Genomic DNA, 72,089 nt, shown 5'->3' with positions numbered 1-72,089 from the left:
CAAGCTCACCGATTCAGTGAGCGAATCACGAGGCATGACAGTCAATTCTATCAAGGATGATCTGGTTAAGTATGCCTTCATGGTGATAGGCTACCGGACATTCTCTACCAACAGAATTAACTCTGTATCTGCTGCAGCGATAAATGCTGCTTACCGGATGATAAAGGAGGATGCATCATTTGACCTATGCACCGGTATGTAGAGACAACTCCTGTTGAATCTGAAGTTGTTCAAATAGGATAATGCACTAAGGTTCAAGTTTGGACAACTACTGGTTGGGTTGTTCTTCTATTTCCAAGGCTACTTTCCAAGAGTAGGAGATGTCCAGTGGTCTGCTGACCAACTGGTGACCAAGCAAATCAAGGAAAGCATTGAAGAAATTGGAACCGGTTACCCTGATGTTCTAAACAAGTATTTTGATGAGTTTAGACAAAAAATGAGCCAAAGAATGAGGATATCAGGTGACATCATCAAGAAATATGAAGTTGATATCTATTTCACCATCCAAGTGGATAAATGCATAATGGAGGTTGTTGAGCCCAGATAGGAAGAAGTGGAGCCAATGGGCTATGAGGTGATGTACGATATGCTGGAAGAGTATGCCTCTACCCTTATTGCCTCACCTCTTGATCCTAAGGCAAAGAGGACCAGAACCTATCTGGAAAGGGTTACACTGGTCGAGGAACCCTCTGCAAAGAAAGGAAAAGAACCTGCAATGAAGAAGGCAAAGGTAGTGCCTGCAGCATCAGCACTAGTTACTACTGCAACTCCAAAAGTGACCAAGCAGTCACCAACCAAAAAGAAACCTAAAGCGGCACCGGCTAAAGTGTTTGAGAGAAAAAGGAAGACTAAAAGCAATACACGGGACTCAGAAGAAACTGTGTCTGAGGAGCAGCCCAAGAAGGTGAGACAGACAAGAAAGAAGACAAAGAATGAACCGGCATCATCTGCACCGGTAAATATAGCTATCTCTTCCTATAAACCTTTGACACATTGTCAAAGAATAATAAAGAATGCTAGGAGAAAAGTGCTACATGACTTAATTGAGTGTTTTGATGACTTTAATGATGACGAAAAGGAAGCAGTTGAAAAGGAAATAATTCAGTATTTATGTGTTAATGACCGGTCGCCCTTAGAGATTAAATCTCAAACACCGGATTCTTTATATAATTCATTAGATAATAGATGGCGCATTGCCATAGAGAAGGAACAGGAAATTAGGGGAAAAAAAATTGCACAGTACTTTCCTGACCTATCAAATTCTGAATAATTTGATGTTATTGACCAAAATAAAGGACTCTTCTTCACTAGAAGAAGAAGACTCTGGTTGTTAGGAGGTAGAGTTGATGATGTCAAAAAAGACACTCATCAGTATATGAGAATCATTTTCCAGTCTCACAAAGCGAGTCTAGCCAACCGGCAAGTTGAAAAAGAACTGGTTATATCCAAACCAGATGAAGTATTTGATGATGAAGGAAATCCAGTTGTTGAACCAATTGACACCATTGATGTCGATGCTCTAGATGTAGAGGATGCTACTCAGGAAACACCATTTGAGGCAACAGGACGGGAGCAACAGGCTAAACAGGTTGATAAGCAAGTCGAGGACAGACAAGAAGCGGCAAAGGAAGAGGTCGAGCAGAGGAAAAAGGATGAAGAAGAGAAGCGGAAAAAGGATGAAGAAGAGAAGAAGAAAAAGGATGAAAAAGAGAAGAAGAAAAAGGATGAAGACGAGAAGCACAAAAAGGATGAAGAGGAGAAGAAGAAAAAAGATGAAGAAGAGAAGAAGAAAAAGGATGAAGAAGAGAAGAAGAAGAAAGATGAAGAGGAGAAGAAGAAGAAGGTTGAAGAAGAGAAAAAGAAGCAAGAAGATGAAAAGAAAAAGAAAGAAGAGGAAGATAAGGAACATGAGAAGAAGAAGGAAGCAAAGAGGAAGAAGAAGGAAGAGGAAGATAAGGAACAGGAGAAGAAGAAGGAAGCAGAGAGGAAGAAGAAGGAAGTGGAAGATAAGGAACAGGAGAAGAAGAAGGAAGCAGAAAAGAAAAAGGTTGTGGAGGACAAAGAAGAGGAGAAGAGAAGAGACGCGGAGAAGAAGAAAGCAGAAGAGGATAAGGAAAGAGAAGCGGCAAAGAGAATCCAGATGGAGACTCCGAAGACAACCGGTAGTCAAGCCAAATCGGCTAACCTCACTAGTCCTATCGACCTCCATTCTACAAGTGAAATGGAGCTGATGCAGAGCATCAAAATTGCCCAAGAACGACTTGAAAACATACGGAGGAAGAAGGAGTAGGATGTAATTCAAGCGGCTGTGGACACTCTTACCAGTTTGATACCTGGTACTAACCTTCCCAACACTGAATCATCACTGGCCAAACTAAAGCTCCTATGCACAGTAGTCGATGATCAGGTGCAGAGCCTAGAAGAGGTAGCAGAGGCAAATGTCAAGAAGGAGCATCAAAAATCTCTTAATATAGCTTTGGTGAAGAAGTTGAATGAGCTCTGGTCTGAACTGAAGAAAGAACAAAAGGATATAAGGGATGCTCTGGATGAGGGGAATCTGCTACTCAGCAAGATCTACCAACCCCATCTGTTCTATGATGATGTGCTAGCTCAGAAGCAAAAGCTTCAAATGGACTTGCAGTCCTACATGAGCACATTCAAGCCATCTTATGATTCCTTTACAACTTATGGGCAAACCGTTCACTGATTTCACATCCAGTCAGCAAAAATGGAGCAAGAGATCAGCACCCGGTCTAGAGATTTGCAGGAGCTACAACTGGTTCTACTTCCACAATTGCAAATTCTTCAGAAGTGCTATCTAAACTTGGATGCCTTAATAGTGACACAGGAGATGAGCACAATCGATGCTATGGAGGAACGGGTCTCCCAGATGCAGACAGAGAAAGAAGTAGCCACCTCCCTACTTGAGTCCTGGTCTTTATCGATGAAACAATTCTTGCAGGACTTTAAATCTGTTTTTGACAAGTATTATTCCTTATTGTCATAAATTTTTATTATTTTAATATCAAATGAAAACAGGGTTGATCAGCTATACTTTGTCATTGTTGGCAAAGGGGGAGAAGAATTATATTTGAGAGAAGTATCTGGTAATCAAAATTTTGATATATGCTTTGAATATGTCAATGTTTATACTCTTTATGCAATATTGGTATACATTGTATTGCCAAAGGGATAGTGTATATGCTTAGGGGGAGCAATTTTTCTAATGGCATGATTTTGTTGTAAAACACTTAGATGTCAAAATTTTATTTTCCTAAGTGTTGTCATCAATGCCAAAGGGGGAGATTGTTGGCATTTTTTATGTTTATGTTGTGATTGTCATTGATGGACACACACTTGCATTGAGATCCCCTTTATATGCATGAGTTAGAGCACAACCGGTATTTGTTCCAACCGGTATGTTGTATTATAGTCTTTAGACTATTGGTGTTTTGCAGAATGTGTTTCCCAGTCTGAAGCAGCATGTTGACCCTAAGTGGTTTGTAGATCCCAAGCGGTACGAGGGATTAAAGTGGCATAACATGTTTCTACCAGTCTTCATTTTTGTCAAACCGGCAACCGGCATTTTGTATGAACCAGTAATACTTTGTGATGAGTTACCAACCGGCATTTTGTGATGAGTTACCATCCACAGATTGTTTGATGGTGCCGACACATTAATGGTGCTTTTTGTGTTGTGTTACCAAGTATGTCCAGGTTCATTGAACCTAGTAAATTGTAATGTAATCCTATTGGACCGACATGAAATCAGATTCCTTTATAAGGACATTATGTCTAGGGTTTTAGGTTGTTGATGTGGATATAGAAAAAGTTTATGTTGTTGCTAGGGTTTAAGGTGGTTGAGGAGTTAGAGAGAATATGAATGTGTAGAAGACTGAAGTAATGTTGGAATGCATTTGGAACTAGCTATCAAGGATCTAACCGAGCAGTCTGTGCTATTAGCTATATCAAACACTTGTTGATTACTCACATCTTTGACAAGTCTGTAGCCCTTAACCAGGTAGGCCCAAAAGCCTTTTGTAAATACTCTAACAAGGTGGTTCACATCTATGAATCTAAAATCCTCTAGCAAGGTAGTCTTTAATCAAACTTATCTCCTAACAGAGATTGAGATTCCTAACAGGATTTGTTCTGGTAAAGAACATTGTAAGACCTTAACCAATCTAGTTCCTATTCTGCAGATAGTTACTTGTGAGTTCCATCTCACCGTGGTTTTTCCCATTTGGGTTTCCATGTCAAAATCTCATGTGTTATGGTGTTTGTGCTTTTGTGGGTGAATACATTATTTGCTATTTGGTTTGCATGTGTGCTAACCGGTTTGTTTGCTAAACTGTTTTACCGGTTTACTGTCTGTCTTGTAAAGTGTTTAAGTGCAAAGATTTTTGGCATACTAATTCACCCCCCCCCCCTCTTAGTATTCATCACATGTGTTGGCCAACTTCAAAATACCAAGGAGTAGGGGTCACCGGTATAGCATGTTTGAGGAGTTGAATCCTTTTACTCATCTTAAGTAGGCCTAAGCTTAGTGAATGTGTGTGTAGTTTCATCCAAGGTGTAGAGTCCTTCCTTGCAGGACCCTTGTGAGTATTTAGGGGGTCACTAGCCTAACCTTCTTTAGGCTTGTCATAAAGGGAGTTTGGGTAGGCCTCTGCATCATTTACCTCAGAGTGCTATCTGGGAAGACTGTAAGAAGATACTGAAATTGCAATCTGAGAATCCTTGATCCAAACAGAGAGCCATTAATTTCCAAATCAAACCCTCCATAAATATTCCAAGAATTTATAGAAAGAAACCAAAAACTCAAGAATACCCTAACAAAATTCTCCCATTCAACATTTTCAAAACCCCCACCCATTTTTTTCACGGCAGAGCTCCCCCTCAGCATGTGAGTGCTTCATTATTAAATCGTTAATTATTCTAGTAACTCCCGACATGCAAAAGCAATTAATTGCCCATAAAGGAGTTAAATTAATATTATTTATTAAAATAATATTTTCATTAAAGAGTGGGGAGGAATTATTTATACAATATCTTTCTTTTTTTTAACACAAGGATTATTTTTTATGAAAGCCACATATAACAATTAAATATATAAATATTTTTTTAAAATGGTTTATTAATTATTTAAATAAATAAAAGGAATTTCCACTGTTTATATATATTTTAAATTATTAAATTAAATGTCCTCCTCGCAAAACTGGTTAATTAGATTTACTTGTACTATTTACATTACATTAACTTAAGTGAATAAACAAAAGTATTAAAATGCTATTTAATTGCAGGATTAACTTCTTTTCCAGCAAGAAAGATTAATTTACATTAACTGGCTCTAAAAAGATAACTACGGTCTTTAACACAACACAAGGGTAAAATAGACAACACAAAACTAGCCATAGCTCAAGATTACTTGACAAAAGGGTAATGTCTAGGGTCTGACTAATATCTTCAGTTACCACTTTACCTTTGGGTTGTAGAGCACACTCAGACCTGAAGATTCAGGTGGAGTCGATGCTCGGTACCTATAGTTACATAAGCAAACTATCGAACATGTGCATATAAAACATATAACATCACATCATGAAAAGGGAATGGAAGCAACGTACCTTTCCCATAAAGAGCAGTGCGACGCTTTTCCCCCTCACCCCAAACACATCAGAGATAATATATAGTGAAAGATTAGAACAAATAATCATCTAAGAGCATCAAAATAAAGTCATAACACTACATTACATAAATAATCCATCTATAAACATCTAACACTCAGAGCATAGACACATCAAATAACATCACATAATCAAAATTAAGTAAACATCATTATTCTAACCAACCATATAGCATAAGGTATCAATGTCACATATGAGTCCAGGGAAAAAAGACAATCACATCCAAACCCAAAATTGACCAACACCAAAGGGGTCGAAACCACACACAGAAACTCAAAAACATAAAGTCTGACAAGCCAAAAGAGAGGGGCACTACAAAACTATTTGCAGCTTGGCCCTTCATTCCATCACATTCCACATGCAAAATTATTGGGCAAATTGTGTAGATGATTATGAAGGAAAAGAAGTTGGATGAGGATGTCACTTTGACAAATTGTAACATTCAAATTAGGGTGGGATATTAATGGCGTAGAAGATGATGAATATTGTTAGATTGATCCTATTTATAGTTCCCACATTCAAAAGCAGACAATAGTCCCAATAAATTAGAGCCTCAAGGAGCATGAGGATATTCAGTCAAAATTTGTTATGATTCTTAGGACACAAATTTGATTGGCTAAGAAGAAAGCAGATGCTTCAAAGGTTTACACAAAGGGAGGACAAGCCAAACTAGGTTCAGTGAGAACTTCCTCCTCAATAGTGCCCATTCCTACTCAACAAACTATTGCTCTAGGGGGAAGTGGAGGTGGAGATGAGCCACATGAGAAGAGGAAAACTTATGAGAAGACTTGTGGGGATGACCTACCCAATGATACAGAAACATATGAGTAGGCTGAGAAAGAAAAAGAAAAGGAAACTAAGAAAGATAAGGGGAAAGAGAAGACAAATGAACAAGAACAAAAAATTGAGGAATGGACATAGATACCTCTATCCCCTAGGAAGATTCTGAGAAAACTTCTCTAAAAGATAACTTTTTTCATTCAACTTGTAAAATATAACAAAAACTCCCTGATTGAAGAGGGCTCTTCAATTTTCTCTTGATTCTTATACATTGATCAAGAAGAGAAAAACTACATCAATGAGCTTGCTAGAGGATAACATAGTTATACAATTCCTTCAAAGGTCCCCTAAACCCAAAAAGTTGGGAGAGCACCTCTAAGCTCATTGAGGATGAGAAGAATTTGTTTGTAGAAATTACACATCTATCAATGCAAAAAGAGCCCAGACAGGCTACTACAAGTTACTTTAATTTGACTAGGTGGATTTGGGACCTCCAAGCAAAGATGGAGATGTCCATAACTTTCAAGAGACTACCATCAGGTTGGTGAGAAGAATGGAAAGAGATAAGCAAGACAAAGATGAATTTAAGAAAGCAGTAAAATTGCTTACTAGTTGCTTGAAGTCACTGGTTGACCCAACAACATTGCCAGTTAGTTCATCAATGGCATCCTTTCACCCAAATACTGAGGCTAGGAAGGAAATGGTGGGAAAAGTACAAAGGGATGGCCACTTTAGTAGGACCACTCAAGAATGGATTAGGGATTTGAAGGCCAAAGGGCCTCCTTTCATTGAGAATTTGAGAAGTGTATAGGATAATTTCATCTTGGTAAGGAATGGTATAAACATGGAGATAGCTAATACTAACTAGGAAGAAACCACATAGCTGCAAATAGATGAACAGCTTAAGGAATTGTAGATATGAGCATAGACAAGGTTTTAGTTGAAGGTATAATTTGAGATACAAATGACACTAGATGTGTCATGTGGAGAGAAAGCATCAAAAAGAAGGATTCCTTAAACAAAACGTAAATTAATAGAGAAAGTTGTTGAGAGTACACAACCGGATGCAAGCAAATATCACCAAAGAATTTACAAATATTGGTTGTCAACTCAAAAAGGAGGATAACTCTGGGTATGCCACTGCTAAAGAATTGAAAGATGAATTCCAGAAGTTGATCAATGTATTTTCAAATGAGAAAGCTTTCAATAAGGTGCAGTGCCCCTCCCTGATTCATCTTGTCTTTCTATACAACAGAATATTATATTGATCTATCTTAGTCTACTTTATGATTATTTGTTGGTATCATGCTCTGTACTAAACCCATTTCATGATTGAATTGGATAGAAGATGGATTTATATTTGATGATTTATATATGTTCATTATTCATGATGGATCATATTGCCTACGGGATTTTGATGGCATTATGATTAGGCTAACCCTACTCTATGATTGTGATGTTTGAATTGATGCTACGATGTGTGTGATTTCCTTCTAGTGTCTTTGTGATTAGAGACGATGTCATACCACTCATTTTGAGCATGATATGATGCTATGATTTTCTATCACTTTCCTAATCATTTATGATGTATATGTGTTGTATATATGTTTCATTGTGTGTAGTGGTGGATGCAGGATTGCAGGTACTAGACATCAACTCCACCTGGTCTCACAGGTTTGAGTGTGTCTTACCCCAATGGTAAGTTGTTGGAGATGGCATGTGTTTCCCTCGCACACTCTAGGCTTAAGTTGTTCACCTTGTCAGTTGTGTCGTGGTGCAAGTTGGTGGTTAGAGTCCTGTGTCGATGTTCAACCCTATGTTGGGTTGCTTGAGGTGTTGTGTGTATGTGATTTATATGTAATTAATATTTGATTAGTATAGAATTAATACTACAATTGATTTATTTGATGATTTGATTACTTAATTATTATTTGGTTGGTTATTTAATATTTATTTCTATTGGTTTGATTAATGATTATTTGAGCTTTATTTAGTTAATTAATTGACTTATTGTTTATTGGCTATTTATTTGTTTGGTTTATTTAGTGTTTAATTGATTATTTGATATTTAATTTATTGTTGAGATTTTCTAATTATTTAATTGGGATCAATTTATTGGGTTATTTGATTTATTGCTTAATCGATTAACTTATTATTTATTTATTGTTTAATGGTTATTTATTTATTATTTAATTGATTTGATTTTATATTTAATTATGAGTTTCTATTTATTAAGATTTTTATTTTTTATTTTTTTTATTTATTTATTTATTTATTTATTCATTTATTTATTGGGATTTGATTTGTTATTATCCCATTTATGTTTATACTATTACATTATTATTTGCATAATTGGTTATATCATAAAGTTTACCCTCCCCTTATTTCTATTGGTTGATTTTGAGTGGGGTAAGTAAATAATATTGTTAAATAATACTTACCTCGTTTTCATGCATGGTAGGTATAATATATAGTTTAATGGAATTTTCTTATTGGTCAGAGAATTTCTATAGTTTGAATTTGTTTTTTATTTATTTGAGCCTTTTGGTTTGTTGTCGAGTTACCATCTGGGAGAATTTTGGGATTTCAATTTGGGATTTCGAATTGGAATGATGATTGATCCTGGAAGATTGGAGATTGGAATGAGGGTTCTTGATTTGGGATTTCTCTTCTCTGAATTCCATTTTGCTATTTACTTCAAATTTTTCAAAGTTGGAACTTTATTTCCTCTCTACAATTTATTTGAAAAGATTTTCTGCATCACGATTGTGGAAGGATGGTTTGGGGGAAAGATTTGATGTTTTAAGTTTTCAATTTTATTTTAGGGAGGAATTTAATGATGATTGAAAATGAATTTGAAGTATTGTAAAGTCTAGGAATGATGTGTGTTGCCAGGAATGCATATTTTGCATTTTCCCTTTTTGGATTATTGTTCCTCTCCCTTGTGATTGGGATTGAGTTTAATAAGCTTCTTTAATTTATTTTTTGTTTCTCCTTGATGAGTTTTATGTATCTCCTCAAGTGTTTGTATGTATTTGTAAGAATGTGGTATGTGGCTTGTCGGGAGTTGTTTTCATAAAATCTTGAGAGTTGAATTTTCTTCATTTGTTTATTTTATAGTTGGCTTGGGTGATCTTTGCATATTAGAATGCCTTTTCAATATTTCTTTGTACCTATCTTTGTCTTATTCCATCTCCCTGAGTCATTGTGCGAATTTGGTGAAGTTATATGCGCATCTGAGTGCGGTTGTGATTGGAAATTGATGCCAATTTATCCTTATGTGATCATAAAGTTTTATTTATGCGATTACCTAGTGATATTTCATCCTCCCACACCTCCTAGGAGTGTATATTGGCTAGTTGGAAATCCTTGTGCAAATTTGGACAAGTTTCATATCATATTTTGTCTGTTTTTGTTGATTCTACATTCTGGAATGAAAACGATAATGTTTGGTACCAGAACGCTATATAATGACCCCAAAATGATAGAGAATGCTATGGGAATGCCAAAATTTCTCCCATGAAAGATATTCTGGTTTTTTGTTGCTCTATTCTGCCTAGAGTTGCCCAATTTGGTCTCTTTTTCAAAATTTGTGTATTTACCAGAGACTTTTTATGATTAAATTGAGTTCCTTAGTGGTGTGTATGATTTCATCTTGTTCATTTCATGCTTTTTTTTGCTTCAGTAAGAGGATTTGTGCCTTACCGGTTAGGGGTTTGCATATATGTTGGTTTGCTCCAGTGAGAGGGAGAATGCCTGTAATGCCCCGCCAGAATACCCTAAAGGAAACAACTACAAACACTCGAAAAGAGTGCAAAATAATTTTATTTTTTTTATACAACATTAACGAACTTTAAGATACATTGAGTTAGACATTGCAATATCATTTGCACAAGCAGAAGAGTTAACACAACTCCTAAAGGGTTTCCAACGAAGATTACTCGATTAATCTTATCATGCCCAAAATTTGCTTAAAAGAATATGTTAGCATTACTAAATCGAGGTGACACTACTCGTCAATAAACCTTTTACTAAAATTGTTTAATTCATGGTCTTAATCATTACAAGTAAGAAACTCTAATCATTGAAGACAACTGCACGTACTAGTATTTATAATATTAACACAAATGTTACTTAGATACTCGACCTTTAACTAGGGGTAATAGTGCAATGCCAAAGGATGGTTAATTCATGTTATTTATAATGGTATTATTATTTTCCAGTAGCATTTTCTAATATCAGCAATAGAAATAACAATCATATATTTAATACAAAGTAAGTATTTCCTTAATATGATTATTATTTCACAATTTATTAATCCTAACTCAATCTATGACTAAAGTACCAAAATGATTTTTAATTGTCAACTTAATGATATTTACTACAAGCCAAATCTGCATTGCTTACACCAAATATCATTTATAGATCTGATGTTATCACCGTATGTAATGTAGCTATACATTAATCTCTTATATCCAATAATGTTATTTGTGGTAATTCTTATTATTGATATTATTTTATGATTGTTATTAATATCATCTCTAAATATTAATTTTGTGGTAAGAACCTCTAATATTAATCAGCATATAACTACTTCACCGAGAAACTTAATGTGTTAATAATACGATAACTCTGAATTCATTCATTTTCCTTTTCCCATGTTATTAAGTTTTTCCAGTAAAACTGTTATTGAAACCCATGATTGTATTTCATGACAATAACAGATTTTGATTTTGATTTTTATTTCAAAGAATGATTACTAATCACACATAAATAGCATTATTCCAAAAATATTAACTATGAAAGTTTGATAATACTTTGCCCTTATTATATCTTTCAATCAACATTTTTTTTTTTTTCAGCAACTTGATACCAAACAATTATATCTACAACAAATCAACATCCTCTACAATTCTGAAAATACATCTGCAGTTTTTTTAAGAGCAAAAGTTGAATAAAACGGTGATCATGTGAATAACATAATAAATAACTCTCAAGTATAAACGCTTTTAAAATAAAAAAACTATACTATTTATTCTAAATGCAGGCCAACTTGAAAATTAATTACAATTATATGTGACCAAACATAGAAGCATTAGTCTATAAAGTGCAGATAGATAACTACAGAGTTGATTTATCCAAATGCAAGATAGAATAATTTTATGCACAACACCAGATTTATGTGGTTCGCCAATTTGGCTACGTCCACGGAAAGGGCAAGGGAAGTCTTATATATAAAATATATCCTTTGGATTGAATCTACATCAACTTGTATACATCAATAATACAATGGATAATTACTTTATCCTTTCACTCCAATTTTAGAACTCCAAAGGAGTAAATAAAGGGGAATAATGTAAGGTAAAGAGCCTGAGCATCGGGCTTCAATGCCTAGCATAAGCAGTCATTCAAATGCCTTCAGAAGTTCTCTCTTCTCTATCTATAACTAATTAAACTGGCATGCCTCAGATTGACCTTGCAGATTGTTTACAATTCAAAAGTTAGAGACAACTTGCGAGCAAAAGGAAGCCTATCACATTGTGAAAAGTTCCATGTTTCAGTAAGATTGACTGTTGATTCCCCAAGTAAGCTTGTAAGGAAAAGAGAATCAGAGGTTAAGCGTAACAAACTGGCAACATAATCGATTTTTGACTTTCCAGACCATAAAAGTTGTTGAAGGCATTCAAGCTAATATCTAATTCTTTTGTGTACATACAATCTACATGAGACATATTGCCGAGTCTGAAAATATATAGCTTATGTTTACTTAAATGCATGAATTGACTGGCACAAGCGAATCGAAGGAGGCTGACTATTATATTGATTTGCAGTCATTGTAAGTAACACTGTATTGAAAGCGTGAGTTACTTCTGGATAGACTCCACCGTTTTACAATGGCGCAAATTCTATGGCAATTAAAATCTTAATTCAGATGATTCGAAAAGAAGGTTTAGCCATTATGCAATAGGAAATTATTATAAAATAATAATAAAAATGATAGCCAATACTTAAGCTGAAATTAACCTCAATTTCAGTCAACAAAATATGATCAATAAAATGAAGTTGTCAAATTGGAAACAATATGAAATGATATGACAACATAAATTAACAATAATATTCTATAGAATATACGCAAGACTGGCTAATATCTTTAGGATGAAAACGTAATTGAGCTACATAAAGAAAAGGTGTTGTTTCAACATAAATGCTAACCAGTATGTTAAAATATTAAATCAAAGTTTGTGCATTCAATACCAGAAAGAGGGACGCCATCAACAATAGTTAAAAACTGCTTTAGCCGGTGCATTCCATGTTCAATTCTTAACATAAATATGTATTTTCTTTTATTGATGTGAAATTCTAATTGGGCTCCATTTAAATTCCTACTGTGCAAATGTTGAAACTAAAAAGAAAATTCAATATTTGAAATCAATAATTATTCTCATCTTGTGTACTAATTCTGGAGATGTGATTTCCCCTCCCTTGTGCACAGATGGTACTCTTATCTTATTAGAAGAAAATCTTTCGATGAAATTTCTGGACCCTATTGATTAAATAAGGCTCTATACTAGTAATCTTTGTACTCAGCTGAGATTCTCTTAAAGTGAAGAAAACTTAGACAACAAGTGGTAGGAAAATATAATATAAGAGAATATCAGGTCAGACAATCATAGCAAACAAAACCCCTACAAAATAAATATCAATTTCACTAGCAAAGGAACTTTCCTAATAGCTCTATTTTTTTTTTGTACCCAAAAGACAAGAAAGAAGAACAAATTTCACAATTAAAGAATCACCTCCTTCCTTCACCAATACCACTTATGAACATGTGTAGTTACAATGTTTGCAGGGTAACAATGATTGCAGAAAACATAGTAGGATCAATCAATTATTTTAATTTATTTATTTTTCTAAAGGGATCCTGGACTTACATGGCAATTTATGTTTTCCTCCACTTTCCTAAACGCAGCAGTTTCATACCCAACACCTCCTCAAATCGATACGCACTCCCTCTCTCCTCAGAATGTGTTCTCCCCGAATGCAGTGAAGCATCCCTTTTTTTCCAAAAGGCTTTAGCCACCTCTCAACAAATTTCGTAGTCTCTCCCTTAAGTTACCCCTCTCCCCCCATATTTGTTGAAAATGGATTTATATCTCCATCGATTGGGGCTCCCCAAGCTATGCACCCCGTACATATTTGACCAACTCGCCTTCTAGTCCCCCGTGCCCATTCATGAGCCTTTGTTGCAGAAAATGTATGCCCATACTCGCCCACCTACAAACATTGACTGACATTAATGAAAAGATGGAGTATGATTTTCAATACGCAGCTTCACATTAATTTCAATGGCCTTAGTGCTCAACCAAGGGGTGTGGTAGCTGAGAATAATGGTGTTAATGCATTAAGTATTGCGTGAGACAGCCAGGATGAGAAAGGACCAAGTTTATTGATATGGTATGGCGTAGGAAGGTAGAATAGGTACTCGCAGTGGTTGCAGAATGTGACATTTGGACCAGGCAATGGCATTAGTTCCACCTTCTCATTTATTTCTCTCTTATCTTGAATTCACTCACTCCTTGCTTAACAAACCATGTCATATAAAGGCACTAATTTTCCTTACGGAATGTTTGGCAAAAAAATGTTACATATTTTATAATATTTTATTCATATGCATGATCCTCCTAGCATATGTATAATATATATGTTTATGAGCAATTATGTGACAACAAAAATTTTACATAATATTATATTGATTTATATATATAAATTAAGTGAATGGTGGTTTTAGATATCTAGAAGGGAGTGGTTACTTATTATTATAGGTATGTTAATTTCAGAAAATTACTTTAACAATGATGGTATAAGAAATATATGTTATTTCAATGTAATTGTCATATAACACAACAATCTCTATTCTCCTCTTTCAGCTTAGATAAATTACCATACACTATTAGTTTCAAAAACATTTTTTTTTTTTCAATCAAGATGATATTGCTTAGAAATTAAGCCACGTTGTATTTTCATTTTCACTTCAAGTATATAAGATAGACTAATCTACATGTCCACCATAATCTCAATAAAAAAAATTAATCGCAAACCAAATGCCTGTATTGTCCAAATCTAGTTGAGTGCCGCAAGTAGCATCTAGAATGAAAAAACCTATAACCATCTACAAGTGGGTCATCACAAGGGTAGGGGTACTACAATGCCTCACTGTCAATGAATGATTATTAGCGCTCTAGTGTGATGTTTATTACCTCACTGTTGAGGATTGAAATTTTTGTTGTATTAGCCTTTGAATCATGTTTATGCTTTGGTTCATTATCTACATTGCTTTGGTGAAGGCTCTTACCTTGTATATGGCCATATGTATCCTGTTATGCTTAGTATGTTCTCAATAATGTTATGATTGTGTTTATGTCAGTTTTGAGCCTTCATGATGTTGTTATAATGTTATTTTGATCTATGTTTCACCCAAGGCCTAGGAGCATGATTAGGGAGAGTGGGCTTTCATGATTCTGTCGACGTCACGAGGAATGGATTGTTAGGATTCCTTGTTCTTTGGAGTCGGGGTCTAGACCATTTGGATAGTTCATTGGAGGTGTTAGATAGTTCAAATAATCGGAAGACAACTGAAAGGGGGGGGTGAATCAGTTTTCACAGATTACCAGAACATTTAACAATTAAAACTTTAATACCGAAACCCAAAACATTAATACCGGAATGCTTAAACCAAATACCGAAATAGCAGTTAAACCAATTAAGCAGAAACAATAATCAGAGAATAAATACCATCCACATGACACCAAGATTTATATGTAGAAAACCCGATAAAGGGAAAAACCATGGTGGGAAGCCTACCCATAGTCCGATAATACTTCTGTAGTATGTATGTGAATAAAAATTGAGGGGCCTGCACTTGCAGGAAGGCCAATAGCCTAAAGCGCACTGCTCATCACAAAAGGAGTCTCGGTGACTACATAGAAATCCAAACTACAATCCGGAAGAAGGAATGAACTGCAAAGGCAGCATCTCCTATGCCTAAATGCAGTTCTGGTTAATCTCAATACCGAAGGACTAAATCCTCTTACATAAACCCAACTCAATCTCCAATGATCGACCAAATCCTTTGCCTGAATGATATTACATTATTCGCACATTAAATATCCATATCCCATACCTATATCCTTATGATCTACATTGAGATCTTACATCATATATATACAAACCCTCGACCATAAAAAATTAGGTCGGCCACTAGACAATAAACCAATTACATAATTACAAAACATGTCGGCCTTAGACCAAACAAATAATATCCAACTCATAAGACATCTCGGAAACACATCGAGAGGTCCAATCCACACGTTACATTAAGTCAATCCATAACCTAGATCAACCAGGACCCAATATAGGTCCATACACGCCAAAGCAATAATCCCAAACCACCAACTCTCGAACATGATCACCATCAGCATCATGAATCCATACCAAAAGTTGCACCAACACCACTTATGCATATCATCAAAGATCTTCATCAAAAGCTCTGTCGGTGAAACCCTCGTTGAAACTACAAACCAAGCTTCCAAGCAAACAGGATAACATCTGATCACCAAACAAAAACCAACTGACTAAATATGAATATGAGTAAGCCAATTCCATAACCAAATCATACTGGAGCATACCGGATCATGCCAGATCCAAACCAACCAGAAACCACTCAACCTACCAGGACCAAAAGAGTGTGGGTAAAGCATCCAAAACTAATAGTGTTGACATCAATGACAAAACATCAATGCAACACATAATCAATTCCTCCAAATGGCCAATAATCTCCCCCTTTGGCATTGATGGCAATACTAGATGTGAAAAACATCTAAGTACCAAGAAATGCCAAACAAGTCTCCCCCGACGGAAGACAGCAAACAATCTTCTACTCAAAGATATAGCAATGAAGTTCTGAAACAAAGACCAAACTCCCCCTGTGAATACTATCTTTGTAAAGTTCTGAATTACACATGTATCTCTTCCCCCAATGTATACAACTCCTTAAGTATTTCACATCAATATCTCTCCCCTTTTGACATCAATGCCAGAAATCTGACAAAAATATCAAAGCAAAAACATAAACCACAAAAACACAAAGCTAACTACTCCTTGAGAGCAATAGCATCCCCACATCAATGTCGAAATGAATAATATCTCTAATAATACATATTGGACTGATGCCAAAATGCATCAATCAGTTCTCTGTCGGAGGGGAAAAAACCCCTAACCTGTCTCTTAGGTACTCAAATGATTCTTTAGGTAAAGGTTTAGTGAAAATATATGCAATCTTCTCTTTAGTGTTCACATAAACCAGTCTAACTTCATTTTCTTCCACCTTCTCCTTCAAAAAGTTATACTTGACAGATATGTACTTTGTCTTAGAGTGAAATATCGGATTCTTTGATATGCCAATAGCAGCAGAGTTATCACAGTGAATAACTACATGTCTAGTGTAATGCACTTTGATATCCTTCAACATTTGCTTCATCCATAAAACCTGTGTATGGTTAGTAGCAGCAACAACATATTCAGCTTCAGCAGTAGATAAAGAAGTACATGATTGTTTCTTGTTGATCCATCAAACCAACTTCTTTCCAAGAAAGAAAGCTCCACCGGAATTACTTTTCTAGTCATCAACATCTCCAGCCCAATCAGCATTTGTATATGCACATAAAGTAAAGTCATCATCCTTAGGGTACCACAAACCATATTCAGATGTACCTTGCAAGTATCTAAAAATCCTTTTCACCGCACTCATGATTTTCTCTAGGATCACTCTGAAATCTAGATGTAATACAAACAGCATTCATTATGTCAGGCCTAGTCTAAGTCAAATAAAGTAGACCTCCAATTATAGATTTGTATCTTGTAGGATTTACCGGTGCAGAAACATCTTTCCTTGTCAATTTCTCACTTGTAACCATAGGAGTACTTACTGGTTTAGAATCTCCCATACCAAATTTCTTCAACAATTCCCTAGCATACTTAGTTTGACAGATGAAAATACCTTTATCAATTTGAGTAATCTACAAACATAAGAAAAACTGTATTTCCCCAATCATAGACATTTCAAATTCTTTCTCCATATTCTTAGAAAATTCCGTGCACAACTTATCTTCACCTCCAAAAATGATGTCATCAACAAATACTTCAATAATCAGTATATCATCATTAGTGACCTTATAATATAGATTACTATTAGCATTACCCTTAGTAAAACCAAGCTTCAAAAGATATTTATCCAACCTTGCATACCAAGCTCTAGGTGCCTATTCAAATCCATATAACGCTTTCCTTAACCTACAAACCATATTTGTATCATCTGAAAGTGAAAAACCATCAGGTTTCTCAATATAAACTTCCTCTTCAATATTCCCATTCAAAAATGCACACTTAACATCCATCTGATAAACCTTGTAGTTTTTTAGTAGCATAGGCGAGAAATAATCTTACAGCTTCAATCCTAGCTACAGGTGCAAAAGTCTCACCATAATCAATTCCTTCCTTCTGAGAATATCCTTTACAAACCAATCTAGCCTTATTTCTTACAACTTGACCATCCTCATTCAGTTTATTCCTAAAAACCCATTTAGTTCCAATAACAATCTTATTATTAGGCCAGGGAACTAAAGTCCATGTGTTATTCTTCTCAATCTGGTCTAATTCTTCTTCCATAGCTTTCAACCAACATTCATCTTTACATGCTTCAATTATTGATATTGGTTCAACTTGAGAAATTAAACATACCTCATTAGTTGTCAGTCTTCTTCTTGTCATCACTCCATTGTTCTTATGCCCAATGATCCGAACTTCTAAATGATTCAATCTCACATACCTAGGAGTCTTCTGACTCTCTGTTCCTCTTCCCGGTTCTTCAATTATTGTTGAATTTTTTGATACTGTCGGAGTAAATGGTTCAACACTTTGTTCCAGTAAAGATGCTACCAGTTCAGATATAATCATTTCCACCGCTGGTTCTTGCTCATAAACTCTCATTTGACTTCTATTCAGCTCATCCACCTTGACATTAGCACTCTCCATAATTCTCTGTAATCTCTTGTTATAACATCTATATGCCTTGCTTTCATTAGAATAACCAAGAAATATGCCTTCATCACATCTAGGATCAAATTTACCAATGATATCATCTCTCCTGATATAACATTTACTATCAAATATTCTAAAATACTTAACTGTAGGTGTATTGCCAAACCATAATTCATAAGGTGTCTTACCGGTTTGTCCTTTGATATGTACTCTGTTAAATGTATAAACCGTTGTGCTCACTTCTTCTCTCCAGTAGATATGAGGTAGACTAGCTTTCATCATCATTGTTCTAGCAGCATCCAAGATAGTTATGTTCTTCCTTTCCACAACTCCATTTTGCTGAGGTGTCCGGGGAACTGAAAATTGTCTCCTTATACCATGCTTCTCACAAAAGTTATTAAACTCACCGGATGTGAATTCCCCACCATGATCTGACCTCAAACATTTAATCTCCAATCATGTCTTTGTCTCAACTTTAGCTTTAAATATTTTAAACTTTTCAAAAGCCTCAAATTTCTCCCTTAGAAAAGTAACCCACATCATTCTAGAATAATCATCAATGATTAGCATGAAATATCTATCACCTTGAAAACTTTTAACTCTAGCAGGCCACACAAATCCGTATGAATAAGATCAAGAACATCATTAGATTTATCTTGTATACTCCTAAAAGAGGTTCTGACCTGTTTACCCATTTGACATTCTTTACATACTAGATTAGAGGGCTTCACAATATTAGGTATATCTCTAACTGCCTTAGTTGAATTGATCTTCACAATACAATCAAAATTCACATGACATAGCCTCTTATGCCATAGCCAACTCTCATCAATTTGTGCAATCAAACATGTCTTCTCACCAGAATTCAAATGAAATATATTACCTTTTGTCTGTGTACCGGTTGCAATCTCCATACCAGATCTGTTAATGATTTTGCATTTTTCATCCTTGAACTGTAATTGAAATCCCTTATCTACCAATTGTCCTACACTCAAAACATTATGCCTTAAACCTTCAACAAAATAAACATTATCAGTATTGTTCTTACCATCCAATGATATAGTTCCTTTTCCTTTGATCATACATGCTTTGTCATCTCCAAATCTAACCAGACCGCCATCAAATTCTTGCAAAGATATAAACTTCCCTTTATCTCCAGTCATATGATGTGAACAACCACTGTCAATTACCCATTCATCATTGTCTTCAATTTTGGCAGCAAGTGCCTTTTGTTCAGGTACATTCTCTTCCAGTGACGGAACATCTTCCTTGATAGCGAGGAACACCCATTCCTTCCCATTGTCAAAACCACTAGCAAAGTCTTTTGCCGGTTCATCATCAGAATCAATAACACCTTCCTCATCCGCTATGTAGCACGATTTGTCTTTGTTTTTCTTGTACTTATACTTGTCCTGATATCCAGGGTTAGGCTTAAATGATCTTCTAACTCTTTCTTCAAATCTTGAATTCCTTTCAGGACATCTAGATGCAAAATGACCAATCTTATTACATGTAAAACATTTAAAAGGTGTTTTTCCTTCATATTCACTTCCTACCGGTCCTTTAGGTACTCTTATAGAAAATAGTGCTTCAAGTTTCTTAAACTCATCATCTTCTCTCTTCATATCATCCAATTCCTTTGCATATAAATCTTTCCAATCTTGCTTACCGGTTGATGATGCAGATGCATGAAAAGCAGGTTCAAACTTCACAGCTCCAGAAGGTCCAAATTCTTCAAGTTGAAAAGAAGATAATTTCCAAACCAAAGTATCTATGTTGACAGAAGTATTAGCCATGGTTCTCAATTCATTAATTGCAGTAGCCTTCATCTTGTAAGTCGGTGGTAGGGCTCTCAGAACTTTAGAAATAATTTCATCTTCACTCAGAGTTCCACCACAACATTGAATTCCCATAACAATCTCATTTACCCTTTCCATGAATGCAGTAATCCTTTCATCTTCTTCCACCTTCAGATTTTCATAGCTCACCCAGTAACCATCAATTTTAGCAATCTTCATAGTAGGGTCACCTTCATTAAGAGTCTCCAAATTATCTCATATAGCCTTTCCAGGTGATTTGCCAGTTAATCCCATTGTTTGTTGATTAGAATGTGCACATAAGAGGGATTCTCTTGCTCTACAATCATTCTCAAGCTCCTTATCCAAGTTTGTCGGAGGAGGATTGCAAGATGTCATATTATGAGGTGTAACACCATTCTGTGTGATCTCCTAAATCTCCTTACCGAGACATCTCAGATAAGTCTCCATCTGAATCTTCCATACTGTGTAATTTGTTCCATCAAGCCTAGGAATATCTCTCTGAAAGATACCTCTAGATGAACTGGATGAACTTGAACTGTTAGTCGCCATAGGATCTTCCTCAATCGATTAAGCTTTATGCAGAGAGGACCAAGGATGTGATACCAATTGCTGGACAGTTCAAATAACCAGAAGACAACTGAGAGGGGGGTGAATCAGTTGTCACAGATTACCAAAACATTTAGCAATTAAAACTTTAATACTGGAACCCAAAACATTAATACCGGAATGCTTAAACCAAATATCGGAATAGCAGTTAAACCAATTAAGCATAAACAATAATCAGAGAATAAATACCATCCATGTGACACCAAGATTTATACATGGAAAAACCGGTAAAGGGAAAAACCACAGTGGGAAACCTACCCACAGTCAAATAATACTTCTGCAGTAAGTATGTGAATAACAATTGAGGGGCCTGCACTTGCAGAAAGGCCAACAGCCTAGAGCGCAGTGCTCATCACAAAAGGAGTCTCACTGACTACATAGAAATCCAGACTACAATTCGGAAGAAGGAATGAACTGCAAAGATAGCATCTCCTATGCCTGAGTACAGTTCCGCTTAAGCTCAATACGGGAGGACTAAATCCTCTAACATAAACCCAACTCAATCTCCAATGATCGACCAAATCCTCTTCCCAAATGATATTACATTATTCGCACATTACATATCCATATCCTATACCTATATCCTTATGATCTACAATGAGATCTTACATCGTATATATACAAACCCTCGACCATAAACAATCAGGATGGCCACCAGACAATAAACCAATTACATAATTACAAAATATGTCGGCCTTAGACGAAACAAATAATATCTAACTCATAAGACATCCCGGAAACACATAGAGAGATCCAATCCACATGTTACATTAAGCCGGTCCATAACCTAGATCAACTGGGACCCAATATAGGTCCATACACGCCAAAGCAATAATCCCAATCTGCCAAATCTCGAACATGATCGCCATCAGCATCCTGAATCCATACCAGAAGCTGCACTAGCACCACTTATGCATATCATCAAATATCTTCATCAAAAGCTTTGTCGGTGAAACCCTCACCGGAACTACAAACCAAGCTTCTAAGCAAACAGGATAACATCTGATCACCAGACCAAAACCAATTGATTGAATATGAACATGAGTAAGCCAATTCCATAACCAAATCATACCGGATCATACTGGATCCAAACCAACCAGAAACCACTCAACTTACCGGGACCAGAAGAGTGCCAATAAAGCATCCAAAATAGCTAGTGTTGACATCAATGCAACACATAATCAATTCCTCCAAATGGCCAATAGGAGGTTTATGGTAATAATCAAGTGATAACATAATTAATTAATCCTGGGTGGATTGGATAGTAGAACTCATCTTAATAAGCTAAGAAATATGTATATACGATGATACCCCATCTCATGGCCAGGAGTAAACCGGAGTGAGGTATGGGAAGATCTGGTAACTGGATAAACCGAACTCCCTTGATTTCCTCAAAGGTTGAGATGGTTCCGCATGTGTATCATGGATGTCGGGGTGAGTTCTGGGATATCCTTATCGGTGATAGCATGTGATGACACTCTTTCCTACATGTTGGTCCTAGTTTCCTCATGTCATCGTGATTGGTAAGCCTCTGGATGTTCCATGTTTGTGATTGGTAGTTTGAGAGTTTGTTTTATCTCTTGGTTGTTAGGTGTCAGCCTAGGTCTAGAGTGTGAGTTGGAACCTTGTGTCATCTCCTAGCACGGGGAGTGGTTCCTATTTGGTTCCACATGGTCGGGTGGTTTGATGCCTTCTTCCATTGGGATTATCTTCTTGGATGATAGTGTGTGTGGATTTGGATTTAATATATCTTCTTATGCGAATAGGTCTTGGAGCATATTCTTGTATCAATGTATCATGAAAAAGATGTAAATGTAATAGTTATTATGTACTTTTGTATCATGTATTCATATGTAATAGGACATGTTGTAGAAGTTGTGATTATGATCTTGTAATGGAATGAGACGTTGTATTCATTGTATGGTTTATGTTGCAAGGATGTTCTCTATGATGAGATTGAGATCTTATGTTGTTTAGGAAATTGAATGATTAGATTGTGTGCATTCTTGTTGTATCATATGGTTCTTGAATTTGTTTAGTAGCATGGAATCCTATTAGGAAGTAGAATAGTAGTTGTTGTTATAATCTAAGCATATGCATGTGGAGAGTAATTTTTTGAGATGAGCAATGGTTATCCTTAATGAAATAATCTAGTTCCATTTGTAGGAGAAGGATATATATAGTTCAGGATGTGATAGATATATGATGGAGTATTATGGGAATTAGGAACATTTGATTTGGTGCTTTAAAATGAACTTAGAAGGTTAATGGGGTTGTGTAGATATGCATTGGTATAGCTCATAATCTCTTGATAGGAAGAAGTATTGAGTTGAACTTAAATGAAAAGGGGGTTAATGATTTCATAATATGGATGCGTTATTGTGATGTCGTTAGTAAGTAGTGACGTTAAGATACCCTAGGGAAAGTCAGAATGGACAATTGTATGTTTTGAAATGATAATGGTTATGATGTTAATTATGCTTGCATTATATGATGTTATGGATATAGATATGTTCATGATGTTTTACGCATATATGTGAAGTTAATCTATGCTTGAAGTAATGGTAGTTACTATGTTGCATTAGTAGGTGTTTTTTTTAAAAAAATCTCTATATTTGATAATTAGTTATTTTCTCTAGAGTATTTTGACGGGCATTACATAAGGATAATCTAAAAAAAATGACAAGGCTAGACTCAACTCTATCTTGGTACAATGATTACCCAACTAGTCTTTCAACCAGGATGGACTTTGTTTGTGCAAACAAAGCTCTATGGAGGCTCAAGACTCAAAACGTTATCATTCCTCTACACACCAAAATCCTTGTCATGATACAAGCTTTGAAGGACTACAAAGCGTAGGTGACAGCATAGTAGCAAGTTCAAACAGATGGAACCAACGTAGACCCACAACAGCAGCCACCTCAGCCTTAGTCATCTTTTGTGTTTTAAAAGTTTTATATTTTAATAAAATTTTAAATGTATTAAAGTTGTTGAGAGTACACAACCGGATGCAGGCAAATATCACCAAAGAATTTACAAATATTGGTTGTCAACTCAAAAGGAGGATGACTTTGGGTATGCCACTGCTGAAGAATTGAAAGATGAATAACAGAAGTTTATCTCAGTATTTTCAAATGAGAAAGCTTTCAATAAGGATAATTTGAAGAAACTGGCAAGGATAGACTCAACTCTATCTTGGTACGATGATTACCCAGCTAGTCTCTCAACTAGTATGGACTTTGTTCGAGCAAACAAAACTCTATGGAGGCTCAAGACTCAAAACATTATCATTCCTCAACACATCAAAATCCTTGTCATGATACAGGCTTTGAAGGACTACAAAGCGTAGGTGACAGCGTAGTAGCAAGTTCAAACAGATGGAACCAACATGGACCCACAACAACAACCACCTGAACCTTAGTCATCTTCTGTCTTTTAAAAGTTTTAATATTTTTATAAAATTCCAAATGTATTAAAGCTTTATTTAAATGATTCTTTTAAAGAATCAATTTAAAGACAATTGGATAGTTACACTTTGAGAAACTATAAATATGTAATTAAAAGACTTTAAGGGTCCGAATTTTTTATTCCTGTCACATTGTAGTGCAAGAGACGGACAATCAGAAATGGATCGATAAATTTTGCTATTTCTCTGAACAAATTTTGTACGTGCATTGAAATTGGATGTTTGCTTTAATGTTTGTTTTAAGTATTTGAGCTTTAAAATATTTGATTCTCGCCTTCCTTTGTGAATGTCGGTGTTTATCTAAGTAACGTCCATCCTCTTTTGAGATTCAATAAATTTAAAATTTGAAATTGTCTTTTGTATTGAAATATTGTTGACTTTTTTTTTCAAAAATATTTAGACTCCTTAACCTCCACATTAAAATTGATTTTTTGTATTATGACTATGAACAAATGTTAGTTTTGCCTTTACTACTTTTTGGTTAAAAGTAAATCCCTTTTTCAAAAATTTAAAAATCATTTTTTTTCAAATTTACCTTTCTCCTTAATCATTTCATCACATTTGTATCATAACTATGAATAAATGTTAGTTTACCTTTACTACTTTCTGGTTAAAAGTATACCACATTTTTCAAATATTTAAAAAGCAAAATAGAATCTTACATGAGAGCTGTACCATAATCAATATTAAGAGGTAAGCCAGCTGTTTGTCACATGTTTTTCTTCAAATCTAGGCACTATATAGTCAAATAACAAAAACTTTATCGAGACAAATTTAGTAACCATCAGAAAGAAAAGTACTTCATAAAGCCGCTACAAAGTTCAATTCCAACCCAACTTAAAAACCCTCAAACACAATAACACACAAGTGACCACACTGCTGGAGACATACCAATCCTACATGATCATCTTGATGATGGATCACTGGGTGTGACTTGACATGTTGCATCACAGGGTGTGACATGTTGCTAGACAATTTTCTCTAAAACACATGAAAAGAACTGTACAAAACTAATACTCTAACAAACTTGACACTGACTGGTGACCCTGAAAGTTGCTGCTGTTAAACATTGAATATTACCAAATTAATTAACAGTAGTTCATGATTTTTGTGCACTAGTGATGCAGACTTTTCTCCTTTGTGGGAATATTTGAGCGTCATTGGCAGGTGCTATCTATTACTAGAATCATTTAGCTAATGTGGGAGATATCTTCAACGCAACAAGCAAAATATAATCACATCATGCTAATAGATCTATTTTTCTAGTTCAAAGAAATATGAGACATTGCAAAAGAACTCATCTCTCTAATGTGTTGAGCAGATATTCACGCAACCAATATAGAAGCATTTACACAATCTCAAAATCTAAGCTTCCATGTCCCTTAATTGGTAATACATATAATTATATTAACAATTGAAATTGCATGTATCCATACTCCAGTAATAATTGCAGTTACGAGAACTGATAACAAAGCAACAATTACCACTTCGTTCCCATCACTCCTAATCAAGCATAACAATTGGCTAAAATTTGTACCACAAATTTTGGCGTGTACAGATTTTATTAGTTGGAAATTTAAGCTTATATTATCAATTTTTCGCGAGAAGGTATTCTTATTGTCGACAATGTGAACATGTCCTTGAAACTACTACCATGTTTTGACATGCTAATCATAGCTGAGTCTTGTCTGAACCTTGTTTATGGTTATTCAATGCGCTAAGGGAATCCCTAGATACTGAGCTAAAAATGCATTTACGATTTTCTAAGAAATAGTCAATATAATACCATGTTAAAAGCTTAAAGAGAGATAAAATGCCACCACAGTCCATCATTGTGTAAAATTTTCTGGTTAGAAACTGATAAAGATTTTTCCACATCAACACTTGCGACCACTCAAGTGATCAATCATCAACATGTGCATGCTTTTTGAAGCAATTATGAAGCTTGTTTTTCCTATTAATAGTAAAATATTGTCAAATGTGCACTGCAACAAGTCAACAAGTCCAATGACAGCGAGTCACCTATGACCTGCAGTCCAGCCTCGTACGGAACAGTTTATTGTTCATTCTAATTCTGACGAGCCACAATTTGTTGGATACATGGATCCACCTAGATAGCAATCTTCCAATTTTCCCATGTTCTAAATGCATATTACACTTGGTGAACAGGTACGCTACAAGCCATCTATTTCAGAGACAAAGACAACCTGTGTTGATATCCATTTGAAAGTATTTAATACAAGGTATCTATTTCATTTTCCACTGTCACTGGCGACCACATCCAATTATTCTTTATCCTGTTACAATTTACAGGAATGCCTGGAAACCATCAATAATCATTGTATTGACCTCAGTAATTAAAATAGGATACCAGCGGGCATCCTGCTCCCACAGTGGAATTTAACAAAACTTACTTGAAAGGAACTGCACTCCACACCCACATTACAAAAGATAGCAGCCTGCCTTCTGTTTTGCATAGTAATTAAAACGGATAATTTGACTCCAGTGACCTCATAAGCTATTTGGATCTTAAAAAAAGATAAACATAAATTACCATTCCAGACATCAAAAGATCAAAATTGATACCCAGATTAAGAATTGATAATCATCTCTATGAATAAATCAATCAATGATCTGTACAATTTTAGCAAAAGGCTCAGCCATATTTATCGGCCTCTAGATGTTCCATATTTCTCAGAATGGAAGGATTTATCCAGCTCAAACAACTGCACAATTTGATGAGAAAAACAAACATCAGCTGGTGATTTGATTAACTTGACCATAAAGAACAGAGACAACAGGTTTTACAGTTATCTTACAAGCTGCAAACAGAGGCTTGAGTGCATCCTTGGGGAGATTGCTCCAAATTCCAGTAGAAGAAAGGATGTCTTCGTAATTGCAGACTAAATGAATGTGTTCAGAAACAGGTTCCATCACGAACATATAGAGTGACTTTTGCAAAAGCAAACTGCAATTATGGAGCACAGAAAAACCATACACCCCTAGAATCATCCCACTTACCACTGCAAGCTAACAAATTCCAAATAGAAAATCTAAAGTGTAATCTATGAAGAGCCAACCCAATCAAGACAATGAGATCAGCAAAACTCATATATTGGAAAGCCCAAATGCGAACTCCCAAATTTGGCTTTTGCTCATTGCATCTGATGTAAAGTACATTATAATGTAGTTTCTACAAGATTGTCCACCTAAAACTGCTTCCAGTCAAAGGTGCAGTCTAAGAATAAACATTCTCTGCAACCATGTGCTCAAGAATTAGAGCTTAGAGTGCAACTTCTTGAAGTTCATCTCCGAAATCATCAGCCTGAAAGCCAGTTTGTGGCCCATAACTCATTGGGTTATACATTCTGTCTGCACTTCCTCTATCAGTGACCAAGGCCTTTTTGACGGATGTGGAGGAATGTTGAGGCTCGATAGGTGGAGGTGAAGGCAGGGTTGAATAAGCATAACCACCCGATCCTGCCTTCTTTGCATCTAGTTTTGTAGGATAAGAAAAGTAACCTGACACATTCGTTACTCTTGAAAATTGGTTTCTGTCTGGAGTGCTTAAAGCTTCTCGTTCATTAGAATTATCAAAGGAATTCGGATAGTCACCACTCCATGAAGCAGCCCTTGAATGAGAAGAAAGTGCCACACTTCTATTTTCACTATCCAAAGATCCTTTGTTAGCAAAATGTGCAACATTATCAGCACTTGAAAACCGCTGTAGAGAACTAGCACCCTTAGATAATTTCTCCTCTGATCCAGAAGATTCCAAACACAAATCTGTTGGCCCATTAGGAACATTTTCCACAGATGTGTGAGCCGCCTCTGAGCTCTTTTCCTCGGAAATATCAGTTGTCTCTATAGAGTTCGAATCGATAGCTGCAGGTGTAGGGACAAAAAAGTTCGGTGTAGCAGGCAATCTTCCTGGTCTAGCTGCAGGAATGACGGATGAATTGAATGACTTTGATGGTGCGGTCCCTCCAGATTTATTGAAAGTATCAACATACCTGTAAGCAACAAGCATGGTCACATTGTTCTAATAAGAATGATGAAAGAAGATAATGTGTTCCTAAATATTATATGTGGTAAATGAAATGTCAGCAAAGATCAATATGTAAATGGAGTAAACCTAAAAGCCCATTGAAACTGCTTTCATTATTTGTGGACATTAATATAATTTCTTTCTTTTCATCCTTCTAGGCCTAACAGTAATAATCAAGAGTTCACAAACAATAATATATAGTCAAGACTGTAGGTGGACATTCATTCGCCTTTTTTCAAAGGCAAACATAATTTTTGTTTTTTAAGTTTCAACAAAAAACTGTAGCATATATCACACCTTGAACGAACCCCATGAAGACGATTACGTGCTGAAAACTGATTCATACTTGGAGGAACTGGAGGCATTCCTGAAACTTGCTCTGATGATGAGGTGATTCTGCTTTCAGATCCTCCATTAGAAAGAACATTTTGACCATTAAGGGCACTGCCTATGTTATAACCTGATTCAGAGGTCTGTGAATTTCTAATGAAAGCTGCAGTGGTAGGAGGAGCTGATAATGCTTTTTCTTCAGGTGGTGGTGGTGCTCCTTCTTCAACCCATCGTTTGAGCTTCTCATCATAATAGAACTTGTTTTTTTCTCCCAGTTTAGCCTGTATAAATAACAGACAAAAATATGTATTGCTTTCATTGGTTGCAGCCAAAAAAAATTCAGCAAATATCTCCCAACCATTAAAAAAGTTTTAGACTAACCTCATTGTGAGTAGCTTTGGAAATGAGGCCCACTGCTTTCTGAAAAATTTGAGAACCAAAGCGACCAAAACGACTTTGTCCACCAGAAGTTGCTGGAATGCTCTGAGTTTTAGATGGAGAGGATTCCACCTTTGAACTTGGAAAGCTTGACTGGTTCTGTACAGATTTTGCAATAAATTCTTATGGCTTCTTCAAATACCCCTCAGGTTTCCCATGATTGTATAGAAATAAAACATAAGCCCCAAATATTTCTAGAAGCCCAACTTTTTAATTTTTCCCATATAAATAAATTCCAATTATGAATCAATAATAAGATCCCAATAATGAATAAATAAACTTAATGTAAGGAGGAGTAAAAACTACCTCTTGTGGACTTCTAATGAAGTTAGGCTCTGAAACACTTCTAGTCTGCATTGTGGCTTTGCCATTATTACCTGTCCATTCACTTATTGGCTCCATGGATGCTGATGGCATCAATGGTGTTGCAATCAGATGAGGCATAGAATTTGCTGATTTTGGCACACTTGAAAATGAATCTAAATCACTGTTTTGGAGATTAGTTTGTGAGTCTGATGGCATTGGAGGAGGAGGGGCACCAATAATTTTGTGGATGCCCCGATCAATGCTGGTTAAGAACCGTCCAACTAACTTCGAAGCAGCAAGGTTTGAGCTATATCCTCCCTGAGTCAATATAGTAACAAACCAAGGTTAAAGCATATTCTGACTAACCCTCCTCATATGTACCTCAAAAAGCATTACTGATTTCAGCAGGGCAGACCTGTGTGTGAATGCGTAGGCGCTCCTCCATTGACGATGCCAGTTGTCTGCATGCCTCAACTTCAGGCGCACGTCCAGCATTCTTTAGGATTTTTGAAACAGCTTGACAGTATCTAATACCAACAAGTTAGTGATGAAAATTGAGAGGAGAATAAAAGCTTGCTAATATTTACAGAACAAACAATGGTTGAAAGCCAGAAATAACATGTAGTGTCCTTGAATTACCTCAATGAATCGGAAACTTTTCCAACTTCAGCCAACATTTGGGCATATATTAGCTTGTAGGGCTGAAAAGGTAACAGAATATATTGTGGATTACCAAGCAATTTTGCATATTCGTACAATTCTGTCCTCTGCACAAACAATATCAACAATAACACAAGGTAAGATATAATTCAAACAATTACAAGTAAAATATAGCAAAAAGTATGCATAAAAAAATAAAAAATCAATGCAGTAAATTTTAGGTAATATTTCTCTGAAGGTACCTATCATCCTTTGTTTCTATATCCTTAAATTTCAAAGTTTCAGAGGAACTCAAAGAGTAAAATGCTTTCCCATCAAAGAAAGTAAAAAATGGCATTCTGGAACCTTAATCCTGAGCAGACCATCAGCTTCTTGGGAGGACATTATATGATTCAAGATGCAAGCATCAATTAAAAAAATGTTCTAACATTAAAAGAAATTAGATGTGCTCATAAGAACAGATCACTGTTTGAACTCCCCTCGTAATAAACTAGCACATAATCCCCACAAACATGTAACAAGGTTGTGGTGTGAATAACATGGGGTACATTCAAGTGTAAACCATGTTTCAAACCTTAAGAACATGGTTCAAGCTTACTACAATCCATAGTAAAGGCAACCCATACCTCATCCCAAATTTGTAAAGCGAATAAGATATAAACATGAAGTCAATTTTCGTGAAAGTGAATATTACACCATTAATATCATAGAAATTTGCTATCATCTGATGTTTAAAATGTTTATTTTCTACTCAAAGCCTTTGTATATAGGACATGTTCCAAATTTATGAAGATCAATCTCAACTTTAAAAGTTCAAAAAGGCACTTACAAGATGAAAGATAAGCCTGTAAAGTGGTTTCAAAGCTGAAGAAACAATATAGTCAAATAATCACCTGGATGGCCTCTGGACTAGCGTAAGTCCGTGGAAACTTCCAATGATCTGCACCAACTAGACAAAGTCTTGCACTGTCTGAAAAGTACTCAAAATTTGCTTCTGCAACAAGGTAACAGGTGTGTGCAGCAGCAACCTGTTTTAAAGATTGCAACCAGGTATTTAACTTTTCTGTTAATAATGATATACAAATACTACTGAGATAACAAGAACTTCATATAGATCACAAACCTCGCCTCTTTCCTTCCACAGACAATCCCCAAGATGGACAATAACACGCTCATCACCTTGTGTTCTGTTTGCAACAATTATAGCCAGATTCTCTTGCCAATCATTTAGCATTCCACTCATACAGTCCTGAAATTAAAAAGTGATTACAAGTTATTTCTGCAAAAATGGAATTAAGATGCCTGTAAAATTTACAAGTTCTGGACAGCAGCAGAAAGAAATAGATAAAGGATATAAATAAAGGATATTGTGAATAATCTAAAATACATCAAAATCAAAAGTTATAACATGCCAACTTAAGGTGACATAAAACCAATGTTCCATCTTGGAAGCTAATGAATGAGCTCTGCTGGGGTTTGGTGATTTTTGTTTGCGTTTAGCTTCCCTTGCATGTCTTCCACATTTTTCTGGGATTTTGATGTCTAGTTTCACCGCCAATTGCTTCTGTCTTATTCATTTAGGGACACAGTAGCTGGATCTGGGTCTTTGATCCTGGAGAAGAAGATCAACGTTGTATTTGCAAGAGTGCTTCTGGTATAGACTATCTCTTTTTGTATCAGTGTTTCAGATTGCACTCAGCAATCCATAATCAGGAAGAGGAAGAGTAAACAGAAGGATTGCAAACAAAGTCGTAAAAAGGGGCAAGTGGGGGACTGAACCCAAAAACAAGGAGCATGTGAGAGGGATGGATGAAGAGAGAAGGAAAGAAATTAGAGGAAGAAAACAAAAAAAGAACAACTTAATAACTAGTGAGTATGGGGTTTAAATAAGATTCAAAGGTTCAAGTTAAAACTAGAATGAACAAAAAGTATGCAATAGAAAATTCTAAGTTGCAATCAATTAATATAGGATTTAAAGGATAATAGAAAATTCTGTGTGGAAATACTATAATATATATGGGAGTAGATGTATATTAAAATGTAAATGTGTAGCAGCAGCAGGCATAAAGAAGATGGCTCTACCAGGTAATAAATCCAATTTTTGCATGCCAGCCTTTGAGGATTCTCCACTTAGTAAACTGAATGTGGAGGAATTCAGGAAAAATGTCTCCACCTTCTAAGGTACAAGTTTGATTTGACATTTCTTGGTCTCCCAGCTTTCTTTAGAAAAGCTGTCTTTAGACCAGGAAAACTTGGAAGACTAATGGAGAATTCCAGCTTTGGTCTTGTCTGAAGGGCCATTGGGATTTTGAGGGTAGACCTTAATTCTTCAGAAATGCAGGTCGATTTATAAAGCATTGGCAGATAAAATTCAATTCTTCTGAGGAAATCCCTGCTACAGCCCCTGTTTGGATAAGTACGTATGATGTATGTCCTCCCCCAAGAATTCTGGTCTCCTTATGTTTTTGAGATGATTGCAAAGTATTTGAGGGTGGCTATTGATATCTCTCGACCTTATCATGGAGAAGGCTTCTCAGTTTATGCTCAGATCTGCATGGAACTTCATCTAACCTCCCCACTGCCAAAGACTATAACCCTGAAAGGTGGAGATTAAAAATGGTCTCAAGCACTCCATTATGAAAGTATTCCATTTTGATGCAGGGGATGAAAGTATGCCATGAATGCCCCATTTTTTAAAAGAAGACCCTTAGATAAAACAATGATACTAATTGTAGGGAATCCTGGGGATACATCCCCATTATTTTTGGGAGCATCCACATTTCCATAACATTCCAGAGATGGGATGAGGCCTAGGAGATGTCTCCAAGCCAGCCCCAATTTTTGAAAAAACATAGGGGACATCCCAAAAAACTCATAATCAACTATTTAATCAATGCTCGATAAAAAAAACTTACGGCACATGCCAACAACCCCCACACTCCAACTCGTTCTAATGAGGAAATAAAAATGAAACTTTCTTTGTTTTTTTTGTTTTTTGTAATATTATATTGTACTTGAAACTTGAAAGTGAAACCTGCAGCCTTTGAGCATTCTGATGTAACTTGTATATTATTTTTTAAATATCACATGCATATTGAAAATAAATTATGAGAGAAATTAGATTTGACATTTGCTAGTTTGTTCAACTCTCATGTGAATTCTCAATTCAACACAAATGTATTAAGGATCTATAATATATATGATGAATGCTTACCAATGATATCATATGAACATCTGAAATTTCCCTATATATTTTAAATTTTCATTTTTTTATATAGCCATCCCCTGTCTCGTCCCCTGTCATCCCCCAAAAAAGGCCTGAAAAAAGGTCATCCCCGAAACTCATCCCCCTGTCCCCCACTGTCCCCATCCTGGAAACTTGGTATAACATAGACTAATTGTTGATATTACTTATTAGTTTCCAACATATCAATTAGCTTTCATTGTTGCAGAAAACTTAAATCATTAAAAAGCAATTCCTATATAAGGACTCAATTTTTTGTTGTATTCATAAGAATACAAAAAGAGGAGTCCAAAGAAATTGTCATTGAGCATTGATGTCACATCACTCTGCAGGAAAACATCAAATAAACAAGCAACAGAAGTCATTATTGAATTGCTGATGAAGAAACTACAAAATTGATCAAACTGTCTCAATTCAACATTATTTATTATTCAGTGTTGAGGATGAAATATATGACAAAATAAAGGTACAGCTATGGTTTCTCCCTTATCTAAGTGTGGCCAACCTTTTCATGGATAACTTTGAAAAGGCAGCACTTAAAACATATCTCTTAAAATCATATTGCTAGTAGAGAAGATTTATGGTGGGACAGTTTTTTATTGGCATCATGTCCTTTCACCACAGATGCAGTTCACAACGGAATCAGAAGAAACTGGTTGTATCCCATTTTTCAATGTGACTTTCAGAAGAAAAGAAGGATCCCTTTCACACCATGTTTATAGGAAAAAGACAATGGATTATACCTACAAGCAGATTCAAATCATCACCCTACGCAAAAAGCTGGAATGTTGAAAACATTGGCTACAAGAGTAGGAAGGATTTGACATGAACAGCACTTAAATTTGGAGAAGTGTATGTAAGTCATTTGTGGTGTCAAATCCCATCACCTAGAGGAATGCAAACATAAACCGGTCTCCATGCTAAGGGTGATGTCATAATGGTAGTAAGGGAAGGCTTCCATGATCATGATAATGACCCAGCTCATGTAATTGGAAAAAGGGGAGTCACTCAATCAGAGGACCCAGCTGCTTTCCTTCCATGCTTGTGGGTTTTTAATCTTTTAATGTGCTCATTCTCGGTTTTTGTTCAGAGCTCCTTGCTCCTCATTTTCTAATTGTGACCTGTCAGAATTTGTTAGTATCTGGTTGGCTGGGTCATTTTTGTTTGTATTATTGTACATTGTAGCTTTTTGGTATTTTCAAGGGTGAGGATTCCTATAGATCCCCCATTAATTTATCAAAAATATATCGTAGTAATAACATAGCTTAAAATTAGCATAACAATATTAACAAGTATATTAATCACCCTTCAATGAACTAAATGAGAAACATCTTGCTAGAATATCAACTGTGTAGATAATATCCCTGGAATGCTTTGTGAAACTCAACTTTAATGGAGCCTCTAGGGGCAACACAAGGCTTGATGTCGCTCATGTGGTTATTTAAGATGATCATGGATTTTTCATGCATGAGAGATCCATTCACTTGAGCAACTACACAAACTATATGGCTGAACGTGAAGCAGTTGTTCATGGTTTAGTTCTTGCTGAATCTTTGGGGATGAAAAAGTTAGTGATTGAAAGAGATTCTTTACTGGTTATAAACAGGCTTCGCAAAGGAACAAAGCCCAAGCTGGTTACTAAAAACTCTATTGGAGGAAGCAATGAAAATCAGTAAATCCTTTGAATAGATCTTGTTTTCAAATTATTATAGAAAGGTCAACATGGAAGCAGATCTATAGGCTAATTGTGGTACTTACCAAATCCCACTTACAATAACTTATAGTTCTTTTCCAAATTCATGGTTAGATTTGTCCGAATCGGTTTATTGGGATCCCCCTAAAACTATCAAATTCTAAAAAAAACCCAGCTATCCATTCATTACACCATCTTGATAATTTAATCACACCATATTCATTAGCTCATGATGATCAATTCACTGCCTATATCTAAAAAATTTTAACCTCAAGCGTTCATTAATATGATTTGATAAAGGTTTCATTCCAACATTATAACATAATATCCAATGCATGGGAATGGAGTTAGATGTGAGCTTGCCAGGTGGATTGTTGTGTGGTTTCTTTTCTATTTGGAAGATCTTTGGTGGGATGGAGAGCTACAGTCTATGGGTGATCAATCTCTCAGCATGTGAAATGGCTCGCCGGCACCCAAAATTGTCACCAAGAGATCCTTTCTAGTGAGGTAGGGTTTCAGAGGAGATTTTCTGCAACATTCAATTGTGATGAAATAGTTGATGTGGGTTTTGTTAAGGAGATGTTATGTGAAACAAGTTTAAGCGAAGCAGGACCACCAAGGTCAAAGGTGTACGTTCTTGAGGACTTCATGGCCAAAATCTCAAAGTTGTACCAGATGACAAGTTGTGTTTCTAGTTGATCCACCTCTTCCTATCATCTGTATATAAAAGCCATTCTTTTATATAATAGGTCAAATGAAGTGTGGAGAAAACAGTGATCTCAGAAGGAGCATCACTGGTGAATGTTTGTCCGCCAATAAAAAAGAACGCCATGGTGTACAGAGAACCGCAATAGTGGTGGAGAACCTCAAGATTACACAAAACCATGAAATTCTTGAGATCTCAAATGCCATGACAATGTCGATGTTGACTCAAGGAAAAATGATTCTAGCCAAGTCAGCTAGTGGATCTTCCATAGTGTTGAATTTCTAGCTCTAAGGTATTTGCGCTCTAACATGTAAGTAGGTTGGGTGCAGCAAGAAGTAATGGATACACTCTACATGAAATGAATGGATAGGGTGAAGCAGCTAGTGACAGTGGCTCAGTAGGGAATTTTAAAAGGAATGTAGGTGAGAATGAAAACATTTTTTCTGTTTTGGTCATGTATAGGGCCATTAAATGTTTTCACAGATTTAGGAGTTAATGTTTGTATTTTGAATAAAAATTAATATGGAAAAGCATTTTTTCTCTTTATCATTATTAATGTGCTTTCAAAATGTTGTGACAATTATTCAAGGGTGAGAGCCCCAATAAAACCCTCACTAATAAAACAGCAATAAAATAGTGAAAAGCAAAAAAAAAATAGGAACACCAATAAAAAGAATACTAACTTTCATATGTTTATTTTAATTCTTAACTTGATCTTTATTCTTAATAAGAATAACAACCTTAAAAATAAAATAAAAAAATTAACATTGTTAATAATTAGAATACTAACAACTTTCCGATTTGGTTAAAGCTTCAGAACCTGCCCCTTCAAGTTTGGTCTGAGGGTTATCTTTCATCTAATGGAAATACTCTAGGGAAGCTTATTTCTATCCCAGATCTTGAGAAAATGTTGACAAGTTTACACAATTTACCTTCACAGACTTCTAGTGGGGATTGATTTCACAAGAGAGCTACTACAAGAAATAACTGTAGAAGTGGGAAATAGGATATGGAAACAATGAATAGATTATGAGGGTATTGCCTTCAAATGTAGATCATGCTTTAATACAAATCATGTAGCTGCAAATTGCCCCATTTTTTCTCATATGGCTGCTAGACCACAGTAAGCCACTTAGTGAATGGGAGCTGAACATTGGCATCAGGCGACTGTCAGCCAGGGGGGTGCATGTTGTGAGGCCACAAAAGATTGTGTCTGCTCTGATTCTTCTGGGGATAGTTACTATTGCTAGTGCTTTTGATCCTCCCAAGACTTCACTTTCTCAGGTCAATAACTCGCCTCTCACTACCAGAAGGCATCTTCAGCTGGTAATCTTGATTTGTCTTCTCCTGCAAACAAGGTGTTGTGTTTTCCTCCTGCGAGCTTAAGGCATCATTTGTCTAATGACTCTTCTAGTCACCCTCCAACAGAAAAACCTTCTACCCCCTCTCATGTATTGGAAAAATCTGAGTGGATTACAGTGGAAAGATGAAAGAGGAAGGCTACTCTGGCAAATAAGGGAAGAGGGAATGTAGGATGGCCCTACACTGTCATGGTAAATAAAGTTTGCATGTTTCAGGTGTGAAATTTAGGATGTCGTAGAGCATCAGCTTGATGAATTGTTCTGGTCAGTTGGTTTGGAGTATATGATGTTCATACTTCATAGCCCTTATTCTGGTTATGAATCAGGTGTGTTTTCTCTAAGAATATATTGAAATATTGTTGAGCTTTGATGAATCTGGTGAACCCCGCAGTTAACAATAAACAGAGCTCTTTAATGTTCCTTTTTGCAAGCTCCTAGGTCCCTAACCTAGGTATAGTGGCAAAAATATTAAAAAACTAACATTAGTTTTTTACTTTTAGTTATAATAAAACCATTTTAAAATTAATAAATAAATGAAAATTAATTTGAAATTAATATATAGATAAATAAATAAGCATACATATAGCTCAGGGCTAACTTTCCTAAAATTGTAATTATTATCCTATCTTCTTGTAGTTAAGGATCACTGACAGCTATCCAAAAAACCTCATTATTGATCTTGTAATTTCCCTGAAAGGGGTCTCAAAAAGAGACTTGGTATGTCTGATTTGAAAACACTAATATGATATTCAAATTTCAGACACGTGTTATTACATCTAACCATGAAAATCTAAAATCTGATTGTAAAAGGCTACCAAACAATATTAAAAAACTCAGATCCATCCAAAATTGTCACTGTGTAGACCAGTAATTTGATTTCCTTTCTGGGTGGTTTGTTGTGACAGAAAAATTCACAAAGGAAGTTATGCCAAATATCAGATTTTAAAAATTTAAAACCACATGAAGGTGAAACTAATACTTTTAAATAATCTCTAACAACAACATTTTCCCTAAAGAGAGCACAAACCTGATCTGACTGTTGCAGCCCAATAGCATTGCTAGAATGTGAATTGGAAAATGATGCTGAACTGCTTGTGGAAAATACTTCAGCTGGCTGCCCAGCTAAAATTAGGCATAATGTTCGAAGAGGTGTTCCAGGCACAAACTGTTGCTGTGCCATCAGTTTCACGGTGTCAACATAAAACTGCCAAATGAACAGACGTGTATTAAAAGGCTGTGAAATTGCATAAATGTTACCAGAAGGTCATTTATTCCAAAGAAGAAAAATATTTAATCATAAGACGATATCATGGGATGGTGTGGCTGTACAAGCTACTTGAATTCTCCTGTAAGTTTTACCATAATAATGCAGAAACAATGTTTAAAAAACAAAGCGAAAGAACCAATAAGCATGCTCTTAAACTATATATTCAAATGCTTACTGGCAACACAGTATATCATTTCTCCTGTTTATTGCACAATATTTCAAGTCCAACAGTTCTCAGTAACCCATTCAAAAGAGTTCCTACCATAACTAACTCACAAGCTTCAGAACAAATCGATAATTTAAGGGCACACTGTAATTATATTTTCTGCAAGATCTGTTGCTCGTCACAAATTGTCTGTTCATTTTGTCAAGAGATGACATGTTGTAGTCCATGTTTTGTTCCATCTCACAAGCCTGCCAACTATACCCCAAATCTAAGTCACAAGGTTCAGATTCGAATTCAACAATGTCGAAATTCGGATGAAGTTCGACAAGGTAAAAAAATCGAAAAAAAATTGGACATTAAATTCGCCTTATATTTAATTTAATTTTCAAAAATATAAATAATATATCTATAAAATAACTAAATAAAATATAATGTCATTTGTAAACCATAATTCTATAAAAATGTTATTAAAAATTAAAAAATGCATCATATAACTTTATATACAAATATTTTATTAAATGTTATATATATATATATAGGGTGTTTATATTTACATTATTAAACATATAAGTTCGTAACAATTTAATTAAATAATTATATACAACATTTTTTTAATATAATAATAGTACTAAATATATAATTAATTAAAAACAACATTTTAAAATTTATTTATTAAAAATTTAAACATATATTAATAAATACAACAATCTTTAATATATTAATCTTTAATATAATTTAATATATAGTTTATAACTTTATGTTATTATAACATATATTAATAAATATAGTATTGTAAACTATATCAAAACTGTATAGAATAAAAAACCCCAGAAACAAACACAAGTAACGAACGCGGCAGAAACCACTGAAAGTTTGCCCACTCAACTCTCCAGCTTCCCACAGATTGAAGCACAACGATGTTGGAAAGGATGGCATGCGGGGAAGTGAAAGATGTGTTGAGATCTTGACTTCCAAATGCAGAAGAATTTTTAAGAGTCAACGGGACTTCCAAACGCAGAAGATTCAGATGTGCATTTCGAGTAACCTGTGAGCAGTATTTTATAAAAGATAGGTCAAAAACCCTAGAAAATGTTTTGAAAACCTTAAAAAACGGCTGCCGCATTTTTCCATACGAATATGAGGCCGAACTTTAACGAATTTTATAGAAATTTTTGAAATTCGAAAATACTAGAATTCCATGGTTTAAGTTCGGCGAATTCTGTGACACAGCCCCAAATTATAACCGTTGATCTATCTTAAGCATTTTACATCTTTTTGAAAACATAAATTTTCATTTGAAATTAAAACAACGTAATTATGTTTTCGAGATCCTTTTCACGGGTTCATAATTTTAATAAATAATCTATATGGAAACAATGTAGGAAATATCTCTTTCTTGCACCAACATTTGGTGTCTAACTACTAGACCCTGCTTCAGGGAATAGAATAAGATTGTATCTACACAGTTGTTTCTAAATACATCAGCATTGCTATCACGTAAATCATTATATCAAATAACATTTAACCATCTTTTTACTCTTGCACTAATTGCTATGGGGGTATTAATTTTTACATCAAAAATTCAAAATAATTTGAGAAGCTCCAGCACAAAATGGACTAATATTTAACCAAAAGTTCTCAATTCAATAGTTTTACACACACAAAAATGTCCAAACATGTGATGGTTAAAAATGACAAATCGCAACATCGATATAGATTAAAGGAACAGCAATGCGCATAAGAATTTATATGATTTCAAGAGCATTACATGATGGATAAAAATGCAATCATAAAAGCTCATAGACCCCAATCTACAAGTTCCAAACCAAAATTTATATAGCATTATTTACCTGCCACATTATCTTGAGAAAAACATTGAGAAACAGTACAATTTACAACATGTTTGTTGATCCTTTCTAATTTAGCCATTCAATTTGTGGGACTAACCTTCCAATTAGACAAAATCAGGTTTCCAATTTAGGGGCTAATATGGACAGCCTGATATTTTGGTGCTTATCAATAGTGCTGTCCCTAGAATTCTAATTCTATTTTACACCTACCCATCAAAATATTTTCATAAGTTTAAAATTCCTTTATTAGAACATCAAAGATATCTTAAGTTTTACCTGAAGGATTTTAAACTGGGGTTTATGTTTTAAAGAAAGGGAACCCCCAAACCTTATTAAATCCAATAAATTCAGCAATGGAATTTCCAAGCCATTCATGCAGGATTTACAAGTATACACAGAACTCTATAGATGACATCAACAAACTGTAACCATTTATGGCTGCATTTTGAATACTTATGGCTCAAACTTCAGCCTTCTAATAGCTCTAAAAGCTAATATGATCTTGGTAGATTTGCCTGGACTAATTCTCTATTTTGGTATTTTCCTAGTTTTTATAATTATTTGTTGTCTGAGATAACTTGCATAATGTGTATTGTGGAATTTACACCAAGACCTATTTATTTTCTTAGATGTGCATCCTACATCAGAGATAAAATCTCAAACTTCCACATAACCTGCATTATTAATATTAATTTAAAAACCAATCCATGTCCATTAAAAACAATGAGATATTTAAGGTGAAATAGAAACAAGTTAATGATCAAAAAACAAAAGTGTTTAAGTAGATTTTACCACAGAAACTCTTTGCATTGCATCTTAATTAACAGTTTTCAACAATTCAGGGTGTAAACAAATGGATTTTCAACATGTGTGTCTTCTTGCAAGGTTTAATTACATTTGAGATTTTTACTTTCATTGTTTTGTCCACTGGTATAGTGCCATGAGAGTAACAAATTTCAAAAGAGTTTTTCAACATCAAACACAATCATTAAAACTTACAGATTAATATTACAGTTAAACAAACAATCTATCCTAGCTTTATAGCATACTTCATTGACACTCAAGACATGTTTGATACTTAACTAGTAAAAACACTAAAAACATAATTAAGAAATAAAAACCACACGTTATCAGATACTAGTTGTCAGTTGGAAGTAGAAGCAGAACATATAGTACACAGTACACCCTACTCAAACTTGATTTTTGTTTAGAGGTTGATAACATGAAAATAGTAGAAGCAAAACATATAGTACACAGTACACCCTACTCAAACTTGATTTTTGTTTAGAGGTTGATAACATGAAAATTTCAAAGTTGAACTTAATCATGAAAATTTTAGAGGCACCTACAAAGAGTCACGAACCTGCTGACCAAGCTGCCAAGCAAGAACAAGAGCCGGACCCCATAAGTGACCTTGCTGTGCAAGCAGAAGTGCCTCCTTTCTTTTTCCAGCAACCAGGAGGTTCTTCATCTCAAGTGCAGTTAACTGGATAAAATTTATATGAAAATAAATGATCCAACCCTTTTATTAGCATATACAACAGATTAGAGAATATGTCAAATGTTTTAAATTTGTAATTAGCTAACTACCTGTAATTGGCTTTCAGATGGCACAGTGTGTAGACACTTTGTATCAACACCAAACGTATTCAATCCATACCCAGTTGATTTTGCAGATGCAAAGAGCTTGGTAAGAGCTGCCTCAGGCCCATCAATTTCCTGTATCATGTACATGTCAGAATGATAAATTGCCACTAGACAAACATTAAAAACTAAAATATTGAATACAGAAAACAAAGTTATAATATGATAATGCTCATGATCAAGTAGTCAAACTGGAAAAATTTAGCACTAAGTTACTGAAAATGATCAGCCAGAAACAGAAAAATAACAAGAAATAAAGATTAGACATTTTCAAGCATAGTCACCCTCCCCCAATTCCAAACCCAAGGAATGTGCATAATGCAAATCAAAGATTAATAACACAGATTGTTCAATGTGAATAGGAAACCACACAGAATTACAACTATCTATTAGCCATTATCTACTTGTTATTATGACAAAACCACAAGCACTGTAACTGGATTTGTGTAACCAGTTCTGTAGGCATGCATAGTGCATACACATATCCTTCGCCTGCACTCAGTCCACAAATATAGGTGTGAGGACACCTCAAGTTTGGAAAAATGCACCCACCACCACTGGGTGCACCTGAGCGTACACCTTTGTTAGCCCTCAAGCAGATACTCTCATTGATACAGAAATTAAACTATATATAAATAAAAACTCCAATCAAATTTCTGCCCTATGCACTACGCACACTAAGACTTGGATTTTCAAATTACACTATGCACACAAAAAACAAAGTCTACAAAAAGAAAAAAGTCAAGCACAGAATAAGTACCTCCAAACAAGTCACTGGCTTTATTGGACAAATCCATAACATCTGTACAAGGAACAAGCAGCATTTTTTCACATGTTACCACTTTCAAAAAAAAATTACGCATAAGTAACTGGCAAATGCTTGGATGAAGCAATTTAAGGGCATTGTGGAAGAGAAAAAAATAAGTTGCCTTTGATGGGAACTTGATTTTTTCATTTCTTTGATATTTATGTTTGGAAGGTGTTATATACTTCCTTCAGTTGAAGACGGAAGATTCAAGTTATCCAGAAAATTAGCTTAGATTGGTATTGCAAATTGATTGAAGGGTGGTACAAGAATTGATTCAAGGGTGGTACAAGAATTGATTGAAGGGTGTTAGGATTGGTCACCTCCCCTTGTCCTTTATTTGAAGTGAACTCATAATTGGTGAATGTCAAAGAAAGATGAGATGATTTTTTGAAGTAACAGTCTGTATGCTTATGCTCAGAAACCATTAGTGTTTGTCTTCAAACTTTCAACAGAATTCGTGGAGATCGGTTGGTGAATCACTTGGTCTTTATCTCCTGCCCTTGAACCAACTATTGGCAAAATCATTCAGCTGTCCCCAATTTTGCCTTCCATTTAGTGAGTGAAAATGATTCTGGAATCAACTGGAACATCAAAAAAATATTACTTTTATGAAGACTGGCTTGGATACGTAGTTCTAGGAATTGTACTTGTAGAAAGCCACCTCTGATTTTTGTTAGCATGCAGGTATGAAGATGTTCACAACAGTTTTGGTGTACTCTGCTATGCCTTTTCAGCCACCAAGCAGCTTTTTATGCAGATGGAGTTGCTTACATTGCGTGCTAGTTGTGATGGACCAATGATTTGGGCACCCAATCTGAATTTTCTACCACACAATTGGCACCTGCTTTTCCACTGATTTTTGCAGGCCTAGAGTCCTCACCCTAGTGATCTTTGGCAAAACCAAAAATTATTTACATTATTTATTCATTTAAACTTTGGTTCTGCATTAAAAGTTGAAAACTGTGTTTATGTTTAAAATTTGATTTCTTTGAAGTTAACAATAGTTTGTTTGAATTTCGTTGTTTCACATGTTTGTAGTTTATTAATTTATAAGTTTGACCTTTGAAGATATTTTTCAATAAATGTCATTCCAGAAATAGAAATCCGTGTTTATAAGTGTAATAATATTATTAGATAATGAAGTATCCACAAAAGGAACAGTTAACATAAATTATGCCTTACATTTTATTATTGCCAATAGATTATATATCAAATTTATTTTCCTTGTGTTCTCCCATTAATTTTTTGTTTTTATATTTCCTTTCTCAAAATACATTGTACTTTGTTGCTCCCCTATGCCCAGACATCCAACTTTCAGAAGCACAATGCAACACTCATACCCCCACACACAAGAGTCCTGGTAACCTTGCTCATTTGTAATAGTAGAATGATTGGTATGTGCCTTACAAAATCAAGAAATATTTCATGAAGTCGCATACACTGGAATCTAGATAAATTACAGAGTCCATCCGGTAAACCTAATAAGTCAAAGTAAAGACCTCATTAAATCTATCTTCCCTCTATTCGGTTAATCTTGAACTATGAAAATCCTAGTCAACACAGCAAGGTTCTCTGGATGTGTACAATGTATGTCTCCGCTGTCTTTCTTGTGAAGAAATAATGCTCCAACTCCTAGAGTATCAAACTAGTACTTTGCCTGCTATAAAAAGTAAAGGAAACTGTTCAAGTGAAGATACATCAAATTTTAAATGTTTTGGACAGACTGGAAATGGGAGCAATTTTTTTATATATTAAAGAGGGGTGAGAAGGTTGTTTCGAAGGCGACGGGCAGAAATGAACCTTAACTAAATATACAGGAACAAGAAGAAATTCATTTCTGAAAAGATTTTTGTGTAGCACTAAATTAGCCTGTTCCTTCTGTATTACTAGGCAAAACGTTATACCACAAAATTTTGGAACTACGCTTAACCTAGGCTGCCATCTGCACCTCTTTGCTGGTTAGAAAGTCTGTTCCTTCAAATAATTGTCTCCTACCATGTCATGAGGCAAAAAAATATTGCCTTAAAAATGGATAAATTCAAATTTACTTCATCCTGATTAAATAAACTTCATGATTTAAAATTTTTAAGCAGGTGCCTGAAATTTAATTATTTAAAGAGAAATAGAAACTGTAGAAGTCAATAGCAGGCTTTGGAGTTTCCTGAACAAAGCATATAATTTTGTTGACCATGTTGCTCCCAAGATTCTATGAACAGAGATTGAGTATACACACATGTACGATTCCCATTTGTGAATCACTGTCTAATTTCAAACTTCTACAGCACAATCCATAAAGTAGTGCAGTCAAAAAAATCACTAATACCTCCAAAAAAGAATTGTTCTACATTTGCATGAACCGTGCATCTTCTATTAGTTTCTTATGAAAAAAAGTCAAGAGAGAGTAGAAATGCTTCTAATTGCATAGGGGGATGAAGCATCTCCTATCTCTACAGGCTACAATCTACACATGGTTGCTAAGTCAATCCTAGAAAGCTCACTAAACAAGATCACTAAAGTTTCTCCCTTACTTTACCATATCCTCACGTCCAATCACTGTGCATGCTTCATAACAGTAGAATTACTTATGGTCAATATATTCTTGAGACATCTAAAAACCCCATTGGAAGAAAGATCAATGATAAGACACCATCACCAGAATAAGGTCACTACTACCTATGGCATTCAATTGAAACCCCCATACCCCTCAGTGATTGATGTACTCCAAGAAATGCACCACAATAAATCTACTAACCAAGGATCTATGAGGCACATTTTGTTTTGTCTGTTAAGTTCAAACAGATGCATTACCAAAAATGCTTTCTTTCTAATTTTATCACATATTTTGATTTGCTCTTCACTTCAAACTTCAAACCCACAAAAGTATCGCCTACTCTCTCATTCTACTACCCCAAAATTTTAATGCTACATTAAAGCAAACCCAAAAGCATGTTCCTGTATGCCACCCCACTCCCTTGCAATATAAAAGAGCACATTTTAAGCTGCCCACAAGCTAGCTTCAAATGCTCATTTGGCTTCCATATATATTTTTCATTGGGTATGCTTGGGATGGTAGGGAATTTATTGGAAAATGCAGAAGGAATGCTTGATCTATAGCATTATAATGCAAATGAAAAGAGAATTACATTTTTAGAAATTAACACAAGAAAGAACATACTTGAAGTTATGAAAGCCTCAAATTTGGAAGTTAAACACCTTAGTAATTAAGTAACTACAAGGCATATACTTAGCATGGCTTTCACTCTACGTTACCCCAAGTTTCCGGGACGGCGGGACGGGGGGACGGCAAAGGGGATGGCTATATAAAATATAGGGAAAATTTAAAATATATAGGAAAATTCTAAATGTTCATATGAAAACATGGATAAAGCATGCATCTATACATTATATTCATATGAAAACATGGATATAGCATGTGTATGATACTATGAAAACATTTTAGAATGCAAATATCGAACATACAACATTATCAATAGACTCAATACTCAATATGCACTCATAATTCAGAATTTCAATTCATTCACATTGTCAATATGCATATCATAATATATATTAAAGAAATAACATACAAAATGCCCAAAGGCCACACTGCTGCCATATTGTTTCATTGTCAATTGCGATATGGAAATCAAAATAGTACTAAGTAAATACTAAAAAGCAAAGTATAATATTTATTATTTAATATTTTATTATTTAGTTTATTTTCTATTTATAAATTTTAAAATTTATAATATAAATTTAATTTAAATTAATAAATATTTGATATGAATTAATAAATTTAATGTTGCCTTTTAATTTTTGATAGAGGGCACATGTTAGAAAAATAATAAAATATAGATAGTCGTATTTTGATTTCATAACTATTCAAATTCAATAATAAAAAAATTGATAGTCGTTTTTAAATTTTTTCAATATAGAGGGCCCATGTTAGAAAAATTTTAAAAAAATTGACAATACGACTTTTTTTTTTAATATTTTTCCCAAGCTCTAGATGTGGGGGACGTCTAGCCGTCCCCAATCCGTCCCCAGCCGTCCCCAATCCGTCCCCAGCCGTCCCTAGCCGTCCCCCCGTCCCGGGGACGTCCCCTCAAAATTCTGACAATTTGGGGACGGGGGGGGGGGACGTCCCCTAGCCGTCCCCAAGTCCCCGAAACGTCCCCGGGACTGGGACGGGGGTTTTCAGGTAGGGGACGCGTCCCCAGGTTTCGTAGTAATAACTCTTAAAATGCAGGTGATCAATCAAAGAATTGTCTCCAAAGCCCACCAAACATTCAAAAAACTCCAAGTTCTCTAACAAAACCATCATTTTATTTTACAACTGAAAATTGCAAATTCAATTTCTGTTTTTCCATAAATTAAGTAATATTTTTAAAAACAAATTGGAGTTTTTCTTTTTTCTATTTCTGAATTTTATGGGAACCATCATTATATAGCCGACAAAATGACTAAACAAAAGACATAAGTAACAGTGGCAACTTGTTTTCAACCATTTCTACTGCTCAGAAATCTTACTCCAAAGAATGAGACATATCAATGAAACAACACCAAAAATGGAGAATTACTTCTGCCATGCAAATATGGGATGTCACAAGGAATTGCATTATAGTCTCCATTCATGTCAATGTACCCAACCCATAAATGTACACCCTTGCAGATGGATCCTATTTCTATTGAAAACAAAGATCCAACAATTCACATACATCCCACCATTCAGCAATATCCAGAAGAAAAATTCCAAATGGAGTATAATTTGGTTTTGGGAGATAGACTCGATTAAAAATGAGTGTTTGAGAGTGTTTCCTAAAATCAGAAGTTCACGATGTAATGACAGAAATTGCATATCCTGCACCTTCTTTTCTTATGCTTTTGCACTCATTTTAGTGTCCATCTACTCTGTATGTTAAGGTCCTTGTTTATCCCTGTTTAGCATGTAACTCACTCCCCAATGATCACAACGACATGAAATCACCTCTACATCTTAGCTTGACCCCCTTAGTCTCCCTAGAAAATTGACCCCTCTAGCATTAAATGGCCACACATGCCATCGACCACTCCCATTACCTTGCCGGGCTGGTTTTAGTGAGTTTTACTACCAAAATTAATGCATAGCATTTTAATGACCCATCTTCCTCCACTTCTAAAGAACATGAGTCCACGTTATGCAAAGCTCCCTTGTGCAATTGCTCTCTTTCCATCCATTCTTTTTTGCAAGTGCATTATCAAGGAGCATGGCAGAAGTCACACCATGGAAGATCTTCAGCTAGAAAACCTTCTTTGCCTCTTCAATTGATACCTTCTTGTTGCTTGCTCTCTCCCCTTGCAACTATTTTATTTGCCATCCATTTCCTCTCCATTCCAAGTGATAACCCTCATTCCCACTTTCCCAATCTGCACACACCCAACAATTAGAACCTTTTGCCATACATCTTTCTGCTCACTTTTGTGTTAATCTCTTTGTACATTACCATTGTTGCACACACCACTTGATTGATGCCTTCTTGTTGCTTGCTCTCTCCCCTTGTACACTATTTCAATTGCCATCCATTTCCACTCCATTCCATGTGATAACCGGTAACCCTCATTCCCACTTTCCCAATCTTCAAACACCCAACAATTAGAACCTTTTGCCATATTTTCTATCAAAACCTTGTCCTTGACTTTGTGATCATTTTAATTAATCTCTTTGTACATCACTATTGTTGCAGACACCATTTGATTGACGCCTTCTTGTTGCTTGATCTCTCCCCTTGCAACTATTTCATTTGCCATTCATTTCCTCTCCATTCCAAGTGATAGCCCTCATTCCCACTTTCCAAATCTGCACACAACCAACGATTGGAACCTTTTGCCATACATTTGCTATCAAACTCTTGTCCTTGTCTTTGTGGCCACTCTTATTCATCTCTTTGTACATCACCATTGTTGCACACAACACCTAAACCTAATTTTGGCCCCCTAGGATTTTAGTTTGTTTGATCACAATTGTTGCACTTTGTCACCATCACCTATGTCTGCATCATAGTTTGAAAACTCAGCCCTGAGCAATTACTCAGCTGACCCAAAGAAAAAAAAAAAAACCAAGGCAATAACTTTGCAAATTATCAAACATTAAAAAGTAGATTAATTGTAAAAATATGTTTTAAGAACATGCATATTATTGAATTTATGAACTATATTACTGATTTTCTTCATATACAGAAATCAAGCCTAACAAAAGGAAAATAATAGATAACAAGAATCAATACAGCAGGCATAGCTCAAAACAAAATCATCATTAACAAGTTATCCTTGTTTAGTTTTAAATTTTAAAATGGATCACAGATAGCCCATGACGGCGATTTTTAAAATTTTAATGTCACCAGCCCAAAGTCATTTTTAAAAGTTTAAATAATGCTAATTACAAAACAAATCTTTTATTCCACCCCTACTTATCCGTTTTGATTAAACTTTTAATTTAAATTTAGTTTCTATTGTCTTGGAATCCATTTTTATATTGTATCACATTTATTTGTGACTATGTTCTTTTTTCCTGTGAACAAAGATGTTAAGTATTGGTCAAGTAATGTTGGTTGGGTGCCAGATAACTCTAGATATAATCGAGAAAACAATTGAAAAATAAATAAATTGTGAACAACAAATAAGGACTGTATCATGCAAACAGCTAAACAAACTCTCGATACAATCAAGAAAAGAGTTGAAAAATAAATAAATTGTGAACAACACTTAAGGACTGTATCATGAAAACAGAAAAACAATAAGGTACAGATGTCTAAAAAGGATATATAAAACCTAATCAAAACTCAACATGCAGCCATACAATTATCCGTACCTGAATTTGCAGACACACAAGTGAAAATCTGAGCTCAATATTGTGACTTATTTTGCCCTAGCTGTCGCAACCAATGAAGAAAGGTTTGCTTCAATCCAAAGTCAGAAAAATGAGTTAAAAACATAAAATCACAACCCTTGTTTTTAATTACAAAATATTCAACAAGTCTTTTTCTGATTAACAGTGAATTTTTAGCAATTTCCAGTGATTTTAGCAGGATAAACTGCCACAATTTTATGAAAACCCGGTGACAAGTTATTCACATGAGTACTCATAGGCAGAAATTTCCGGCAAGCACTCACTGGGTTTTCCAACTATGGTCTGCATACACATTTTCTTACTGTCCTATGTGGAAACTTGTTGGAATTACCTGCAAGGGAGCTGACTGAGACAATCTACCCTTCAAAATTCAAACCTTTCATTATTCAAGGTTTCCTAATCACAGGTGTTTATGTGGAGTTTCAAAGTAGGTGTCAAAACACAAAAATGCAGTAGAAGACGTAACAAAGCTTCCCAAAATGTTGCAAATTGTTCTGCAAAGGTGCTAGCTAGGCCCCTGTGTGACATCTATGTCCTCTAGTGCACCCCTTTGCTAGGTGGCCCAAGAGTCTTCAACCCATTCCCAGAACTGCCCACACCATTCATAGTTTCAAGCTTCAGATCTAGTTTCTAACACGTTTCATTTTCAGTGTTGGTATTTATTTTAGTTTTGCATTTAGTAAATTATTTTATTCCATATTATGCACCAGGGAGAGGATGTGCTTGCTTGGGTAGGTTGTGTTTGCATCATGTGACTTGCACTTTTCAAGTCTGGTCGAGATGTTGCACACATGACTACATCTCCTATCATCCCACGTTGGTTGTACATTCACATCTCTTTGTGGTTTATTCTATGTATACCCACATGTAACTCATTGTTGAGCAATCTCTCCTGTATCTCTTTTGTATATTATATCCTTGAATAAAATCTTCTAATCTCTTTGCACTGGATTTTAGCCTTCTTAATCTTGGGTGGTTATCTCCATAGCTAAATCTTACATTCAAGGCTTCTGTCTATTTCTATAAGCTTATTTTTGTGCTTTGACCCACTTCTGTCTATTGTTCTCTCGATATATGGTAAACAGGGTCATGTGGTAGGCTGAAACAGACTCCAGAATACCTCACAAAGCTCCAATTCAAGCTTCAAGTCACTCTATCAAGGTGCCAGACTTACCCCTAAGGACATCTGTACACCCCCGTGCAGATGGTAGGTACATTCACACCAACTGCCCAGCGCCCCCCCTCCCCTGCATAGGTGATAGAACATCTACATCACCCCTAAGCAGTCAGCCTCACCCCTTTTCTAGTAGACACCTCCAACAGCCTCCAGATTTTTGTGAAACCTTGTGTAGCCATTAAAGCCTTCTGAAATCGTCATGTTCAGTTTTCAGGTGCACAAAGTTTGTTTTTCTTGTTTTGACTTCTCATTTCCTAGTTTGCTTTCTTGTTTGCATGTTCAAGTCTCAGTTCTTGTGTTTTTCAGATTATATCATATTAAGAATTGTGTATTAATAATCTAAAAGTTGCATTTGATTTAATACTTGATAAACACACTAAAGAAAGAAGAAACCATATTCAATCTTCATCATTGACGCACTTACGGTTTAATCTTTGGTGAATCCATTACCTTACATGCTTAACTTCTGAAACCCTCATGTGTACACACTGTAGACTAGCAATCTTATCACTTTCTTTTCATTTACCTCTTCTTGTCATTGTTTATTCTCATCCCCTATTTTTTCATTGTCTTCTGTTTTTCCGAGACCCTAAATCACTCTTCTTATCACTTGTTTTCTCACCCTAGTATTCCTCTTTCCCTAACCCCACTTCACCATTCACAAGACCTCTTTTTTGTTCCAACGCTTCATTAAACCTACCCAGCACCTATTTCACATCTTTGTTGCCTTCCACCCTATCATTGGCTTTCCTTTATTATAGTCTATCCGTACCAATTTCCTTGATCCTTACTTTAGTCATAACCTCTTCACTACCCAACCTAATATGCTTATTCATATCCTTACCTTCTTAAAACCAAGAGTCATCTCCTTCCTATGGTCATATGTTGTCTTCTCTTAACAAGCACCCTTACTTCTCTCATTTACCTAAAAAATATCCATGTGCCATTCCTCCCTCCTCTATCGCTCCTCCTTCATTAACACCTAATTTATCAAGTTTGTCGTTAATGATGATACCTGCTCTATTTTCCCAACTTTACAAACCACTACTCCTATGCACACTTCTTCACCCGTAGACCATAACATTGATTCTCCTAAAATCCTTGATGCTCCTTCACCTGATAATTTGTGTACCTCTCTTTATAATCTATCTTTTGATATCTTGAGCACATCCTCCCCTAATGATGATATAGTTTATGCACCTTATGATGACTATTCCACCACTAAACATCCTATTGCTCCTACCCCCTACCAATATTGTGCCTCTGAAACTTCTCTTCCACCTCCTCACTCCTCGCCAGACCATAAATGATGCTAACCTTGAGGACTCAACAACATATGCTCACTCTATTACGCATATTTCCAACATTATATGGTATGAGCTATATAATGCTCTCATTATTCCCCTTTACCCAAGTCTTCCCCTATTGACATGCATACACTTCATCCTACCTACACATGATCTCCTTTCCAATCCACCTTCTCCTTCCACCCCTCATGATGCCCTACATTTGACTCCTTGTCACCTTATACAACCTACACCGACTGTGTTGTTCTTACCTCCTTCCTGCAACTCATCACCTGCCCATTATCCATCTCCTCACCACCCCACCAACACCTCTTGACCTGACACTTGTACTACTTTGCCAAACTTACCACCTCCTCTTATGATGATCATTCCTTTGCCTATAGACCATCGAAGTGATCCACGTTGCTCTATTTCTCTGTCCACTATTCCATACATTTGCCTAATGGTAAGCATAATTCCTCCCCCCCGTTATTGTTGTTGCTCCTACTATCATTCTAAATAATTCCTCACCCAAAGGTTCCAAAACCATTCCATATTCACCATGTATTTCAATCTCACAGGTTCAAAGTTTATGGAACCAAAACATTTAATCATGACATCATATCAATGATTAATCAAAGAAATTCTAGTCAAACTCTGCAGTTTATAGAAATATAACTTAAGAGCTGATATGCATGTAAAGTTATCAAACCTTTTGAAAGAATGCAGCGAATGGAAAAAATGAATTTTTCCGAGAAGTTAACAAAATGTTGTTGAGGTTCACGATTGTCCCAATTTTCTTCCATCTATGAGAGGAAAATAAATTCCATGTGATCACATCCAGCCCAAAAGAATATTTTCAGAATTTCATGCATAGCTTTGCTGTATCAGCTGAGACTAGAACTTAGATAAACAAATTGGAGGTCTGAGTTATAAAATATTGCAAGTAAAAAACCAGTGTAAGTCTACAAATGAACACTGCCAGCATCCATTAAATTCCATAATTTCTTTTTAATGTTTTGCAGGACCCCTAGGACCCCTAGGGAGGACTATTTTTCATAGGAAACAGGTGGACGGGTGCAGTGCGGACAACCCCTCTCATCAGCTTCAAAAAGGACATCTTGATGACATCCCCACTGCCTCCGCCTCTCCATGAGAAGCTTCACCTAGGGAGCCATGTGGTGGAGACATATTTCCCATGGAACATAGGCTTGCAATCACATAGTTTTCATTTTCCTGATCAGACACACACATGGCACAAACTTATTTGAAAATGTGGAAATTGCCAAATCCTAACATATGGGCACCTTTTTACACACAACCACAGTACTTGTAATTTTGACAATTAGTGCTGTGTATATTTTCATCTGAATAACATGACATCCATAATTCAATACTAGAAATACATTTTGTAAAAACAAAAGAAAGTTAAAATCACCTGTGAGGCCCCACCACTACCAAAAGCAGAACGCAGTTTCCCATAGTGCTGACAGAAAATCTTTAATGAACAAAGAAGCATGCGCATAATCTCTGGATTTCCAAAGTCCAATGATTCACAATTTGCAATCCTCTCATCAATCCATTTAAATATCTCTTTGCTTGCCACACTTCCACCAACAAGAGGGCTTGAAAAAGCTTGTCGGCAGAGAGTGTCAAAGTAGTTGTTTTCAATGTCTCCACTTCCATTGCCACTGTTTTCCTTGATCAGTTGTGCCATGCTATGTACTGTCATAACACCACCACTGTTATCCTGCTTACCAAAGCTCAGGAATGAGTTCATTGAAGCATTCATACATACAAATCATAGATTAGATTAAAAATTCTAAGCAAAGTTATCCTGCTGACCAAAATCTCAAGAATGAATTCATTGAATTACTCATAAATACAAATCATAAGACTAGATTTAGAATTCTAGGCAAAGTTCAAACCTCACCTGAGAACCATAGTTTGATGCCAAGCTGAAGTTATTTTTTGGATTGAAAACCACAATTTTTCCACCAAAGCCAAATGTCACCAGTGCATGGAGAGGACGACCTTCAGATGACCTTGCTTCCATAGAAGAGTTGATCAGAGGTGTATGATGTGAATGTTGACTGAGCTGATACATATTATGAGAATAATCTGCTGTCTGTATATTCCCAAAATGATCATGGCTGGCTTGAGAACCCTTATTCTGATCCACCTGCTGATTACTATATAAAGTTGGATTTTGAAAACTGTCACTATGATGGCTAGTGTATCCTAGATTAGATTGATTATATGCAAAAGAATTTGGAACATCAAAATTGGATGCCTGATCAAACTGGCTCTGGGTGCTTGCATCCAGATTGTACAGATTAGAATTTGAGACATGAAAATGGGTTGTCTGATCCACTTGGCTGTGTATTCTTGGTGCAGGTTTTAACAGAGCAGAAGTTGAAGCATTGATATGGGTTGCCTGATCAAATTGTCCCTGTACATCTGCAGCTGGATTGTAAACGGTAGAATTTGGAACATAAAAACTTGCCGTCTGATCTGAGTCACCCTGTTTGCTTGGACCCATAGTGTACACAGTACCCCTATTTCCAATGAGTGGATCATTTGACTTTTCTCCAGTCACATTATTCATCGAAACATGACCAACCTGGTTGCCATCATACACATTCTCTCGAGGAATAGAATTTATCCATTGCCCATTACTAATAGAATAATCATTTGAAGATGTTGACAACGGTGTTGGAGTGGGTTGCATTTGGAACCCTTTAAATTGATTGTCGTGTCCATTTAAACTGGGATTATTATAAGCATAACTACTACTATCATCTCCATTTAACATCTTAGTTTGCTCAGGCAACATTTGTTGGCTACCAAAAGTAGATACCTCCATGGGTCCAGCTGTATAGGATGTTTGACCATTGTCCATTTGACTATGGTCTGTATGGGAAATTAGACCTTGGTCCATTTGATTAAAATCTGCGACCTGACGCCACTCTTGTGCGACAAAGTCATAATACCATCCCGGATACTGAGGATCATAATAAACATTCTCCTGATTTTGAGAGGTATTCTGTAACTCCTGTTGCCAATTTGGGGCAGTCTGGTCTGCAAATCCATGTCCAGAAGCAGCATTGGCATCTGTATTTATTGATTCAACTTGGTCAGCCGATCCCACAGCACTCTGAGCATGATAAGTCTGGCTACCCTGGACTTGCCAACTGGAATAGCTAACACTGCTCTGCGTAGACTGCAAATTGTACTGTGATTCATCTTGTTTAAGCCCGTCCCCAATAGATGAGCCTGCAGTTGTTGTTTCATACCCCTCCACTTGATGCCATTCTCCTGTTGCTTGATCATACCTCCAGCCTGGATAATCATTTTGCCATTCACTAAAATAATTATCCTGACTATTCCCTGCACTGTGGGACTGATCTGGAGAAACCGAACTGGTAAAATGCCCTTCAAGCTCCCCATTGTTGTACTGGTAAAATGACTCGGTTTCAGATAAGCTGTTTGCTTGTAGCTGAGGAGCAGCAGCATCCAAATCATTGAGGGTTCCATTTTCTATAACTTGGGATGGATAGGATATTTTTGAATCAGAAATTGGCTGCCCTTTTGAATCATAGTTTGCAGTTGCGAAAAAATCCGCCCCTGATTCCCCTGCTTGCTGTGTCAAATCGCTGGGAAAACCTGCATAAAAATCTGAATATGACCCGAAGCCACCTACATCAGAATGCATATCTGTTGCGTTAAAATTAGTCCATTGAACTTCTCTAACATTTGTACAAATACTCTTGCTTCCTGTCTGCTCTGGTTTTGAATCCAATGAGTATGAGCCCTTCTCATTTCCATCATCAGTGCCATTAAACGAAAAGCCCGCTTCTTCATTATTTCCAGGTTTACCAAATGCATTTTCTGCAGATTTTGTGCCCTCCTGATACCCATCGTCAGTGTCATTAATAAAATGGTCCACTTCTTCATTAGCTCCAGATTTAGCAAATGCATTTTCCGCAGATTCGATAAGCACTTCCTCCTTAACCATATTGTCAAAGGATAACTGCTTCTGCTCCGATGAGAAGCCTTCTGACGGAGCATCTTCCCTATTGTAACCCTCGACATCAGAAGCCTTATTTTCATCACATATAGTTGTTGACCCACTTGCGATTGGTGAGATCTTATTTAATCCTGAAACTTCTTCTGCTGGAATAAAAGACACCGCCTTTTTATTATTTTCTGTTGCATCAAACATCAATTTCGATATTGCATCACTTGTGCTATCAATAAAAGCGGCATCACGCTCGATTTCTGCAGTATTAGTCGAAGTAGTATTTTCCAAATTTTCAGAATTAGAAACTTTATAATCATCGTCATCATCCACAAGCTTATCAAAAAAATCCGCATCAGACTGATCATCCATTAGAAATGGAGACGACGACGCCATGAGCCACAACACAACAAAATGCAAATCAAATCAACAAAACCTTCAATCCAGCCAGAATTCACCTCGGACTTGATTAGTTTTGTTCGAATTCCGACAGACCAGTGCAAATGACTCCAATACCGCTCTGCATTTGCAAAACCACACCATATTACTGCTCCTCCTACAATTTGCCCCTAAAATTAGCCATGCAGCTGCCAGTTGCATCAATTTTCCCCAAAACTTAAGCCAACTTTTAAAATAAATGTTCAGTTTTCACCACGTCCAGTCATGCCTGCTAGATTTCAGCTCAGAAATAAAAAACATCCCCAAAAACTCTTAGATCAAGGCCCAAAACCACAGATCTAGCAAACTATATAATTTTCCCCTCAACCAAAAATACAGAAACATGCAAAATTTCAATAACCTAAATACTGAATAAAAATTCCGTCACTGCAAATATTTCAAATTCAAATCATTCTGACGAGCTATTATTGAGCAATCTATGCATACCTAGAGAAAAACTGGCCGGATTGATTCCCTTAAGCCGCGGATCTCGCAAGATTCGAAACGAGCACCGGGATTTCACCGACCAAATCTGTGAACTTGCAAATTGAGCCAATTCGAAGACTTGGAGGGCAAATTTTTATTATTGCGTAGGATTATATATTTCTTACAGAGCCTAGCACCGGAAAAACTCTAGTGATCGCCATGCGGAAGGATCGAGGGATCCATGACAGATGCATTTGCGACCAAAATATCAAAAACACTTGAAAGCTAACCCCAGCCTCATAACTCAAACAAACAAACCCTCCATGATGCGGCAGCCGGTTTATTTTCCCGGCGGACAGATTATTTTATCGGGAAGGAGTATTTCTTCGTCAAACTTGAGTACGAAATTTGCACAATTTTAAAAAATCGACATGTAAGGGCAAATCCAGGTTTAGGTGTCTAGGGTTTGTTTTGTTTTGGTTTGGTTAACAAGATAGAGATGTATCTAAGAGATTTCTTCACGTGTTCGACGCAGCATTATAATTTTTTATTTTTTTCATTTCATGTCAATGGTCACCGTCTGAATTTGACGCCGTCTTTTCCTTTGAAATAAAGCTAATTTCCTTTATTACATACATACATTTAGTGTAAGGCCGCAATTTTTGATTCACGACACTTTTACCTTTGTGCTTGGGTGACTGGGAAGTTAGACTCTCCGTATATTAAGATTTATGTGCACTTGGTCTCCACGTAGCTAAAACCATTTAATCTAGTTGGGGACAGCATTTAATTACATCCCTTTATAGTCGTATTTAGACATTTAAAAACATAAAAATAAATAAGGACCTTCTACCTAACTATATCACAATTGAGATGGTGTGAATTAGTGTTTGATTTGGTTGTGTGTAGGTGATTTGTTTTGAGGTAGTGATTATAAATTGGAGTAAATTCAATTACATTGTATTGTTTTTCACTTTTACTGATTATAAGTTGGAGTAAATTGAATTATATTGTATTGCTTTTTAGTTTCTAATTGTTTTGTTTGTGTTTAATTTTTTTTTTAAATTACATAATTTAAAAAATTTCAATTGATGATTGGATATTTATATAGTTTAATATTTGTTTATTTATTTATAATTTTTTAATTTTTATCTATGTCATTTTTTTTTAATTTCCAAAACAAATTAAAAACAACACATTTCCCATAAGCTATAAATAAAGAGAAAATGACAAGAAGTTGCAATAGATGGGAGGAAGTAGAGGCACCAAAGGTGGAAGGTGAATGCGTAGTGAAAAGAGAAGGTTGTGCGGGCAAAAATTACAAACTGTGGAGTGTGGGTAAGAGCAAGGGCATATGAAAAACCTATAGAGATGATAAAAAGAAATCTAATTGCAAGAAAACTTGACAAACACTCTCAATACATTAATAAGAATGGATGAAGGGCACTTGTTTGTACACATACACGTTTTTAATAGTACAGAAAAAGCCTCCTTTGCTATCTTTTTAAAATAGTCATGACTCATTTGAATATAGAAATAAACCATACACATTGAATGGCGTCTCATTTCTAGAGCTCGGGGGATCAATCTTCACTACATTAAAGCGTTAAATGACCCAAGATTGTGTTTCTAGATTTTCACATATTTTTCCTTGTATATTTCAAGTGTGTAGGGTAGGTTAGCAGATGTAGGATATCCTAAGCATGCAAGCTAGAAGCATTAAACGTTAGAAAATGATGCAAATATTTGAAAACTATTATCCATGTGAGCAAATAATTATATAACGTAATTGTATACCTCTTTACTTGAATGGTTGTTATGTTAGTCGGAAACTATAAAGAAGGAGAAGCAGTTGAAATCCAACATTAATTTTATGCAATGAATGAACATTGAATTAGCAAAGACAAATTGTATAAAGAAAATTAGAACCTTTATGCAAGTGGTAGAGGCTTTTTTAAACTTTTCATTCATTCCATTTTTGTAAGAAACAAAATGGAATAATGAATTTATTTCTAAAACAAAGAAGAACATATGACAAAATTTTCTCACCCGGTATCATCTACTTTCAAGAATTTTAATGCTCTTAATTTTGGCAAGTATTATAGTGGAAATATGAAGCTTTATGCATGTCATAACGGTTTTTCATTGTAATCATATTGAGCTTCATAACTAATTTGAATTCATTGTGATGAGACATGTCATCCACATAACTCAAGTGTTGCAGATATTTCAAGAAGAATATTATGTTAGTTTGTAATGTTAAGTGTATATTATGAAGACTTGTAACTATGCAAAAGCTAAAGTATGTAGAGAAAGTACTTCACTTGTATATGTGTCAGTGTAGGCTTTAAATTGGCTTTACACAACACAACCTATTGTATATGTTTTATTTTGTTTATATTTTTTGTGTGTGCAGGAAGATACGGTAATGTGTACCGTAATATTCCCATCGAACCATTAAGTTCATTGCCTAGATTTAATCTGTGCACAAATAAAACTTTCATGGATGTTTGTGGTTGTAGTAGTACGCCTCTTGGCGTAATTACATCCATTTATAGTCATACTTATGCAGTCAAACGCCTCTTCATTAGATGAATAAATGAGACATTCTTTAAAAAAATTTTAAAAAGACCTTCTACCTAATTATTTCACACTTGAGATGGTGTGAATTAGTGTTTGATTTGGTTGTGTGTAGGTGATTTGTTCTGAGGTTATAAATTGGATTAAATTCGATTACATTGTATTGTTTTTTACTTTCTAGTTGTTTTGTTTGTGTTTAATTTTTTTTAAATTACATAATTTTAAATTTTTCAGTTGGTGATTGGATATTTGTATAGTTTAAAATTAATATCCGTCGAAAGTATTGACGCATTTTTTTCCCTTTGTAAATGTTATATTTAAAAATTCAATTAAAGGAAAACAATATCTCGATACTCTTAGAGTACTTTATATAGATTAAAGTTAAGATATATAAGCTAGTAGGATTTGAAATTTGAATATATAAAAAAAAATATATATCAATTTAACTTATATTTAGAGCATGTAAACTAATGATTAGTATAATATAAATTTAATGAATTTTTATATAATGAATTTTTGTTTATAGTATATGATGTTTAATTTAAGTTATAAATAAATATATTATTTAAGTATATTATTAAGTTAATTTATATTTAGAACGTGTAAACTAATAATTAGTATAATATGAATTTAATGATTTTTTATATAATGAATTTTTGTTTATAGTATATGATGTTTAATTTAAGTTATAAATAAATATCTAATTTAAGTATATTGTTAATTTAATTTATATTTAGAGCATGTAAATTAATGATTAGTATAATGTAAATTTAATGAATTTTTACATAATGAATTTTTGTCTATAATATATGATATTTAATTTAAGTTATGAGTAAATATATTATTTAAATATATAGTTACATGTATTTATTTTATATTCACTATCGTGGAATCTGGAGCGTGGAATCTGGAGGTGTCCTTGCCGAAGCAAGACTAATCCCCCAGTGTGTACAGCCCACTCACAAGGTAGCAACACACACAGAGTTAACACAGTCGGGGACTCGAACTCAAGACCATGGGGAGCATACCCATGCCTTAAGTTGCGATCCATGACCGGGTGAGCTAGGGCCGAAGCCCGTTACATGTATTTATTGATAGTCATATATAATTATATATAGCTATAATGTAATAATAACCTTATGCTTATAGTTCATTTCATAGTTACATAATTTCGAGTATGTAATTAAAGTTAATATATTAAATGTATAATTATTTTTTATTATTTTTGAAAGTAAACATATATTATATAACTAGATAATGTGATTTTGTAACAAAAATAAATGATTAAGAGAAGTAGCTTAAATTGCTTTTTGAAATTGTTATTACAAAATTAACAATGCCACGTCATTTTCGTAAAATATACTTCAATTTTGACATGAATATTCTATTAGCATAAGAGATGACATATATCTTACAAAGTATATCATTTAGTGAACTAATAGTTTTCTAAATTTTGAATTTGCACAATTTTCTATAGGAAAGCATCAGCCTAAATATCATGCATTGTCATATTGCATTTTTGCTAAAATATATATACAAATTTATTGAGTGAATATTAAAGTACACAAATAGAGTTCTCAAGGGTAGTTCGATTGAACACCCCATATTCAACCGAAGATGCTTGACAAAAAAATTTCCCCATTTGTGTTTTGGTACTTGTGAATGTAATTGGTGTCTCCATGTCTTCCATTTATGTAAGGAACCTGTAAAAACAACATAAATTTATATTAACATTGACATTTGGATGGTTGAATTTTAGGATTTAAAATTTTTGTAATAAGTCATAAGAAAAAGTGTCAATTTTATTTGATATTATAAAGAATTGAAAATATACATTGTCATTTGGAGAAAAAAAAAGCAATACTATACTAATATTTAAATAAATGGAAAATAGATGTATTTCATAAAAGGACCAATTACATTAAGTATTCTTGATGCATTGAAGCATGTCTTCTTCTCTTTTTCTACTCAAAACTTGTTTGTCTTTCTTTAATTTCTTGTATTTATGTGAATGGTGGTACAATCCGTAGTCCTTGTAAGCATTTTACACAAGATTTCCACAAATCATAAACTTGTTCTTCATGTTGGTCCTATATCAATAGTAGCTTTTTGAAGAGTCAATCCTTGATATTTATGTATTGTGAGTGCCCAAGCCAATCGTAATGGTATTTGAGAAGAACCACCTCTTTCAATTGTTGGCATTAGAATTGTAGATGGATGACGATAATCGAATGGTAGTCCAGAGTAACTGCCAAATTCAACTAATACGTATGTTGGTGGTTGAGGTGGTCCACTTCCAGTTTTATATACATTTTTTGTAATATTTCCTAAAGCTCCATTCACATGCCCTACTTCTATCCATAGATTTGATGTCAACATTACTCTGGCATTTTTAGATAATAATAATTCTATGTCTAGTTCATCATCTATTGCACTTTTGTTGCCAATAAGTGTTCCAATTCTTGTTGCAATGTTGCATGCGACTGGATTTTGTAATGATTGTAATTTCTTCCTGTTATGGCTATGAACATTATCATTTGTTGAAAATAAATTAACACAATTATCAAATTATTGGTTTCTCATTGCATCAATTGCCATATAAGACCTTATCATTAGCAACATACAATCATCTAATGTAGGGTTTGCATATCTTATGTTCATTAAGAGTTCAAGAAATCGTTGTTGGTCACTGTTTTGTCCATCATGTTGAAAAATATGATCCATAGTAATAATAGTCTTGAATTGTTCCCATAATAGTTTAGCCCATCCTTTATTTTCATATGGTGGACTATCATTCACTGGAGGTAATTGTCCAAGATCACCAACCAAAATCATAGATATTCCTAAGCATTTTTATTAATTAATAATTATGTTAATTTGTATGCATCATAACTCTTAAATTAAATTTTTTGCAGTGTAAATTTGTGTAAGTAAAATGAAATTGAAATTTTACAAGTCAAGTAGAAGACATACCTGCAAAATTTTCATTTGCATTTGTAGGAAAAGCTTGACATAAATGTGCATCTATGTTCTCTATTAACCTTTCATCAATCAAGATATATTTGATATGTGTCATTTCCTCTTGGAAGGTTGTTAGTCTTGTTCCCTAAAGATCTTTGAAATCTCTTATTGGTTTTCTTAATCTTGAATGAATAGTCAATGCTCCTATATTGAAGGTGTAGACACCTAAATTTGGCTAATCAATTTAATCAAAATTAAATCTTATTTCTCTAATTAATTAATTTCCCTATCCCTTTATTCTAATTAATTAATTCTTAATTAATTAATCCCCCTTTGATCCTATCCTATTAATTAGTTTTTAATTAGTTAATCCCCCAATCCTATCCTCCTAATTAATTAATCTAATTAATTAATTATCCTTGTTGTCCATCCCTTTTGATTAATTACTTTAATTAATTAAATATCCCCTTTCCAAGCCCATGGATTAATTAATTTGGTTCAAATTCTTATTTGAGCACGTGGCTCCTAACTTTTCTCCCTAACCTCCTTCCAATCCTATCCTAACCAGCCCTATCCTTCCAACCCACTTCCCTAGCCTAGTCATCCCTCCAACCAACCTTATCTTATCCCTTCTAACCTCCTACACATGTGTGTGCACATCCTAACCAATTCCTTATTTTGGGGAAAATATCCTATTTTGGGTGGCCTTTTCCAAAATAGGCACATGTGTCCTTAGGGACACATGTCACTCTTCCTATTTTTGGGTGGCTTTGCCCAAAATAGACATGTGTCCTTAGGGACACATGCCACTCTTCCTATTTTTGGGTGGCTTTGCCCAAAATAGATATGTGTCCTCATGAAAACATGTCATTCCTTTTCTATCTAGTTGGCCACTTGTCCTTCTTTGGAGGACAAGTGTCGCTCCTTCACCTATCCTTCCCTTCCTCATCTTGCCTATTTAATCCCTCCATTTTTAGACCAAATCCTTTCTGATCCATTTTTCACACATCATAGCCAAAATCGTTATTCAACCTATCCATTATCATTTTCATCAATCAATTCATTGTCATTTGCATTTGCAATCATGGAGCAATATTGAACATCTGGAGCTACATCACAAGCACACATCTAATCGCAAAATAATCAAATAGAAGCGGGCATTTGGTTTGCATTTGTGTTACTGCTTTCATGCTTGTTTTGATTTTATCATTCTAATCTTGAGGTGTATGATGCATTGTGTTTGTTCGGTTAATTGGCTTTCTTTTTAGCCCTTAGTTTAGCATACACATTTTCTGGCACACCCGGTGGGACCCACTTCATGGGTCATTTTAACATTTTTTGTCGTTTGAGTGTGTTTTTGACATATTTTGAGCACTTGCAGGCAAAACAATGAAATTACACTCGGATTTCTGCCATGGCGTAAGTTTATTTTATCAATCTTGAGGTATCGTGAAACTGCGCGAATGCTACCTAAAACAACAGGTTCACATTGTCGTAGCTTGATGAAAGGTATAAATCTCCATTTTAAGTTTTGGGATTTTTGTAAATGATTTTGGCATTTTTTTGCACAGTACCAGGAACTCACGAAGCAACGGGAATACGCCGAACAGCGAGAACACACCCTGAAACCGCAGGAACGTGCCCCAAAACTACGAGAACGCAACATAAACTAGCAGGTTCGCATTTTAATTATTTTCATAAAATTTACAATGTTGTCTAATCAAAGTTTGCAAGTTAAGTTGTAGTTTAAAATAGCGGGTTTGCATTGTGAAATGACAGGTTCACCCATTATCATTTACATAATTTTCCAAAATGTTGTTTTCCTAATAATCTACTAACTTGTATGTTGGATGACTTAATTTTTGCAAGTTTGCACTCTGAAACAACGGGAACGTGAAATAGCAGGAACACACGAAACAATGGGAACACGCCTTGAACCAGCGGGAATGTGCCTTGAAACAGTGGGTTTGCACTGTGAAACTACGGGTTCACCCATTATCATTTACATAATTTTCCAGAATGTTATTTTAGTACTAATCAACTAACTTGTGTGTTTTTGGATGGTATTTTGCTAACGTTTGTGCAGAAAATCGAGCGATAAGAAGACCCCATGCTTTTTAAACATTAACAATTGATTGTAGGACTGCTAAAGAGGGGCTTTGCGAAGACAATATTTCCTTTATTGCTTTCATTTTTCATATTTGTGCTTTTGTTTAATCTAGGCACACTTCAATTCAACTAAGGAAATGGACACGATGTGTCTTCTGAGTAATTAGGCACACTTCAATTTGATTAAAGGAAATGAACCCCACGTCTTTTATGATTGGCACACTTTTGCGCATGTAGAGTGGTCTTGCTGTTAACACACACTATCCTCTCCCTTTGGCTCTCATGGTCGTAGGTGCAAGAGAAAAGTGTTAGTGACACTCATTTTTCTTTTTATTAGCGAATCACTTTTGGGGGGCCTCATCACCTCAAGGGAGTGTTTCAAAACAGGGCACATCAGGGATAGCATCTCTCTCAACAGGACCTCGAGCGGTGTTTTTCGAGCCGCTACACAAAAAACCCGGTCAAACAATTGAAGTGTTGAGTGAATTCGTTGTATGTGGAGCCTTCTCTGCACCGATAAGCTCAATTAAAGTCTTAAGTGGCTCGTTTCAAGAATTTGTTGTTGGACTGGACCCATTGGAAAATTACTACGAGCCAACTATTCTTTAGTATCCAAAAATCCTTCTATGTGTTAACTCAGGTGTTGTGATACGTGCATATCGAAGAAACTCCTCATGTACCCCTCAATTTGAGATAAAAAAATTCACTGGGAAGTGATTACTTAGGAATTCGAAGCTTGGCATGCCCGAGAAGTGTATGTCGAGGGTGGAGTCAATGTTGTTAGGCTTCTATCTATCTAGTTGGATGTGGTATTTATGGTCAGGAGATTTAATACATACTATCATTTGAATATCCATAGGGTTGTACTTGACTGATTTTGTCTATTTTATGGTCATATCTTCATGCTTGATGTGTTTGGTGTCAAGTCTTTTGTCGAAATATCAGTATAGCGGGTTTGAAGTCAGTTCTAATGAGTACGTGGTCTATTATAGTGGGTTTGCAGTCTTGTATTAGCGGGAATGCTGTCAACTTTGAGCTAGAATTGACATACTTAGCGCAGTCACTATCATTTTCTCAACCGTCAGGTTTGCATCTCAAACCAGTGGGTTTGCTCTTTGTTCTAGCGGGTTTTCTCTGGTTGTTTGTGAGTCTTGTTCTAGCGGGTTCGCTTTTGATACTGTCTATTGTGTTGTTCCAGCGGGTTTGCACCCTGAAACAACGAGTTTGTACCCTGAAACAACAAGTTTGCGTTTTTGGTACCGTTATGATGTCCAAACATTTTTCAGTCTTGCTTATCTTGTTCTTGCGGGTTTGCACCCTTGTCCTAGCGATTTTGCTTCATCTTGTCCTCTTTGGTTAGTTCGATCTCATTATGTTGTCAGATTTTCACTTCATTGATTTGCAATCTTACATGTTCCCAACAGTTTGTATCTATCTTTTATGGCCTTGGTCATAGACGTTGTTACGTTGTCATTATGTTGTCCATATTGCATTAGATATTTCTTGATCTTTTAGCAGTTACAACTTATCTTTCATGGTCTTGTCCTTATAAGTCATAGCGTTGTTGTTATGCTATCTACATTGTCTTAGAAACTGCTTGATCTACCAGCTTTCAGGATCTATATTTTATGATCTTTGTATTTTGACATTGTTATGTTGTTGTTATGTTATCCGCATTGTGGTAGAAATATTTGGATTATCAGCAGTTGATATCTTTATATGTGTGTTTCTCTGGTCCTAGAGGTCCTTGCTCTAGGCGTTATATTGTTTATGAGTCTCTAGATTCTTGTTCGATTAGTATCCTTTGGTTCTTAGCTTCACATGGCATTCGTTCATTGTGTCCCTTTTGTGTCCAGATGCTGCCGATTTTTGGTTAGATCATGTTATGTCTTATATATCCTAGCATTAGGATTGTCGTCCATCATCATATCTTGTCTCCCAATTCACATCATCATTTCCTTCTTCCTAAGTTAGAGGTTGAACATCAAATATCCAAAATTGAACATCAAATTTCATCCTCTTTCCAACTTCTTCAAAGTCATTCCCCATCTCATCTTGGTCTTTGGTCTATCTCAAGTCAGACATCATCAAATCCTCATCCAATCAATCATCCTTTTGGAAAAAGACATCTGAGACACTCATGGTGGCTTTGACTCTTTTTTATCTTTATTTATATTTTTAAGCTCTCAAGGTCTTTGTTTCCTCTTGGTCGCCACGATCTTTTATATCATGGTGTGTTAGGAATAACAAGGCTCGGGATGTGATCTTGTTGCTTTTGGTTTTGCTTGGCGCGTCTTTTGGATGTGTCCCTTGTTGTACCCTCATGAGGTCTTTGTCATCTCATGTTACATTGGGGCATATCTTCTGCTTGGGGTTCTTCTAGCACTAATGCCTGCAAGGTCTTTGTAACTTTGTGTGGTGCTAGATTAGCATGTGTGTCTGTTTATATGTGTCAGTCCATGCATTGGCTATGAAATTCCACCTTGGTTCTTCATACCTTGGTGACTCACAAACATTGCTAAATAAAAATAAGTGCTCAGTACATGGCATCCAATTTTGTGGGTGCTCACACTCCATGATCATTTCATCCATATCATCCATTGCATTTGCATTTTTCTCCCCTTCTTTTTCTGCTTCTTTCCTTCTATCATGTCCACTAGGGCAATGTTTCTTTCAAGATGCTACCTAGTTGCCTTTTCCCCATGCACCCTCTCGAGGGGGCATCCCTAACCATTCCTCCGTCCGCCTGAGGCATTTTCTAGCTCCCCTTTTTCTGCTCTTACAAGTGTCTTTTTGTCTTTGCACCGACGCTATTCTAGCGCCACCACGAAGAGGGGCAAAATGTAGACACCTAAATTTGGCTAATCAATTTAATCAAATTTAAATCCTATTTCTCCAATTAATTAATCTAATTAATTAATTTCCCTATCCCTTTCTTCTAATTAATTAATTCCCTAATTAATTAATCCCCCTTTGATCCTATCCTATAAATTAATTTCTAATTAATTAATCCCCCAATCCTATCCTCCTAATTAATTAATCTAATTAATTAATTATCCTTGTTGTCCATCCCTTTTGATTAATTACTTTAACTAATTAAATATCCTCTTTCCAAGCCCATGGATTAATTAATTTAATTAATTAATTTGGTTCAAATTCCTATTTGAGTCCTAACCTCCTTCCAATCCTACCCTAACCAACCCTATCCTTCCAACCCACTTCCCTAGCCTAGTCATCCCTCCAACCTTATCCTATCCCTTCTAACCTCCCACACATGTGTGTGCACATCCTAACCAATTCCTTATTTTGGGGAAAATATCCTATTTTGGATGGCCTTTTCCCAAATAGACATGTGTCCTTCACTCTTTGTATTTTTGGTTGGCTTTGCCCAAAATAGACATGTGTCCTCAGGGACACATGCCACTCTTCCTATTTTTGGGTGGCTTTGCCCAAAATAGACATGTGTCCTCATGGACACATGTCAATCCTTTTCCATCTAGTTGAGCCACTTGTCCTTCTTTAGAGGACAAGTGTCTCCCCTTCACCTATCCTTCCCTTCCTCATCTTGCCTATTTAATCCCTCCATTTTTAGACCAAATCCTCTCTGATCCACTTTTCACACATCATGTTGTTACTCTGCCAAAATCATTATCCAACCTATCCATTATCATTTTCATCCATCAATCCATTATCATTTGCATTTGCCATCCAAAGCTATGTCACGTGCACACATCCAATTGCGGAATAATCAAATCGAAGCGGGCATTTGGTTTACATTTGTGTTATTGTTTTCATGCTTGTTTTGATTTTATCATTCTAATCTTGAGGTGTATGATGCATTGTGTTTGTTCAGTTAATTAGCTTTCTTTTTAGCCCTTAGTTTAGCACACACATTTTTCATCGCACAAAAGGCTGCAACTCCAGTTGATGCAAGTACAAGTGGAGGATATTGATTTGGAATGGAAGCATTCTAAAGTGATTCATTTATAGCACCTATTAAATGTGTTTTGCATGTTCCCGTAATACCTTGAATTATCATAAATAGAGGAGGTTTTGTCCCATCTGTGAGGTAGTGTGAAATGATAATATTAAGTGTCTCTCTTTGTTTATTGTTGAGGTTGCAATAGTTTACAAGGTGTGGTATATCATCATGGATCTAAGAGAACCAATACTTATCATGGTGACAATGAAATTTATAGCCTTATTAGTATATTCTTCACCTTGATAATCATTTGACCAAATTGTCTTTTTATCTATATATCTCCTGCCGAGCATATATATCTCTAAAGTTTGCATTATTTAGCCATGGTGAAGCCTAAATATAATCTCCCATCCATTTTCTGTAGTTTCTTCTTGTTTGGTATCACTTTCTTCAATTTCAGAGTCTTCAATGTTTTCATCAATTTCGGTATCCATTCTTCATTGCACATGCCATTGATTATAATTGAAGTTATCCCAATTTGTCTCTATTGCATCATTGTTATTCCCAATGTCCCTGTCGATGTCACAAAAAGGTTTGTATAGTAGTAATTTTAAACAACAAAAAATTATCCATTTCTTTGAGCCATGTGTCGGAATAGATAGAAGCCTTGGAAATACTCTAACAATACTTGCTTTTTTCCTCGAATTCTATTTGTTATCACCTTTTCTTTTAGGATTGTATATCCATGATTTTGCTGCATCAATCAATGATATTGCTTCCATAGCAAATGACCTATTTCGTTATGCATCAATGAAAGAAATCGTATGTTCTTCATTGTTATTTTCATCATCTTGTGCCACCTGCTTGAAAACTTCAGTTGAGACAATTAAATTAATATTCCAATAACATGTGCCTTATTTCTTGTGCTCCAATTTTTCTCTCAATTATTATTTCAATTAATAACTTCCTATAAGATTTTGTAGCTAAATAATCTAGGTTTTTAATATTTGCTACCCGTAATAACATTTGTTGGTATGTTTTAAAGCTTTTCGTTGATTTGGCTGCATACTTTGTGATGTATTTAAGTACTGCACGTTTTGAAAGAACAAGTTGTCAATCAATGTTTGGTCTCCAAAGTTGTAATATGTACTAGTTGTGTGTGTTTAGTCTATCATCATTTCTTGTCGGTTCAAATTTTTTCTCACCCATCTCTAAATCATCATACATTTTTTACCCATAAAAATTAATTAGCCATGGAGCATTATACCTATACATGGATAATGTAACATGAAATTATGATTTATCAAATTATCGGATTATCAGAATTGTTGTAACATAAATTAAATTTTTCATCAAAAACATTACCTACAAACTATTTTCCCTTTATTTTTTTCATTGACATTTTCCTTCTTTGCACATTGTATGTCTTTCTATTGTGTTTAATATCTCCTCATAGTCATTGCCAAAATTTGTTTTTGCAATTTGTCTTGTGTTTTTAAGACATGGATATATAGCGAAATTACAAAATGACTGCAAATAAAATTTCAATCAATTATTTATAGTTTTGTAAAGATGTGAGAAATAAATATATTTTTGCAATTTTGTACCGGATAGTTATAAACATACCTATACATTTCTTTGGTGTCTATCTTCTCTAGGGTTCCATGCATGAACAATGGAGTCGAAATATTTTTCTGCACTTTTTTAGTTGTTCATCATTCGGCCAATCAATGTTATCCATGTCTGGTGATCCATGTACATGTGTTTATCCTTTGCGTTGTCATTCATATCTACACCAATAATTTTTAATTTGAAATCCTTTTTCAAGTATCTCTTTTCTAAAATTAGAGTTTTGTAAATGCATGTATTGGGCAACTATATGGGGATAATTGATGACATTTTGTTTTTGCCATAGTTGAGCTTCACGTGGATTCAATGGTGGTGTACCTAAAATTAGTGCATGTAAGTTTGGCCAATACAAATCAGTTGCACTTAAAGTGAAAAATATAGTAGGTGTTCCAATTTGATGTAACATGTTTGTTAGTTTAGCTCAACAGTTTGTCCAATAAGTCGTGTACCCCTTAGAGTTGTTCCAAATTGCATCAACCTATCAGCTAAATGTGATTTTGGAATATTTTTCATATGCTCACGTAGTTCCATTATAATGATTGACATTTCACTGAAATTTCTTTTAACAAAAACTGCAGTTGATGTTTGTGCACAATGCCTCATAATCATATTTGCCATATAATATTGAAACCTAAGATGCCTTCCAAATTAGTTATCTTTGTATTGTAATAGATGCTTAACATATTCATGAAGATGTACTTGTTTGATCTGAGGTTCTAACCAATCACATTTAATGTGAGGAAATAATGTTGAAAATGCCATATCAAGTAGTCCCAATACATGGCATATTTATTGATTGGAGATCCACCAATTGTTGGTTAGTCAATCAATGTTGATGGATTTGTATTTTTGTTAGTAATCCATGCATAGATTAACTCCATCTCTCTTTGTGCATTTGGTAGTCTTGAAGCCATCAATGTAGTGTGATCAATGATATTATCTTCTTTAATTTCTAGTACTGGTCCCACGAACACTATCTCATTTCTATCAAAACCAAATTCCATGTTCACATTCTTAGCCTTTCAAAGATATTTTGATCAGAATTTACTCATAAATTGTCAATATTAGATGGATCAATTGTAAAATCTGAGTAAAACTTGTTATGTGTGATTTTGTATTGTAGTGCTTTGTATACACTCTCCCTATTTATTGTAAAATTATAACTTGTGCCACGTTGATCTTTCCTTCATACTATAATTATTAGCAAGTTTGTAATAGAGTGGCAATTTCTTTGCTATTTATTCAATGTGTTGAGGAAAGCTAACTATGTGTCCTTTATATTTAAATTGACCACTTTTTGCATGTGTAACTTGAAATATTAGATTTACACATGTAATAAACATTTGTTTTGTTTGGGTCAAACATGCTAGTTCCGTTTGTTGGGTTCTTGGATCCATACTATTCATAACTGAAAATCTATTCATTCCTCTCTCTTACTTGTATTTGTTATAGATAGGTCTTTCTAAATTGCAAAAAACAATCATTTTGATATAATATTCTTCACAAATGGGACACATTGATGGGGACTTGTAGGCATCTAAGTGATTATAAAATACCATTTTCACTTTTTAACATTTTGTGGAAAGTAATCCATTTGGATTGCATTGGAATATATTAGAAATTGGGATTCCTATTCTCGTAAATTTTCAAAATTATGTGTATTATTTTCAACTTGTGTTGA

General features: G+C 35.2%; 1 protein-coding gene across 3 annotated transcripts; it reads right to left on the bottom strand.

The window, feature by feature from the left end:
- Positions 1-27,565: 27,565 nt before the first annotated feature.
- Positions 27,566-57,673, bottom strand: LOC131054547 (protein transport protein SEC16A homolog). 3 transcript variants are annotated; one of them, XM_057989081.2, is made up of 14 exons: positions 57,229-57,673; positions 54,256-57,013; positions 53,761-54,072; positions 42,112-42,240; positions 41,885-42,007; positions 38,266-38,442; positions 31,358-31,483; positions 31,128-31,262; positions 30,214-30,341; positions 29,990-30,101; positions 29,575-29,892; positions 29,212-29,367; positions 28,798-29,111; positions 27,566-28,465 (listed from the first exon to the last, which is right to left on the bottom strand). In XM_057989081.2, the coding sequence occupies exons 2-14, from the start codon at positions 56,737-56,739 to the stop codon at positions 27,736-27,738; spliced, it is 5,244 nt and encodes a 1,747-aa protein (XP_057845064.1). In that variant the 5' UTR covers positions 56,740-57,013; positions 57,229-57,673; the 3' UTR covers positions 27,566-27,735. The 3 variants fall into 3 exon arrangements, with proteins under 3 accessions (XP_057845064.1, XP_057845063.1, XP_057845065.1); XM_057989080.2 differs by having other exon boundaries at positions 54,256-57,010; XM_057989082.2 differs by having other exon boundaries at positions 54,256-56,863.
- Between the last annotated feature and the right edge of the window lie 14,416 nt (positions 57,674-72,089).

This window comes from Cryptomeria japonica, chromosome 10, assembly GCF_030272615.1.
Source record: "Cryptomeria japonica chromosome 10, Sugi_1.0, whole genome shotgun sequence".
NCBI lineage: Eukaryota > Viridiplantae > Streptophyta > Pinopsida > Cupressales > Cupressaceae > Cryptomeria > Cryptomeria japonica.
This window is presented reverse-complemented; position numbering and strand designations above follow the sequence as displayed.

What these genes read in the sequence shown, in the direction of transcription:
- LOC131054547 (XM_057989081.2), bottom strand. Translation starts at nt 56,739, where the DNA reads ATGGCGTCGTCGTCTCCATTTCTAATGGATGATCAGTCTGATGCGGAT. An exon ending in CATCTGAAAGCCAATTACAG is followed by an intron (nt 42,008 to 42,111) that starts GTAGTTAGCTAA and finishes AATTTTATCCAG; the next exon opens with TTAACTGCACTTGAGATGAA. An exon ending in CTTGGCAGCTTGGTCAGCAG is followed by an intron (nt 38,443 to 41,884) that starts GTTCGTGACTCT and finishes TTCATTTGGCAG; the next exon opens with TTTTATGTTGACACCGTGAA.